The sequence below is a fragment of the Triticum urartu genome, chromosome 6A (assembly GCF_056163025.1).
Source record: "Triticum urartu cultivar PI428250 chromosome 6A, HENAU_Tu73, whole genome shotgun sequence".
In the NCBI taxonomy this organism is placed as follows: domain Eukaryota; kingdom Viridiplantae; phylum Streptophyta; class Magnoliopsida; order Poales; family Poaceae; genus Triticum; species Triticum urartu.
The window spans coordinates 509803075-509873973 of NC_141878.1; the positions used below are offsets into that span (position 1 = coordinate 509803075).

Below are 70899 nucleotides of genomic sequence, written 5' to 3' on the forward strand. Positions count from 1 at the left end.
CGACGTCAGCGATGCCGCTCTAAGTCCCGCCATAGCAAAAATAGCGATAATAGCGCAAGAGAAAATAACACTCCAGTCGACTCCAGAGGAAACGACGACCACATTGCCCCGGTGGTAGAGCACGATGAAGCTGCAAACGGCGAACATAGTATGGATCCGACGTTCGAACACGGCGACGCTGAGGATAAACCTCATCAAACCCCCTCTAGGGAGGAAAACAGTCCGGACGAAGATGCACACATCATCCCAGAAACGCACTTGGAGCAAGAGAACCTCCGCAGAAGGCTTATTGCCACATCGAGGAGTCTAAAGAAGCAGAAGCAAAGGCTTAAGGCCGCACAAAATACGCTCAACAGCAGGTGGAACAAAGTGTTCGACAACGAAGAAAAGTATGGTGGAAGTTACCACACAAAGAGCTATCCAAAGCGCAAGCTATTACCTGAATTCGACGACGAGGCCTCAGAGCCCACACAGCCAAAAAATGAAACGGCCAACCGGCCGAATCAACCACCTTGTGACCATGATAGAGCGGCTAACAAGGTCGCACATAAGTCAACACACGATCTACGTGAGGACTTGCGCCAAAAATCCGGTACGACCAGATCCATCTATGGATCTAGGAAGCGCGCTCCGACACAAAATCAAAACCGAATACTACAACCGTCCGAACGCCATGGTACATCCAAATACAGGGGTGCTGCACACCCCCTATGTTTCACCGATGAGGTGCTAGACCACAAATTCCCAGAAGGATTCAAACCAGTGAATATAGAGGCGTACAACGGGACCACAAACCCTGGGGTCTGGATTGAGGACTTTATCCTCCATATCCATATGGCTCGCGGAGATGATCTCCATGCCATCAAATACTTGCCGCTCAAGCTTAAAGGACCAGCTCGGCACAGGCTGAAAAGCCTCCCCGAAAACTCAATTGGAAGTTGAGAGGAGCTCGAGGACGCTTTTCGGGCTAATATTCAAGGGACCTATGTCCGACCTCCGGATGCAGACGATTTAAGTCATATAATTCAACAGCTCGGAGGTCAGCCCAAAAGCTTTGGAACAGGTTTCTCACTAAGAAGAACCAAATCGTCGACTGTCCGGACGCCGAAGCCTTAGCAGCTTTCAAACACAGCGTCCGAGACGAATGGCTCGCCAGACACCTCGGCCAAGAAAAACCGAGAACAATGGCAGCCCTGACAAGCCTCATGACCCGCTTTTACGCGGGCGAAGATAGCTGGTTAGCCCGCAGTAGCACCAGCGACCCAAGCACATCCGAAGTCAGGGATGGCAATGGATAACCACGACGCAACAAAAACAAGCGTCGAAATAAAGAAGATAGCCCAGATAATACGATGGTAAACGCCGGATTCAGGGGCTCTCGACCAGGTCAGCGGAAAAAGCCTTTCAAAGGCAGCAGAGATGGACCGTCTGGCCTAAACAGGATTCTTGACAAACTATGTCAGATTCATGGCACCCCCGATAAACCTGCAAATCACACCCACAGACAATGTTGGGTCTTCAAGCAGGCCGGTAAGCTAAACGCCGAACACAAGGGAGGGGAGACACCAAGCGAAGACGAGGATGAACCTCGCCAGCAAAGCACTGGAGGATAGAAAAAATTCCCACCAGAGGTTAAAACAGTAAACATGATCCATGTGACGAAGAGGAGAAGCAAACATGCACTCCAAGACACACGCCCCATAGAGCCCGTCACCCCTAGGCCCAACCCCTAGTTGGCCTACCCGATCACTTTTGATCATGGGGATCACGCAACAAGCATCCAGCATGAAGGATTGGCTGCCTTGGTGTTAGACCCAATAATAAACGGATACCATCTCACACGAGTCCTCATGGACGGCGGCAGTGGTCTAAATCTGATATATCAGGACACAGTCTGCAAAATGGGGATAGACCCGACAAAAATAAGCCACAGTAATACTACCTTCAAGGGAGTAATACCAGGCCCAGAGGCCCACTGTACGGGCTCTCTATTACTAAAGGTTGTATTCAGTTCTCCCGACAACTTCCGAAGCAAAAAGTTAACTCTCTACATCGCTCCATTCCGAAGTGGCTATCAAGCACTACTCGGAAGAACGGCTTTCGCTCGTTTTAATGCTATACCGCATTACGCTTCTCTCAAGCTTAAGATGCCCGGTCCATGTGGCACCATCACAGTTAGTGGAAATACTGAGCGTTCTCTACGCGCGGAAGAATGTGCGGCGGCTTTAACAGCCGAGCACTAGACGGCCTCACCAACCAGAAAAAATGACAGGTCGTGAAGACCACGGACACGGTTAGACGAGTACGGAGCACCACTACATATACATGAGATTGGTTTACCCTCATAGATGGTATCAGGGGCTTCCCGCGTGTAATCAGGGCTAGTCCGGCTCAACTTGACTTATCTTGAATTTTAATGGTTTATTGATAATAACCAATTTTCTGGCACGACAACTTTCATCTAAAGTTCTTCTCTTTTATAGATGACAATCGTGCTACACCCGTCCAGGACACGGCACAACGGAGACATAGGCGCAGACGTGCAGCAGGGACCCGCTCAAAGGTTTCTTTTCAGATTAAGACCCTGCGTAAACCTTTTTTTACTGTCTCTTGTTCTTCACATCCTCCGGATACTCAATACAACCGAGAAGGATGCTGACGTTATTGGCATGTGGCCACGTCAGGATATTGCTCGTACCTGGACACTCGGGGTTTATTATTAAGGGCATTGTTCAACCCGGTATATGTTATAAAGACCGAATACCTTAGGGAGTGTTCGGTGTCGCGAGTTTGGCCTTATATGCATCAGCTCCGAATCATGTCTTTGGTCAAATGTTGGGTTTGCCCGGCTCCCATGTTTTGGTACCTTACGTTCCGCTATATCGGCTAAGGTAGCACTAGGAGAACTACTGTGATTGTGCCCTGGTTCATCCGGATGAGCACCTCAGTAGAGAAAGCCAAAAACTGTCTGTCATGATAAAGCGCGAGACTGGTCAACCGCTCGATGACTTAGAGGAATCTTCGGGATTCCTCCGCATTAACGAAGGGCCATTTCCCGGTCATGTACGTACACGCCCCGTATTCGGACGAGCGTGGAAGTACCAGGGGCTATATAGTAGTCCCATCGTCAAACTCCTATGGCTAAGTGAAAGTGTTAAAGCAATATAGTCCGATTGCCTCGTTCGCTGCGCTACCACCTCCTTCATGGACCAAGACATTGGATCAAGTGTGAATATGCGTTTTTGCGAACACCCCCGCATTATATGCGTGGGGGCTGAAGCCGACGACTTCAAACTTTCAGGTTATATACATATATACATAAACGACCGCACAGGAGGCATCATAATACTTTCAGGCAAAAGTATAAACACAGCCTTTATAATTCAATAAAACATTGTTTTTACAATGGGAGTACATGTCACTAGAACATAATATTCTTCGAGCACTGAGCTTCTATCGAAAGAGCGCCTTCAAGGACTTCTTAAAAGTAGTGCTCGGCAGCCACTCGGCCCACGACCGAACCCTGTGTTGCAATAGTGGTGGCCTCCATCTCTACCCAGTATGTCTTGACACGGGTAAGTGCCATCCGCGCACCCTCTATGCACGCCGACCTCTTCATAGCGTCGATGTGCGGCACAACACCAAGGAATTATTGCACTAAACTAAAGTAACTATTCGTCCTTGGCCCTCCCGGCCATAGATGATCCACAACAGACCTCATGGCAAGTCCAGACAACCTATGGAGCTCGTCCCACTCGGCCATTCGCTCATTCAACAGCAGCGGACGCACTGGAGCATGGAACTGTGACCAGAACAACTTTTCCACTTCACGATCTTTTTGATCCTTGAAGTACTCGGCCGCATCAGCAACACTTGCTGCCAAATCCACGTATGCGTCTGCAGAACTCCATAGTTGATCAAGAGGCGCATACTTCGGATCTCTGAACTTAGTCCGCAACAAAAAGGGCTTCCCCGCCACGATATCCGCAGCTTGATGCAGCTCCTCCTTCGTCGATCTGATTTTGGAGTGGGCTTCCTTGGCTGCTACCATGGCCTTCTCTAGGTCCGTTGCCTTCGCTCGGCTTTATTTTTCAAGAAGCTGCTAACGGTAAGCAGCATCTTTCAACTCAACGGCCATCTTGGCTATTCTTTCCTTGCTCTGGCAATGCATGGCCTGTTCAGCCCTCAGCTCTTCGACCGCCTTTAGAGCGGCCGCATCGCTATTCCTTGCTTGTTCCTTGGCTCGGGCAAGCTCCGCCCGAAGGGTCTCCACGGTGGCAGCTCCATCTGCAGTCACAACATATTAAAGATACCGGCATCATGCTCCTCTTACTATGTGTTGATCACCGGAGAAATCACTTACCATGTGCCTCGTCAAGCCGCTTGTTGACAAGCACGATGTCGGCATCTGCCGCATCAAGTTGCCGCTTTAGCTCGGCAAACTCATCAGTCCGGCTAGCCACCGAACCTTCATCCACCTGCACATAAAGGCAGTCTGGTTATTACTTGGGACTATGATCCTCTGTTTGCCGCCGTTTTCGATGGCAACCAGAGTCTCAGGGGCTACAATCTGCATAGGGCACACCTAACGTGTGCGGTACTATCAAAAACATACACAATTTCACATACCTCAAAGCCTTTCAGCAGACTCATAAAAGCTTCATGCAACCCGCTTTCGGCGGATGAAATCTTTTCAATTACCATACCCATTAGCGTACGATGCGCTTCTGAGATGGCCGCTTGCTCTAGAAGATCCTTCAGTGCGTCCGACTGCACACTGTACGGTTCCGGACTCTTTCTGTTGCTCTCTTTAGGAGCCGAATACTGAGCACTCCGGGTGGCCAAAGGATTACCCTTTGGCCTTGGCGGATCAGGAGAAGCCCTCCGCGACGACACTTCAGGGTCGCCCGCCTCATGAGGCGGGGTGGCAGGAGGAGGTGTTTCGCTCTCCATCATCTCCGGAAGAAGATCCCCCGAAGGCGAACTCTGTCGAGAAGGGCTACGATCCGAACTACAAGATATAAGCTTCGGTTATTGTCTTCAGAAGTAAGGTAGGATATTTTCACTATTAAGTACCTTTTAATTACTTACAGCTCGGTAGAGAGCTGATCCCCTTGCGAACATTGTGCGGCAAGAGTACCCTCCGAGGCAGGACCCTCTGGCGAAGATTTCTTCCCCCGTTTGAAAACCTTTGTTTTCGGGTCTTCAGAGGTGGTCCTCTTCCTTCCTCGGGGAGAGGGAATGTCAGATTCTTCTCCCTGGTTATCCTCCTTCACGGAGGCGCTAATTCCCCCGGTTTGGATGAGTAGTGAGTGAGGCCCGCTTTCAGCCTCTTTATTCCCCCCTTTATCTTCCCCTGAGGGCGCCTGATAAGGCGCCGGCTCGAGCATTCTATCTAGTACGGGATTGGCCAGGCCTTCGGGAAGGGGGGCCGAACACCTGATCATATTCGCCTTGGTTATCTAGTCCTGGTCAAAGAGCGACTTCTCAGAATGATGTCATGATAAATAAAAAGACAGCGTGTTCGGCCATGGGATTACTTACTTGGGTATCAGGGCGATTACAGCTCAGACCCGCATCTTCGGTGGTGTCCGGACACTTTATTTGGGGTCCGAAGAACAATTTGTACATCTCTTCAAGCGTCATGCCGAGGAAGTGCTGAATAGTTCGCGGTCCTTCTGGTTTGAACTCCCACATACGGAGGGGTCGATGTTTGCAAGGCGGGACCCGACAAACTAGCATAACTTGCATTACCGAGACCAGGCTGCCATCTCTCTCAAGGAGATCTTGGATGCGACTCTGCAATATCGGCACATCATTTACTAGCCCCCAGTTCAACCCCTTGTTGATCCACGACGTCAGTTGTGGTGGGGGGCCTGAGCGAAAGGCAGGGGCGGCTACCCACTTGGAACTCCGGGGAGCTGTGATATAAAACCACTCCCGCTGCCACAAACTAGACACCTACGGGAAGGAACCCTCTGGCCATGGAGCCTCAACGCTTTTGCTTATTATGACACCTCCGCACTCTGCGTGCCGCCCCTCGATCATCTTCGGCTTCACATTGAAGGTCTTGAGCCACAAGCCGAAGTGTGGGGTAATGCGGAGGAAGGCCTCACACACGATGATGAACGACGAGATGTGAAGGGGGGAATCCGGGGCCTGATGAAGCTATGTACTTAGGGTAGGGTCATGGATCTGTCCAACATACCCTCCCCAAGGACATCTCTACAAAGAATCAGAAGCAGTCGAAGAGAAACCATCATCCACTCGACTGTGAAGATGTGCTCACTCGACCACCTTGAAGACACTCGACCACCAGAAGATAAGAAACCCTCCACTCTGCAACGGTCAGGAATTAAACCATAGCTTTATGGGCATTTACAGCACTTTACTGCAGACGTTACCAGTAACGCCCCTCCTTTATGAGCATTGAACCTTGTGTAACAGAGGGGAGCTGGGGTCCTGGCGTACACTATATAAGCCACCCCCTCCTCTAGGACAGGGGTTCGCACTTTCTGTAATTCACACGCATATATTCAGTCGACCGCCTCCGGGCTCCGAGACGTAGGGTTGTTACATCCTCTGAGAAGGGCCTGAACTCGTAAAACTCATGTGTACAACTCCTCCATAGCTAGGATCTTGCCTCTACCTTCCTACCCCCCTATTCAATTGTCAGTCTTAGAACCACGACAGTTGGCGCCCACCGTGGGGCAGGTGTCTTAGCGACTTATTGGAGAAGTTGCAATTTTTCCGATCCCCTTCATCATGGTTCCAGGCGGAGGTTTGGCTGAGGGCCGCGAGATCCGTCTTGGAGCGCTTGTGTTTGTCGCCGACGACTCCGCTTGGCTTCAGGAGGCTCCACTCGATACCGACGCGCTCCCCGCCCGTGGGGCGATGCACTTTCGCGCGTGTGTCCGCGGCATCCTCCTGCGGCAACCGTCAACCCAGTATCAGTCGACCCCAGCAGCTTTCCCCCTCTCTGCGGCCCGCCGTAGCAAACGCTCCGGTCGGTCGAGGCTTCAGCGGTGGGTGAAGCATGCGGTGGCCCGCCAATCGGCCACCCCTCAAGTCGCGGCGATCGAGCCCGACGAATCTCTCTACGGCCTGTTCGATCTGTCGACTGGCTCCGTAGAGACCGCATCCGAGTGCGACAGCAGCGACCCAGCGGCGGAAGTCCTGATGGTCAATGGACCACGTAGTCCTCCTAGCTTCAATCGTGAAGACGAAGGCGACGGGAACGGCGATCCGTCGCGCGTTCACGAGGAGTACCACCCCGAACCCCTCTCCTCGCAGCAGAGGGAGGAACTTCGTCACCGGAACATGGATGCCTTGCATACTCCTATAGTTGGAGAAACCCCTGAGGCCCAGGCCTTGGAGCAGGAGCGCTTGGCCAACCTGGTTGAGCGCACTCGACTGGAGAACCTCCAGTGCGATCATCACCTCCAGCGCGCACTCGACGATCGCGCTCGACAACGTGCTCCTGAGTCAAGTCGACGCCAACTTTTTCCACCTCCGACTCAGGTATATCGAACCCCCATCCAGAATCTAGCAGCTGCTGTCCGGATAGCAGAGTCGATCCAACCTTCCCAATCAGAAGCTGGCCGAGGTCTGGTGCAGATCAGAACCCTGCTCCGGGCAGTGGGGGAGCAGAATATGGTCGTATCTCAGTCGCGGAATAGGACCCATAGCAGATCCGTGGTTGCAGACACAGTTCAGTCGGCCCATAGCCCAAGATCACCCCCGAGGCATGAAGGACGTGGAGATCGGCGTGATCAGTACAGGAGCCGAGAGAAATATGATCACCGAGCCGATCGCGATGATCGCCGTCGAGTGCCTACGCCTCCTCCAAGGAGTGGGTCATACCTGCCTCGGCAACATGAAGACAGACGCCCTCATAGTGTCGGACGAGGTATTCCAGTCGACCCCAGGGAGCCAGGCTTTGACGCGAGATCTATTCTCGTTCAGGGCTTGGTCGACAAAAACAGAGCTCACCGAGAGGGCCATGACAGAGATCCGCAAACCAGCAATAGGGCGCATGTCTCAGGTCCTGAGTGCTTCAGCGGAGCTATTAGAGCTGCGGTGATTCCCCCCAACTTCAGGTTGGCGACTGGAGTCGGTAAGTTCACCAGAGAGTCCAAGCCTGACACTTGGCTTGAAGACTACCGAGTGGCTGTCCAGATTGGTGGCGGCAATGATGAAGTGGCCATGAAACACCTTCCTCTGATGTTGGAGGGTTCGGCTAGAGCATGGCTGAATCAGTTAGCGCCTGGCAGCATCTATACTTGGGAAGATCTCGCTCGAGTGTTTGTCAGAACATTCGAGGGCACTTGCAAACGGCCGGCAGGTTTGACGGAATTACAGTGTTGTGTTCAGAAACCGAATGAAACTTTGAGGGATTATATCCAGAGATGGATCACCCTACACCACACGGTAGAAGATGTGTCGGATCATCAGGCAATTTGTGCCTTTAAGGAAGGCGTCAGGTATCGGGAGTTGAATATGAAATTCGGCCGGTCAGGAAATATGACTCTGGCTCAGATGATGGAAATTGCCACCAAGTATGCCAATGGTGAAGAAGAAGAGCGACTCCGGAGTGGCAAGCACAAAGCAGTCGCCCACGAAGCCGGAGGAGGAAACTCCGGTCGGAAATAGAAGCGCAAGGCCGAGCCAGCTGCTCCGGGTGAAGCCTTGGATGTGGTTCAAGGAAAGTTCAAGGGGAAGCCCAAAGGGCCGTGGAACCCCAAGAAAGTAAAAGATCAAGATGTAAATGACGTGTTGGATCTGCCGTGCCATATCCACACCAAAAGAGATGAAGGTGATTTCATTTACCCGAAGCACACCACTCGGCAGTGTCGGCTCCTAATCCAGCAGTTCCGAGAGAAACAACCCAAGGAAAAGGAGAAGGAAGCAGACAAGGCTGAGGATGAGGGAGAGGATGATGATGGTTATCCCCACGTGAATTCCACTCTGATGATTTTTGCTGACGTTGAGAGCAAAAGTCGATTGAAAGTAATCAACAGGGAAGTGAACATGGTCGCTCCGGTGACACCCAGTTACTTGAAGTGGTCACAGACTGCCATTACATTCGACCAGTCTGACCATCCAGCGCACATCGCCACCCCTGGGAGGCAAGCACTGGTGGTCGACCCGGTGGTCGAAGGCACTCGACTGACAAAGGTCCTGATGGACGGTGGCAGTGGCCTGAACATACTGTATGCTGAGACGTTGAAGGGAATGGGCATTCCGATGCCCAGACTCAGTGAAAGCCATATGAGTTTCCATGGGGTCATTCCAGGCAAAAAGGTTGCATCCCTCGGTCAGATTGCACTCGACGTGGTTTTTGGTGATTCCAAAAATTACCGCAAAGAAAAGTTGACGTTTGAAGTTGTGGATTTCCAGAGTGCTTATCATGCAATTCTGGGCAGGCTAGCTTATGCACGATTTATGGCTCGACCATGTTACGTGTACCTCAAACTGAAGATGCCTGGTCCCAGAGGAGTGATCACTATCTCTGGTAATCGGAAGAAGGCAGAAGAGTGCTTCCAGAAGGGCTCAAAGATCGCTGATGCCCAGATGGCCGTGGTAGAATTGCAAGAATACCAGAAAAATGCAGATCCAAGTGACTTGCTGCGAGCCAAGAAGCCAGCCACAGATTCAGCATTCCAGTCGTCTGGTGAAACGAAGTCGATTCACATTCACCCGACAGATCCCAATGCTGCTCCGACTCACATTTCAACCTCACTCGACTCCAAATAGGAAGAAGCGCTCATCCAGTTCCTCCATGAGAACTGGGACATCTTTGCATGGAAGCCTTCTGATATGCCGGGTGTTCCCAGGGGACTGGCTGAGCATCGTTTGCGAGTCGACCCGAAGGTGAAACCAGTCAAAGAGCATCTTCGACGGTCCGCCGTCCAGAAAAGAAAGGCAATCGGTGAAGAGGTGGTTCGGCTTTTGGTAGCTGAGTTTATCCGAGAGATTTACCACTCCGAGTGGTAGCCAATGTTGTCATGGTACCAAAGAAAGACGACTCACTTCACATGTGCATTGATTTCAAGCATATCAATCGGGCCTGCCCGAAAGATCACTTTCCTCTACCTCGCAACGATCAGATAGTCGACTCAACTGCAGGATGCGAGCATTTGTCCTTTTTGGACGCCTACTCCGGGTACCACCAGATCCGTCTGTACGGACCCGACGAGATAAAGACAGCTTTTATCACCCCGTTTGGGTGCTTCTGTTATGTCACAATGCCATTCGGTTTGAAGAATGCCGGAGCCACATTCATGCGGATGATTCAGAAGTGCCTGCTCACTCAGATCAGTCGGAATGTGGAAGCATACATGAATGACATTGTGGTCAAGTCACGTAAAGGTTCTGACCTACTGACTGACCTTGCTGAAACTTTCGCCAACCTCAGAAGGTATGATATCAAGCTCAATCCATCAAAGTGCATGTTTGGAGTTCCAGGCGGAAAGTTACTCGGTTTCCTCATTCCCGAACGAGGAATCGATGCTAACCAAGAGAAAGTAGGCGATATACTCCGAATGAAACGCGCTGTGCGTGTGCATGATGTCCAGAAGCTTACTGGTTGCTTGGCCGCCCTAAGTCGATTCATTTCTCGCCTCAGTGAAAAGGCGCTACCTATTTACCGACTGATGAAGAAATCAGATAAGTTCGAGTGGACCCCAGAAGCTGATGCACCATTTGCAGAGCTAAAAGCCCTGCTTTCCACCCAGCCGGTGCTTGCTGCTCCAATCAGCAAAGAGCCTCTACTGCTTTATATAGCAGCCACTGGACAAGTCGTCAGTACAGTACTTACGGTCGAGCGGGAAGAAGAAGGAAAAGCTTATAAAGTTCAACGCCCAGTTTATTATATTTCTGAAGTCCTGACCCCGTCAAAGCAGAGATATCCTCATTATCAGAAACTTGTCTATGGGATTTACATGACCACGAAGAAGGTTGCACACTATTTCTCGGATCACTCTGTTACAGTCGTCAGCGACGCTCCATTGTCAGAGATTCTGCACAACAGAGATGCAACTGGTCGAGTGGAAAAATGGGCGATTGAACTCCTTCCCTTGGATATCAAGTTTGAGGCAAAGAAAGCTATCAAGTCCCAAGCAATAGCAGATTTCGTCGCCGAGTGGATCGAACAGAAACTGCCGACTCAAGTTCACTCGGAGCACTGGACCATGTTCTTTCACGGATCCAAGATGCTGAATGGGTCTGGTGCTGGGGTAGTTCTGGTATCCCCCGAGGAGATAGGCTCAGATATGTCCTCCAGATTCACTTTGATTCCTCCAACAATGAAGCAGAATATGAAGCACTCCTGTATGGGTTGCACATGGCCATCTCACTCGGCGTCTGTCGCCTCATGGCCTATGGTGACTCAGATTTGGTAGTTAATCAAGTGATGAAGGAGTGGGACGTCAGAGGCCCAGCCATGACTGGTTACTGCAACACGGTGAGGAATCTTGAGAAGAAGTTTGAGGGGTTAGAGCTCCACCACATACCCTGACTGAAAAATCAAGCAGCCGATGACTTGGCAAAGATAGGTTCCAAGAGAGAAGCCATTCCTAGCAATGTGTTTTTGGAGCATATTCACACGCCGACAGTTCAGGAAGATCCTTTTACTGAAGAACCCCCGCAACCTAAGAGCGCCACAGATCCGACTGAAGTCGAGGTCCCGGCCGTGGTCGACCTAATCATGGAGGTTCTCGCCATTACTCCCGACTAGACAGTGCCCTACATTGCATACATCCTCAGGAAAGAACTCCCAGAGGATGAGGAAGAGGCTCGACAGATCGTCCGTCGATCCAAGGCCTTTACTATAATAAAAGGACAACTGTTTAGGGAAAGCGTGACTGGAGTCGGTCAGAAATGCATAACACCAGAAGAAGGTCGAATGATCCTCAATGACATCCACTCGGGGACCTGTGGTCACCATGCGTCCTCCCGGGCCATCGGGGCTAAAGCATACCGAGCTGGATTCTATTGGCCACGAGCAAATGAAATGGCGAAAGATATAGTCGACAGAGCGAAGGTTGCCAGTTTTACTCTAACATGTCTCACAAGCCAGTGTCAGCTCTGAAGACCATCCCCCTCATCTGGCCCTTTGCTGTTTGGGGACTGGATATGGTTGGACCACTGAGAACTGGCAAGAGCGGCTTCACTCACGTGCTCGTTGCAGTCGACAAGTTTACCAAATGGATCGAAGCTAAACCTATCAAGAACCTTGATGCTAGCACCGCTGTCAGTTTTATCACAGAATTGACATTCAGATATGGAGTTCCACACAACATCATCACGGACAATGGGTCGAACTTCCATTTTGATGAGTTCAGAGCTTTCTGTGCTTCTCAAGGCACTCGAGTCGACTATGCTTCGGTCGCTCACCCGTAGTCGAACGGACAAGCAGAAAGAGCCAATGGCTTAATTCTCAAAGGACTGAAACCCCGACTGATGCATGATCTCAAACACGCAGCAGGCGCTTGGGTTGATGAACTTTCGTCAGTCCTGTGGGGCTTGAGGACAACTCCTAATCGGTCGACCGGACGAACTCCTTTCTTCTTGGTTTACGGAGCCGAAGCTATTCTGCCAAGTGACCTGCTCCACAACGCACCCCGAGTCGAGCTCTTCTCCGAAGAGGAAGCAGAGCAGGCCCGGCAAGATTCAGTTGATCTCTTAGAGGAGGAAAGAGAGATGGCCTTGATCCGGTCGACCACTTATCAGCAAGACTTGCGTCGATTCCACGCCAGAAATGTGAAGGGTCGAGCCTTTCAAGAAGGAGATCTGGTTCTTCGAGTAGACCAACAAAAACCACACAAGCTCGCCCCGACTTGGGAAGGCCCCTTCATCGTCACCAAAGTTCTTCACAATGGAGCATACCATCTTTACAGTATTGAGCATCAGAAAGACGAGCCACGGGCTTGGAACGCGATGCTGCTCCGCCCCTTTTATACTTAAGCACTCATTCGAATAAAATGTAATAAGAAACACCTTTTGTAATTTGTTTATCAAAGACATGAGCTTACAATCCTCTCATTCGATTGTTGTGTTCTTATTTACTTCTGAAATCCCCCAGTGGGTGGGCTTAGTCACGAATCCGTTTCGCCTAAGTTCGAAAGAAAATCCTACTGAGTGGAGAACAATCCTCCCACTCGGGGGCTTGGCTGCAGTCCAGCACTCGCCTAAGCTCTCTCACTAGGAGGCTTAGCTGCAGTCCGGTACTCGCCTAAGTTTGAAAAAAATCCTACCGAGTGGAGAGCAATCCTCCCACTCGGGGGCTTAGCTGCAGTCCAGCACTCGCCTAAGTTCTCTCGCTAGGAGGCTTAGCTGCAGTCCGGTACTCTCCTAAGTTCCAAAAAATCCTACCGAGCGGAGAGCAATCCTCCCACCACTACTAGGAAAAGGGCTAAAGATAGGATTGACACTAATGGCGCACCAGAGAAGTGGTGCGCCACTACTATATACTAATGCCGCACCTGGTGGAGATACGCCATTAGTGTGGAAGACACTAATGGCGCACCAGGCAAAAGGTGCGCCACTAGTAAAACATTTTTTTTTTCATTTTTTCAAATATACTAATGGCGCATCCTGGCAAAGTGTGCCATTAGTAGTTAGAACTACTAATGGCGCACCAGCGACAGAGTGCGCCAGTAAATTTTATTTTATTTTACTTTTTGGCAAAAAAACATTCTAATGGCGCACCGCTGCTGGGTGCGCCATTAGTAAGCTTCCTCCCCCCCCCCCCACTCCACCTATTCCCCTCCCTCCCTTCCTCCCCACTCGACCTAACCGTACGCCCCCTCCGCCCCAAACGTACGCCGCCGCCGCGCCTGCACGCCCCCTCCATCCCCTGCCGCCGCCGCCCCGACCCCCGCCCCCGCGCCCCCACGCCCCCTCCGTCCCCTCCGTCCCCTGCCGCCGCCGCCCCGACCCCCGACCCCCGCGCCCCCACGCCCCCTTCGTCCCCTCCGTCCCCTGCCGTCCCCTGCCATCACCGCCCCATCCCCACCGATCTCCATCCGCCGACCATGGGAGCCGGCCAGGACCTGGAGGCCGGTGCCGGCGACGGCGGCGAGAAGAAGATGGCCCACTCCTCCTCCTCCGGCCCGCTCCCGCCGTCGGAGCCGCCGCACCTGCGGGGCCAGGACCCCGCCCAGTACCAGTACGGCACCTTCCACCCCCCTGCCCCCCACCCCGACGTTCGCGACCTGGCCGCCCCAGGTACAGTTCCTCGCATACTCTTGCTTACCTCCGATGCTTATGTTTGGTATGTTGTCATCCTCTGTGACCTCGTCATCCTCTGGTAATCAATCCATCCCTTCCAAAAGATAAAGATAAAATGGAAATATCAGAGGATATGCCTCTACCTGAAAATGTACCACTCTGTTGCACGATGGAGCTCAATGCATCAATCTGTACTAGCTCAACGCCTTAAGCTTTGCTTGTTAAATTTCTATGGCTGCTTGATTAGTTTTTGTGTGCTCTGCTGTGGGATCGAAAGTATGTCTAGAGGGGTGGTGATTAGACTACTTGACCAAGTAAAAACTTAACCTTTTCCCAATTTTAGTTCTTGACAAATTTTAGCTATTTTAGGACAAGTCAAGTAATCATCACACTATTCAAGCAAGCATGCAAAGAGTATATTGGCAGCATAAAGTAAAGCATGCAACTTGCAAGAATATAAAGGGAAGGGTTTGGAGATTTCAAACGCTATTGGAGACACGGATGTTTTTCCCGTGGTTCGGATAGGTGGTGCTATCCTACATCCACGTTGATGGAGACTTCAACCCACGAAGGGTAACGGTTGCGCGAGTCCACACAGGGCTCCACCCAAGGGCAACGGTTGCGCGAGTCCACGGAGGGCTCCACCCACGAAGGGTCCACGAAGAAGCAACCACCCACAAAGGGTCCACGAAGAAGCAACCTTGTCTATCCCACCATGGCCATCGCCCACGAAGGACTTGCCTCACTAGCGGTAGATCTTCACGAAGTAGGCGATCTCCTTGCCCTTACAAACTCCTTGGTTCACTCCACAATCTTGTCGGAGGCTCCCAAGTGACACCTAGCCAATCTAGGAGACACCACTCTCCAAGAAGTAACAAATGGTGTGTAGGTAATGAACTCCTTGCTCTTGTGCTTCAAATGATAGTCTCCCCAACACTCAACTCTCTCTCATAGGATTTGGATTTGGTGGAAAGAAGATTTGAGTGGAAAGCAACTTGGGAAGGCTAGAGATCAAGATTCATATGGTAGGAATGGAATGTCTTGATCTCAACACATGAGTAGGTGGTTCTCTCTCAGAACAAATGAGTTGGAATGATGTGTGTGTTCTGATGGCTCTCTTATGGAATGAGAAAGAGGTGGAGGGGTATATATAGCCTCCACACAAAATCCAACCGTTACATAGTTTTCCAATCTCGGTGGGACCGAATCATAAAACTCGGTCAGACCGAAAATGTAAACCTAGTGACCGTTAGGAATTTCGGTGGGACTGACATGCAACTCGGTAGGACCGATTCGGTTAGGGTTTGGGCATAACGTAATCTCGGTGAGACCGATTACACAAACTCGGTGAGACCGAATTTAGTAATTAGCTAACCAGAGAGTTGGTCAGGCAAACTCGGTGGGACCGATTTTCTCTTTCGGTGAGACCGAGTGGAACTCGGTGAGACCGAAAAGTTACAAAGGGGAAACACTGAGTTTACATTGCAATCTCGGTGGGACCAATTCGCTCTTTCGGTGGGACCGAAAAGTTACGAAAGGGAAACAGAGAGTTTGCAACCCCATCTCGGTGGGACCGAGAACCTTATCGGTAGAACCGAATTGCTAGGGTTTTGGCAGTGGCTAATGACAAGTGAAACTCGATGGCGCCGGATAGGAAAAATCAGTAGGACCGAGTTTGTCTTAGAGTTTAGGTCATATGTGGATATGGGAAAGTAGTTGAGGGTTTTGGAGCATATCACTAAGCACATGAAGCAAGAGGCTCATTAAGCAACACCTCATCCCTCCTTAATAGTATTGGCTTTTCCTATGGACTCAATGTGATCTTGGATCACTAAAATATGAAATGAAGAGTCTTGAGCTTTTGAGCTTTAGCCAATCCATTGTCCTTAGCATTTTGAGGGTTCCACTTTCACATCCATGGCGCACTACCATGTGGTGCGCCATTAGTATAGCAGACACTAGTGGCGCACCGTGAGCAAAACTAATGGCGCACTGCCTGGTGCGCCATTAGTAAAAATTACTAGTGGCGTGCTACTAATGGCGCACTGGTGATGCGCCATTAGTAGGCAAAACCGGTGCGCCATTAGTAGGACTTTTCCTAGTAGTGCACTCAGGGGCTTAGCTGCAGTCCAGCACTCGCCTAAGTTCTCTCACTAGGAGGCTTAGCTGCAGTTCGGTACTCGCCTAAGTTTGAAAAAACCCTACCAAGTGGAGAGCAATCCTCCCACTCGGGGGCTTAGCTGCAGTCCAGCACTCGCCTAAGTTCTCTCACTAGGAGGCTTAGTTCCAGTCCAGTACTCGCCTAAGTTTGAAAAAATCCTACCGAGTGGAGAGCAATCCTCCCACTCAGGGGCTTAGCTGCAGTCCAGCACTCGCCTAAGTTCTCTCACTAGGAGGCTTAGCTGCAGTCCGGTACTCGCCTAAGTTTGAAAAAATCCTACCGAGTGGAGAGCAATCCTCCCACTCGGGGGCTTAGCTGCAGTCCAGCACTCGTCTAAGTTCTCTCACTACGAGGCTTAGCTGCAGTCCGGTACTCGCCTAAGTTTGAAAAAATCCTACCGAGTGGAGAGCAATCCTCCCACTCAGGGTCTTAGCTGCAGTCCAGCACTCGCCTAAGTTCTCTCACTAGGAGGCTTAGCTGCAGTCCGGTACTCGCCTAAGTTTGAAAAAATCCTACCGAGTGGAGAGCAATCCTCCCACTCAGGGTCTTAGCTGCAGTCCAGCACTCGCCTAAGTTCTCTCACTAGGAGGCTTAGCTGCAGTCCGGTACTCGCCTAAGTTTGAAAAAATCCTACCGAGTGGAGAGCAATCCTCCCACTCGGGGGCTTAGCTGCAGTCCAGCACTCGTCTAAGTTCTCTCACTACGAGGCTTAGCTGCAGTCCGGTACTCGCCTAAGTTTGAAAAAATCCTACCGAGTGGAGAGCAATCCTCCCACTCGGGGGCTTAGCTGCAGTCCAGCACTCGCCTAAGTTCTCTCACTAGGAGGCTTAGCTGTAGTCCGGTACTCGCCTAAGTTTGAAAAAATACTACTGTATGGAGAGCAATCCTCCCACTCAGGGGCTTAGCTGCAGTCCAACACTTGCCTAAGTTCTCCCACTCGAGGGCTTAGCTGCAGTCCAATACTCGCCTAAGTTTGAAACATACCCCTATCAGCGAGGACAACGAGGTGCAGGTCGACTGCAACCTTCTCCTTCAGAGCTACGGCACAAGTACAACGTACGCTCCATCCCTATCCGCAAGGACGACGAGGTGCAGGTCGACTGCAACCTTCTCCTTCGGAGCTATAGCACAAGTACAACGTACGCTCCATCCCTATCCGCAAGGATGATGAGGTGCAGGTCGACTGCAACCTTCTCCTTCAGAGCTATGGCACAAGTACAACATACGCTCCATCCCTATCCGCAAGGCGACGAGGTGCAGGTCGACTGCAACCTTCTCCTTCGGAGCTACGGCACAAGTACAACGTGCGCTCCATCCCTATCCGCAAGGACGACGAAGCGTAGGTCAACTGGAGTCACCACTTCAGAGTTGCAACTCCAGCGCAAAGTCCATTCGAAGGCAAACGCAAGCACATTCGGAGATAAACCAAATTCGGATAAATCCTAAAAGTTCCGAGCAGCAAATTAAAAGTATTCGGGCATCAAGCCTGAAGGAGTTCAACGGTTACAGCAATCACTCGGCATTCCGAGGCAAATTTAAAGCAGGTTCAAGTTTCATAAGTTTGTTCACTCAGCTAGAGGAAGGCTGGCAGGCTCCGCGAATGAGTCCAGGTCGATCCCATCAGCGATCCGAGTGGCGGCAGCAATGAAATTCTCCATGAAGGACTGGAAGTCATGCTTATTGGTGTTGGCGACTTTGATCGCAGCCAGCTTGTCTTCACGAGCCTCCTTGCAATGAACTCGCACCAAGGACAGCGCCACGTCAGCACCACACCGGGCGGAGGATTTCTTCCATTCTTGCACTCGGTCAGGGATCTCGTTCAGTCGAGCCATCAGGGATTCTAGGTCATTTTTAAGCGTTACCCTCGGCAAAAGCGATGAGTCGATTCGAGAGACTACCTCCTTCAGGCGCACGAGGTAGCTTGTGGCGCTGGCGATATGAGACTCCAATCGGAGCACATTCATTGTAGTCTCATCACAGACTGGAGAAGCGATAGGGTCCAGACCCGTCTCGACCCTTCCAGTTTCCTCGTCGAAGTCTTGGCAGAATTCTGCAGCCAAAAATTAGTGAATCGACCGAGCAACATCTGATCACAAGCATCAACACAGTCGGTTAAAAGAAATACCTTCCAGCATGAGATAGAGCTTCTTGGCAAGAGTCCTCAAATAAGCTTCCGTGTCATTCCTCTTGCGGATCGCAGACTCCAACTTTTCATTCAAGACAACCTTGTCCTTCTTCAGAATGGTCACTTCGTGGTTAGCTTCATTAAGACAAGATTTTAGTTTGTTCACCTCCCCTTCCAGCGTTCCGATTGAAGCAAGCTTCTGGTCTGCGAGAACAGTTTTATCTTGAGCTGCTTTTTGCGTGGCGGCGAGGTCTGAGTCCTTCTTCTCCAAAGCCAACTTCATTTTCTCTACAAAAGAAGCAATCGAATCAAAGAAGAGATCAAAGAAATATATTGAAAGTCAGTCGACAGTCAGTTACCTTCCATACCAGCGGCTTCGCCTTGAGCTTTTTTCAGATTCTGCTGGGCCAATTCCAAGTCTAGGTTGAGTTGCCTCTGCTTCTCCTCAAGTTCAGCAAACATGGAAATAAGAGTACAAGACTTCTGCAGAAGGCAAAAGACGGATCAGTCGATAAGATCAAAGGTTGTTTACTTTCGAGTAAATAAAACCTAAAGAAGTTCACTTAGACCCCGGCCGACTGCACACACTCGACTGCGGTCTTAGGGGCTACACCCAGCGGGTGCACTTGGCGTGCCCCCGCTGACTAAGACCTAACTCGACCGGTCCGCCCAGACCAAAAAAAAGCTGTTCAGACCACAGTCAACTGCCAGCAGTCGACTGCGGTCTCGGGGACTACACCCAGTGGGTGCACTTGGCGTGCCCCCACCGGTTCATATCCTACTCAACCGGTCCTCCTGAGTCGAGTGTAAGAAAAAGATAGGAAAGTAGAACTCAGACCCCAATCGACTGCCAGCAGTCGACCACGCTCTCGGGGACTACACCCAGTGGGTGCACTTAGCATGCCCCCACCAGTTCAGATCCCACTCGCCCAGACCGAGTGGAAGAACGAAATTACCGAAAACAACAAAACACCCAGTGGGTGCTCTAATTCGACGCGAACAACAGGAGATTGTGTAGAAGAAGATTTTTCGGGTAACATATCCCCATAGAGCAAAAGCAGTCGAAAAGTCTACTCACCTGGACATTGGCCCGAAGAGCAGCTCTGGCGTCGTAGGCATCCTGGCTATTCTCATGTACTGTCTTCACCCGCTCCATCATCATGTCAGCTTGTCAGATGGCTTCCGCAGCCGCTTCCGACTGGTTGTCCGGGACGGGGTAGCTGGTGAAAAAGTGAGCAGACGACCCAGGTGCGGCGGCTTGGAGCTCCGTGGCATGGAGTTGGACGACTGAAGGAATCACAGGTGTAGTCGACGATGCGGGGTGATCACTCGACAAGGGTGCAGCGAAGGTCACAGAAGCCCTGCCCGCGTCTTCAGGTTGACGGACGGGAGGTGTTGTAGTTGGTTCTTGCCGAGACATCCTGCCAGCTGCTACCTTCTTGCTCTTCCTGGGCTTAAGAGCCACATCTTCATCGTCATCCGGAAGATCGATGACGTTGGGTGGAGCTGCAAGGCAGATCGTTCGACCCCAAGTGAACCACTAGAACGCAATCGACCAAGGAATCAAGAACAAAATCACAAGAGTTTATACCTGGGTTGGAGGTAACTGCATCTTCCATCTCCCCATCCCGGTACTAGAGAGAAGAGGTTCCTGACGTAGCAGCACTGCATAGACCCGCATTCAGTCGGTTACGTCCGGTTAATCGAGTCGATGAAAAAGACAAGTCAGATGATTACCCGAAGATAGTGGGGACGGTCACTTTGATCCTGGGCAAAGCCTTTGGCAGTTTGGAGGAGGTAGCTTTCGGTGCTTTCGGTGCTGGAGGCGGCACAACTTTGGACTGCTTGGGAGCCTTCTCAGTCGGCGTTGGAGAAGACGTCCTGGGACGCTTCGAAGACTGTCCAATCGGCGCGGCCACCAGGTCTGGAGCGCTCGCCGGGTCGTGAGCATGTTTGGATCTCCTCTCCCTGCGAGGGGGCGAGTCGACTTCCTCGTCATCAGTCGATTCGTCGCTCTCCTCGTCCTCCTCGGCATCCGAGTGTCCTTCGCCGCTCTCGCCCCCGCTCGCTTCTTCCTTGACGTCTTGCTCCTGCACTCCGTTGGGCATTGAGTACATGTCGATGAGGGCCTTTTATAAGGTCGTCCCCCGAGTGACTGACTGGTGGACCCAGACGATCTAAACAAATCCCGCAACAGTCGCGCGCGCAATGCGTGGCGAAAAAGGTGCCACGGGGATCGAGGAGACTTGCCTAATCCGTCCCGATAACCTCGGTTCCGTCCGTCTGGCGCACTTCCCAAAATTCGAATCCCGCGAAATCCGCGGAGAGAAGAGCAACCTGTCAGACTGAAGACAAACATCCTCTACATCATCATTCGGAATTCTATCGTGAAAATTCACTCGACAAAAACCAAGAATGGACCAAGGCGACTGAGAAAGGAGTCGACGTCGTCACCTCAACTCATTGTTCCAGAACAAGATATACTCATAGCACAAAGAATGGGTCGGAAGTGTTCCCAACTCCTTCCTCACTCAAACCCTGATCCATTCGGGGGCTAATGATGAAGCTATGTACTTAGGGTAGGGTCATGGATCTGTCCAACATACCCTCCCCAAGGACATCTCTATAAAGAATCAGAAGCAGTCAAAGAGAAACCATCATCCACTCGACCGTGAAGATGTGCTCACTCGACCACCTTGAAGACACTCGACCACTAGAAGATGAGAAGCCCTCCACTCTGCAACGGTCAGGACTTAAACCATAGCTTTATGGGCATTTACAGCACTTTACTGCAGACGTTACCAGTAACGCCCCTCCTTTATGAGCATTGAACCTTGTGTAACAGAGGGGAGCTGGGGTCCTGGCGTACTCTATATAAGCCACCCCCCTCCTCTGGGACAGGGGTTCGCACTTTCTGTAATTCACACGCATATATTCAGTCGACCGCCTCCAGGCTCCAAGATGTAGTGCTGTTACTTCCTCCGAGAAGGGCCTGAACTCGTAAAACTCGTGTGTACAACTCCTCCATAGCTAGGATCTTGCCTCTACCTTCCTACCCCCCCCCCCTATTCTACTGTCAGTCTTAGAACCACGACAGGGCCAGATCATGGAAATCCAGCCCATAATAGAACATGAGCCCCCTAACAAAGGGATCCAAAGTGAGGCCTAGCCCTCGGAGGAAGTGAGAGATGAACACAACACTCTCGTTGGGTTCGGGATTGGGGATGACCTGCCCTCGAGCGGGAAGCCTGTGCGAGATTTCGGCGGTCAGATACCTGGCTTCTCAGCTTCTTGATGTCCTCCTCTGTGATAGAGGAAGGCATCCACCGACCTTGGAGGTTGGATCCGGACATGGTTGAAGCTCCGAAGCGCTTGAACTGAGCCTTGGGTGTTGGAACTCGAGGCAGGGGAAGGATTCGATTGAGCACGAGAGGAAAAAAGGACAGGCCTTGGCCTCTTTATAAAGAGGGTGAATATCAAGCGTCCTCCTCGTGGCCGTTTTGGACTTGCCTAAAATCGAGGAGTCATACCAACGGGCACGAGTGGGTTGCCCACGTCCGTATTGATGAGAATCCCATAATAAGGGGGACACAATCTCTGCTTTGACAAGACGTGTCAGGAAAACCGCCTCGCGATATGTGCAGTGCTGGTTGAGAAAAACGGTTCGAATAAAGACCAGGCCATGACATGATGTCATGCTGTCAAGACGTGTCAGCGGATTAGATTTGTGGAAATATTATTCTCTCTACGGTGGTATGTGGAACTTGTTTTGCAGAACCGGACACTATCCTTGTGTTCAAAATCTTCTGTGGAGTATTCGGAGGAGGAACCCGCCTTGCAATGCCGAAGACAAAACTGCGCGCTGGACTCATTGTCATTGAAGCCTGGTTCAGGAGCTACTGAGGGAGTCCTGGATTAGGGGGTCTCCGGACAGCCGGACTATATCCTTTGGCCGGACTGTTGGACTATGAAGATACAAGATTGAAGACTTCGTCTCGTGTCCGGATGGGACTTCCCTTGGCGTAGAAGGAAAGCTTGGAAATATGGATATGTAGATCTCCTCCCTTGTAACCGACTCTGTGTAACCCTAGCCCCCTCCGGTGTCTATATAAACCGAAGGGTTTAGTCCGTATGACAACATACAATCATACCATAGGCTAGCTTCTAGGGTTTAGCCTCTACGATCCCGTGGTAGATCAACTCTTGTAATACTCATATCATCAAGAACAATCAAGCAGGACGTAGGGTATTACCTCCATCAAGAGGGCCCGAACCTGGGTAAACATCGTGTCCCCTGCCTCCTGTTACCATCCGCCTTAGACGCACAGTTCGGGACCCCCTACCCGAGATCTGCCGGTTTTGACACCGACACCTCCTTTTAATAGAGTACCGGACCAAAGCATTAACACTTAGTGAATACATGAACTCTTCAAACTACGGTCATCACCGGTAAGTATCCCGATTATTGTCACTTCGGGGTTAACGGATCATAACACATAATAGGTGACTATAGACTTGCAAGATAGGATTAAGAACTCACATATATTCATGAAAATATAATAGGTTCAGATCTGAAATAATGGCACTCGGGCTCTAGTGACAAGCATTAAGCATAGCAAAGTCATAGCAACATCAATCTCAGAACATAATGGATACTAGGGATCAAACCCTAACAAAACTAACTCGATTACATGATAAATCTCATCCAACCCATCACCGTCCAGTAAGCCTACGATGGAATTACTCACGCGTGGCGGTGAGCATTATGAAATTGGTGATGGACGAAGGTTGATGATGACGATGGCGATGGATTCCCCTCTCTGGAGCCCCGAATGAACTCCAGATCAGCCCTCCCGAGAGAGATTAGGGCTTGGCAGCGGCTCCGTATCGTAAAACGCGATGAATCTTTCTCTCTGATTTTTTTCTCCCTGAACGTGAATATATATAGTTGAAGTTGAGGTCGGTGGAGCACCAGGGGGCCCACGAGGCAGGGGGAGCGCCCCCCACCCTCGTGGATAGGGTGTGGCCCCCCTGGCCTTGATTCTTTCGCCAGTATTTTTTATATATTCCAAAAATATTCTCCGTTGATTTTCAGGTAATCCCGAGAACTTTTATTTCCGCACAAAAATAACACCATGGCAATTCTGCTGAAAACAGCGTTAGTCCGGGTTAGTTTCATTCAAATCATGCAAATTAGAGTCCAAAACAAGGGCAAAAGTGTTTGGAAAAGTAGATACGATGGAGACGTATCAGTCTACAAACCTCGAGCTTGGGGGCCAATAAGAGAAACAACGATGTTTAGTAGGTAACAAGCATTGCACCATATTAACTTTAGGTGGTTACATTTAGTTGTATATTTAGTGACGATAAAAAAAGTCAGAAAATATGTGTCATTTGACAACACTGACATCAAATGCATCTATCATCCAGAAAATTTGCAAATATAAATCTAATCTACACAAAAATAATCGTTTAAGACAAAGTTTACCATTAATATTATTTGTACCATGATTAGTGTGTAAAGATACCATCAGCTACATAATGTGTCCTTTTTGTATCGATTTGTAGCTTTTTTGAAAAGGAGGATAACCTCCAGCCTCTGCATCAGAGTGATGCATGCAGCCATATATTATTAAGAAAAAAGTCCATTTTACTACCATTAAGAAACTCGGTGGTTCACATAGCCCCTGCTGTTTTTTTTGTTCCTTTACACCCCTCAACAATACCATACCGGTCAAAAAACATCCCTGAGTGATTTGCCCCGATCGGATGCTAACGCGTACATGGTAAATGGTGGTATTTGACCTACAATGGGTCCCTCCCTCCTAGCCACTCTCACTGACTATTGGGTCCGGTCAACGTTGACTATGCCAGTCAAATATGACACATGGGGCCCACATCTCGGTTGCACAGAAACTAACAGGGGATTTATTTAGCCCTAACTACATCATTAAAAGCAGGGGACCCACATGTCATTGTCTCGAACTAACCTTAATCAACCTAAACTAATGACGCCACATGTCGGCACAGCCTGGGTTAACTGCCGGCGACCTCAAATCACGGTGATGCTCCTCTGGAGGCCATGATGGCGGTGTTGGAGGCTACCAGGGCATAGATTGCGCTCTCGCGCATCCATGGTTGGTCGTAGGAGAATGTGGGATGATCGGAAGTAGGCTACCGACGGAGCTGAGCGGCGACAGAGGCACGGCTTTGACGACGTCGGTGTTACGACACGAACCCAAGTGAACTAGGTAGTAGGGCGGAATCTATGGACCTATGGGGGCATGGGAGGTAGCATAACGACGCAAGGGGAGCTCGCCAACGAGGAGCATGACGACCAGGGCGAACGGCGGCGCTGAGCTCGCGTGGGTGATGACTACAACATGAGTTCGAGCTCTAAAGGAGAGGGAAAACTAAGAGAAGCTCACCGGGAGTCTAACGATGGCGAAGGCTAGGTCGGGGATCATCTATGTGCGGCAAATCATTCGTCGGCGTCCGGTGGCCACAATCAGAGAAGACAACCCGATTGGGTCGAGTTCGGGCGTATGGGATTGAATCCTTCAGTGCAGAGGACCGACGTGAGATTTTGGAGGCTCTGGACATGGTGGTTTGGTGAGGGGTGGACGGTGGCTACGTCGACAGCTGGCGGTGCTCTGGGATGCTCAAATTTGAGAGAGGCAAGGAAAGAATGAGACACGATGCTCTAGTTCAGCCCCAGCCCGACGTACTGGTTGTTGTTGGCGACCCCCGGCTCCCCGCACCTGTCGCCGCCGGTGGCTAAGCCACATGCATCGCCGGCTGGAGAGGCCCGAGGCTACACAGGGAAGGGGGAGGAAACCCCCCAGTCAACAAAATAGCCTTGACCGAGTCCAACTCAGCAAAACCACCTGACCAAATCCACTTTGGGTGAGTATTGAACGATATTGGTTTTATTCAGGGGTTAAGTGAACCATTTTGGACTCCAGGGAGTTATGTGAACCATCGACTTTCTTCAGGATAGTAAAATGGACTTATTATTATTAATAATAATAATGCAAAATCCAGCATCCGAACAACCTCGGCCCGAAAATAAAGCGGAAAACTAACCTTGAAGCCGCATACCTCGCGACAGTAACTCCCCCAGATAGCAACTAACCCTATGTTACAAGACATACCAGAAACAAAAAATACACAACTCCTAGGTTACGCTTTCAAGAAGGAATCACCGCACGTGCACCAATGATGGCGAGTCCACCACAAGGTTGAACTCCGGATTCTCATCCCCAAAGCCAAACTTCAATCCACCACCTTCAGTAAGGATACGACGCATGCGCGCATCGACATAGCCCAATCAGAGATCTTGTGTTTTCACCGGAGTGCATAAACTCGTCGTTTGAAGGCCGTCTGTACTGTCCGCCCTTATTCGTGTACCAATGCCTCGATAGCCGAATACCTCTCGAGAGGACAAAGGAAGACAAAGACGTCCCATATCGCTTGCCTCCCACTATTGTCGCACCACCTTCGACCCAACAAGAACATACTAAACATGGCACCTCCGCCGGAGCCACCATGCATAGCTCAAACTACAATTTCAAAAATCCTGTCATGATAGACCATGAGGTGTCTGTATTAACATAAAAAATCTTGACCTTTTAAGTTCTTAGATTATCATATTGTACTTCTCCACCTAACATGTACTCTCCCGTTTCAAGTTAATTGAAGTTTTAGGTTTGTTCTAAGTCAAACTTGTTTATTTGTCAAAAGAAAGTCAAACTTGTTTAAGATGACCAAGTTTATAGAAAAATGCTTTGAGAGCACAATGGAAAATTATTTTATGAAGAATCTAAAAACTAATCTGATATTCTAGATGTTGGTATATTTTTCTTTCGACTTGGTCAAGCATAAGCAAGTTTGACTTAGGATAAAGGTAGAACTTCGATTAATTTTGAACAGAGATTGCCAAAACTTCCTTCTAACATACTTTTCCTTACATATATTATATCCATATTTTTTTATGAACTACCAACATGTTTGCACTCTCATACGTTTCAAGGGAGATATTTTCTCCTCTTAGCAAAAGCAAGACTTTCGTAGGTTCTCCCAGTTCTCTTACTCTTTATCTCGCACTCTCTAAAAGCATGGTAGAAATTTTTCACACGATTTCCCTTGAACAGCTATCCTTTTCACGTGGGAACATATTTTCACTTTCCTTTTCTATGAGAGGGGAAGCATTAAGTATGCTCACTTTATGTTGCTTTGTGAACTATAGTACTAATTTTCTACCACCATATTTTTCGAGAGAGATATTTTCCCCTGTGAGAAAAGATAGATATGTGCTCCAGAATCTTCTCCTCTTCAACGAGCTTTTTCCCGGTGTCTAAAAGCAGGGCAGACAATTTGACGTAGTTTCTCTTGATCAAATATCCTTTTCAAGAGGGAACACAATTTAACCTTTCTTTTCTTTGAGAGGGAAGCATTAGGTATGTTCACTTTATACTCCTTACGTCTTATAATATGAACTTGCCTGCCGATTGCAGGGACGCAGTGTAAAATAAATAAACAAAATGGATAAGCACGGATGTGTACTTCACGGTGGAAAGCTAGGCGCCGTCAACAAAAGAAAAAACGAATGGTGGAAAGCTACGGAAGTATGATGGCTCAAGCATACGTGGAAAGATTCGCTCTCTAGAAAGAGGCATATGCATACTGAAAATGATGTTTTCCTGGATTCTTTTAATGGCAACGGTTGATTTCCTAGAGGCACTTTGCATGCACGAGGAAAATTAAACTAAGTTCAGTCATGCACGAATAATCACACAAAGCTTTCCCGCCCAAAAAAATAACAAAAAATGTTACTTTTACTTGTATACGCAGTGGAGCAAAGTCTCATATTTTGACTCGTATGTGTACTTCAATTCACACAAGTTGACAAACCGGAATTCTTGAGGTCACAGTTGCATGAGTATTCAACCAGTAGGTAAACTGCTGAGCAAGAAGTTCTTCCCAACCAGCAAGCCTTTCAGAAAACACACGAAATGAGCCGAAAAACAAGTGCGACCTACTCCGACAGAGAGTACACTGGGAGTCCAACAAAATCGATATAATGTCCTAAGATCTACAGTAGATACGATGACACATGGAGAGGCGATAAAAATCCCCAAATGCGTAGTAGATTAAGTCCATCCGCACATATATAACCGTCAGATTTACATGTGGGGGAGAGACATGTATCGATCCGAGGAGAGAATCTGAAACTTTTTGCCTCTGCAAGCCATGGGGTTGGTGAGATTTACAGGTCAGATGCAGGGATGCAACAGCCCCTAGGATCTCGATGCGATGACGCACGGGGAGGCGACGAAAATCCCAAAATCAAAATGCATCGATCAATTCAATGCAAGATCTGTGTACATACATGTAACTGTCAGATTTACACGTGGACGGGATACGTTTCCTGGGAGAGAATCTGAGGTCGGTACTACACGAAGCTTTTTCTGTCTGCAAGTCATGAGGTTGGTGAGAGCAAGCAGGCGCTGCCAGAGGAAAAGATTGGCACCGAGAGTTTCTGTGGGCAGAGCTATTCTTCCTGGAAAAGAGAGCTTTGTAGGCAGAATTCATAGGTGCCACGTTAAGATCAAAAGCTTCTTTTTTGCTGCCTAGGTTCGCCGGGAATCTTTAATCCTAGCTAGCTAGCTACTACTGAATTTTACAGGATTCTAGAATTAGCCAGCGGCAAGAACCCGAATTTGTTCCCTCTCCTGGCCGACTAATCTGGGGACCTACATTTTGTAGTGGGATTTATGGATCCGGTGCTGTTTTGTTGGGAAACTTTAAGCGCCTGACCTGCATCGAACCTGTGGTTGAGTATCTTGGTCTGGGATTATTGTCCTTAACCTCCTTATGTTGGCCAACCAACCATTCTGCAGTTCCAGGAGCATGGCCATCAATTCGCATGGTTGAGACGGGTGAATCACTTGTACCGGAAGTTTACTTCGACAGTGACGGGTTCCAACCTCTGCCCTCAATGGTACAGGCAAACTTTTCCAGCTCTTGAAGGGGCCATGGTTAAAATGGGCCATTTTGGCTGGTAGCTACATGGACTTTCCCACAACCATTCATTGATGCTTAATAGTGCTGCAATTTACATGTATCTAACTTGAATGTTTTCGATATAGATATAATATGTTTTTACTCCTTCAACCTTTTTCGAGAAACGCGTGTAACTTTATTCATACTTACAACTATTCAACCCTCGCTCCCGTGCGGCCGCGCCGGGCCGCACCGGGGCGCCCCTGCCAGCCATCTCTAGACCTTCTCCATGCCAAGCCCCCCCCCCCCCCCCCCCCGCCCCCGTTGCCGCCAGGAGTGTCGCCGGGCAAAGTCCGTGTGGCGTGGCGGCGGCGGATCTCCCAGGCCAAAGTTTAGGATCGCGGCAGCGGCGCTCGCTCCGGCCATTCAGAGGTAGTGACGTGGGGTGGCGACGACAACCAGGATCGGCGAGTTTGCGGCGGCAGACGGCGTTGGTTGGGCCTGATCTGGATTCAGATGAGTTCGAACAGGTCATGACCCAGGTTGCAGTCCCTGCTGCGTTTCTCGACTCCGACGACGGCACACAGGCTCCTGGGTTCATCCCTCAGCACGAGGAAGCCGGGGGCTCAGGCCCTGGGCATGGCGGTGGTGGCCTCCTCCTCCGCCAAAGGTGGTTGGCCGGCTGGTTGTGGCAGATCCTTCGATCTCAGGGCTAGTCCTGGTGACGAGTTGGGGAGGTGTGGTTGCCGGTGAAAACCGAGCTCCGACTACGGTCATGGCAGGCGATGCAGCGTCTACACGTCGTTACTTTGTTGAAGGCATCACCATTGCAACCACCTTCTATCCCACTTGCGCTGCTTTGGGGAAACCCCGGATCTGGGTATCCCGGATCAGATGATGGTGGCGCCCTCAGCGTCGCTCTCCCTCATGAGGGCATTGTTTTGGAGCAGCTGTTGGACGGAGGATGCAAGGAGTGGAGTGGTGTGCATCTACCGCATTGACGATGGTGAGACTCGGCGGTGTGGCGCAGCGGGGTCTCAGTGACAAACCTGTGATGATGGACACGCGCATGGAGGTGGTGTTGTCTGGCGTCGACGACAGGCGTGACAAGGTCAATGCATCAGTACCTGCTCTGGAGATGGATCGGTGGAAGACAGTGGTGGCGGCTTCTACAGTGTATGCATGCGGTGACCACTGAAAGTGCGCCAGACTGGTATATACCCCCGGCAATGCGGCTTGGTTAGGGCCTCCGGCTTTAGATGTTGGTCTTTGGTATGAGGTCTGGGTATGCGGCTCAGACAATCTGCATCATTTTATCAAGTTGATAGGAGTAGCGACGAATGTTGCCGAGATGATGGCTTCAGACTTATTAATGTATTACTTTGTAAGGTCTTAGTGAATAATTAATAAAATGATTGCATGCATCACCCTGATGCAGGGGTCATCCTCCTTTAAAAAATAGATACAGTGCATTGGATTCAGGAATCAAGAAATTATGGAGTAACTCTCAATACTAAGAATTATAAAGAAATCTTTTGGAGGCATCATCTCGGTGGTATCTATGCATGCAAATGACATGATCAATAAAGTACATAGTCTCACAAAACTATTATGTTTTATTTTCCAAAACAGATGCATAAGATTTGCGTCATCCATTAGTTGAGAAATAAGTTCGAGTGTTTGGCCCAAAGGCCGGATCCCAATATTACAAAGCAGGTACTCTCACAACATGATTTCACTCATGTAAGTGCATGTACCTATCAGTCAGAGCTCTGTCAACTCCGTCCCAACGAACGAATTCGAGAAGGATCGAAGCCCGAAAGATTAGCTTGAAGATGAAGCTCCAGTCCGATGTAGCCACACAAATAGACATTTCACGTGAGGGAAAGGAAACGATCATTGGCCAACCAACCATTCTACAGTTCAAAAAGAATGACCTTTCAATTCGCCTGGTTGAGACGGATGAATCACTTGTACCTCAAGTTTTGGTGACAGATTCCAACCTTTGCTCTCAATGGTAAAGATCCCCCCGCCCCAACTTTTGAAGGGGCCATGGTTGGTTAAAATGAGCTAGTTTGGTTGTTCAGTACATGTACCTTAGCTTAGCTTATGGTCACGACCACATTCCTTGATGCTTAATGCTGCATTTTTCACGTATTTAACTAGGTACTCCCCAATTTTTCCCTTTTTGATGCCTTGCAATTTTTATGTTCGGATTTCTCTTGAGCCTGCTTGCAATTTTTATTTTCTTCAAACGTGTTCTCGTAAGTTGTAAGGCCCATACTTGTACTTGTTATTTGGCTTTCTAATCTGGCCTGTTGATAACAAACGTCGACTCTTAAGCTCAGGTCCATTCATGTCGAGCCAATAACGCGCAGCTGCCGTCGACGAGCTTCCGCGGTTTCGCGTAGTTTTACGACGAGCCATCTTGGCTAGACACACGCACGGCCCAAACGTCTCACATCTTTCTGTGACCCATGACGTTGTCTGATCGAAAAGGAAAAGAAGGAAAGGTGGGACGTTGTTGTCCGGGGCGTACGGTCGAATGGACCGGCCGGGCGTTTGTACGTATCCTCCCAACCAAACAGCCAACTGTGTGCAGTACACCTCGAGTTCGACAGCACGTGAGAGCCACCCTGAAACAAAGGCGTCGACCTATACATACCGTGAGACGGACCAAAGTAAAATCCGATCGGTCTCATGCATCTGCCAGAACAACGCCGCGTCCATGAACCCGGCCTTTTTCACTGTTTTGACCTTCTCAGCAAATTTTAACACAAAATAAACTTCTTCGAAAACTATTTCATGATTTGACCTTTTTGATAACGCCACAAGTCGCGGCGTTTCTTCTCTCTTTAAAAACACCGACCTAGCTAGCGTTGCACCCCTACATAAATAAGTGGCAAATGTAAAAAGCTACTTGCAACGCCACCAACATTGGCATTTCATAGTTGGGCACCAACGCCACACCCTTTGGCGTTTCCAGAAACGCCAGACGTTTAGGCGTTTCTGCACTGCCATGTAGCGCCTCGACCAGGTCAGCAACACGAGCTAGTTTGGCGTTTCATATAGTGCAGCAACGCCACGACCCGTGGCATTTCTGAAAAGGGTCAAATTGTGAAATAGTTTTGTACAGAGTTCATTTTGTGCTAAGATTTGCTGAGAAGGTCAAAACAGTGAAAAAGGCCCATGAACCCATGATTCATTACGTACGTACTTCCTTCGTAAAAAAATATAAAAGCATTTACCTCCCATTACCTATGTACTGGCTTTGCAAAGAAATATAAAAGCGTTTAGAGAAAGTACGTACGGAGGGAGTACATATTTAATGGATCATGGATTCACGTACGCGTACGTAGGCCCGAACCCCCACCGGCATCGTACGTACCACGGTTGCCAGGAGTGATTGCCTGGGAGGCTGGGACTGGGAGTCGTAACGGAACGATGAACGGCACTGTCAGCGATGAGTCGTAGGAGCAGCAGAGAGCCATGACGTGGCCCAAGGTTTGGCTACGGTCACATCACCGGCTGGGACCCGGCGCGGATGTAGATGTATCTAGATGTATTTTAGTTCTACGTACATTCATTTCTGCGACAAGTAATTAGAAACGGAGGAAGTACGTGCGTCCGTGCCGAGGGCTAGGGCAACGCTGACGTTGATGTTGACGTTGACGCGCGCGCGTTGGGGAGTCGGAGCCGGAGCCGGAGCCAACGTGAGAACAATCTCGCTCTCTCTCTCTTGGAGGGAAAATTCTCATTTTTGGTTCCGCTATGGTCTTGATCCACACGTTTGTGTGGGTGTAGGTGTAGGTTTTCGACTTGATTTTCTTTTGCGAGAAGGTTTTCGACTTGATTAACCAGCTAGGTGCACTCACAAGTCTAGCTAGTAGCTAGGAGTACGACTCTGATAAAAATCCGAGTTGCCAACGCCAGCAAGCATGAGCCGTACGTGCATGCATGGCCGCCATACACGTACCCACGTACTCCTACTCCCGTCTACCGGTGTACTAGTAGCGCGCTTACTTGGCCGGCAACATAGGCCGGCTAGCCGGTGTGAATTTCCGTGCCCCTGCCGACCTATATATGCATAAAAAACAAGGTCATCTTCACGTGTGGATATATACGGGCGATTTGTCTGTATCATGACCGACGTGGACGTTTACGTGCTGGCGTGCTCCGCTGCTCTTCCGGGTTTTGTTAAGCCAATTCTCTCCCAAATACATGGAGTTTTCGCGGTAGTATAGTGTAGTATTGATTGAGACCGATGCTTATGAGTGGACCTGTAGGGATGATACATATGGACACATGGGACAAGTTTTGCAGGTGAGCTGTTTCTTCTGTATAACTGTGACGGAACGGTATCTCTCTTGCGATCTTCAAACCCATTTAGCTCAAATTTGCCTAGACTGCACTGCCGGAATAAGCCTAGTCTTGGGAGGGAAACGGTTGGGTTGGGCCAAAGACATGGAAGTGGTACGCATCACACAAGCCGTTGCTTAATCCGGTAACGGCACTCGTCAATTTTGCTGTCACGGGAGTGCAACACTTGGCTTTAATTTCAGCTTAAGTTGCGCCGCCGGAATAAGCTCATTCCCGCGACGGAAACGATATCGTGCCGTCACACTCGCAGCATGCGGATTGGCCGTGTTGCTTAGTTCGGTACTAGCATGGTTTAAATCAAGCTAACCCACACCACACCCATCAATTCAGTAAGTCATCACGCATCGCAGTCATAGATTAAACAGATTCAGGTCTCATGCATGGTCATGGGCGGCACAGTACTCGTCGATCATCGTCGTGGAGTCACGGTCATGTAAGATGTAATTACGGCGGATCACTGTCAGGAGAGAGCCAGTGCACCAGGAGACTGCTACTCCACATAATCGAGTTATTCAGATCAGTAGGAGTAATAATGCATGCATGATGGAGTCTCAATAATCAGTCACCAGCAGTTGTAATGACGCCAGCTGCCTGGCGCCGGGGCGTTGGCCCAACCCGAACAGTGGACAAACTCGTCGAAAATCATTCAAGATGGGTACGTGTCACCGTGTACGGTCACGATACGTGTCTCCCTGACCGGAGCTGAAGGGCCATATCCATCCGATCCGATCATTCATAACGGAATCATGCATGTGTTCCTCCTAAGATGGAAAACTGAATCGTCATTCATCTATTATGTTGATGCGAATGCTTGCTAGGTGGAATTGATTACTTTCTGGCTGCCCCGATCTGAAGTTCTGAGCTGAGCCTGTGTGACTACGACTGGCCAGGATACGGTATCGAGCCGTCGCTTGCTCGGCCAGAGGATCGAGATCGATCGACGATCTGTTTGTTGGCGCAAGGCCGGCCGGCCGGACGAGGAGAAGAAGTCGAAACGCATCACTTCGGAGCTCGGAGCTGGGTTCGTCTCCCCGGCCGGCCCCGAGTCTATCTGTCTGTCTGTCTGTCCATCGCTTGCTGTGCTGTACTCTGACAGGTGCTGCACTGCAGGCAACCTCACTGATTGCCGACTCGTAGGTACTAGCGACGACCGGCTCGTCGTGGAGAAAGCGACCGAGCGGTCCTGTACAGCGGACGGGCACGCGTCCTCGCGGCCATGCGTCGAGCACAGTGTCGCGGAGCGCGACCGAGCCGGAAACCCGGAGGGGAGGGGGCCTTCCTACCTTTGGCAATGCCGTCGGGTCAGGGTGGACGCACGCAGCGTTGCGCACGCGTGGTCCGCGCACCTTCTCGCGTCGCCGTTGCGGAGAGTGCCTGCCATGCGACGTTTCTCGCCGACGCCGGCCGGGGCGGGACGGGACGGGGTGACTGGGACGTGCGCTTTCCGTCGGCCGACGGCGGGTTCGCGGCTCCCACGCGGCCGCGCCGTGTGGTGTGTGGCGGCTCGCTCCCGCTTCAACCCAACTGCCGGGTGGATGTCAGAGTTGCGAAAATGCTGATCGGTTATATATTTTTTGAGACAAATTATCTTTTTTTTGAGACAATTGAGACAAATTATCTTTTTTTAGACAAACTCATAAAGCTTTTATTCACCCGTCACAATATTTACGAGGACGAAATTCAAATTTCATGGGTGACTTAACCAGACATGGCGGCCAAAACCCAGAGATAATGCATGCTTTGCTAATTTGTGAGCCTCAACATTTGAGGTTTTAAATTCATGATTAATTAAACAAGAAGAAAAAACTCTAGAGCGGTCTATGGGCTCACTGCTCGCATGCGGCCCACAGCTTTCACACCTCCACGAGATATTTCTCTCTTTCTCGGCCCACGGCGAAGCTCGTCATCTCCTTGCTAGCCGGTACCAGCCATTCCCGCGAGCTCCCACCTCTGGACATGGACGCCGTCCGCTCCCTCCTCCTAGGCGGCGGCCTCACTGTCTCCACCGCCACCGGCGCCACGGCCCAGGCCACCTCTATCCCACACATCTCCCCTTGTTCTCTTCCTTGGGCCACTCGCCGCCGCTTCCACCGCCTCGCCGCGGCCGCGTCACCTCACTCGCCGCTCCCCGCCTCTTCTACCCGCCCGCGTTGCTCCAGGTGGGTGGTGGTCATGGACGACCCGCCTGAGCCGGAGGGCGGGGGCGAGGTGTCCCGCGCGGAGGCCGTCGACTACTACGTTGCCACACTGGCCAGAGTGTTGGGAAGGTGACTCTACTACTTTTCCCTTCTGTATCCACTGGTAGTAGGTAGATTATCTCTTGTTTTTACTGCAATCTCTGATACCACCCAAAAAAACGTATGCAGTGAGCAGGAGGCGCAGATGTGCATATATGACGCGTCGTGGGACAGGAACTACGAATTCTGCTGCGAGATCGATGAGGAAGCGTCGAAGAAGCTTGCAAGTATGTTGTTGAATGGCTATGTCTGTGCAGAGCAATTGGCTATTTTTTTCAATGGAAGCTCCAATTCTAGGGCGATAGTTGCTTTCAGTTAATAGCGTAGCAGTCGATTCTGCTGGATTGTGATGAAAATAGAGTAACGCAAGTGACAATTGTACAAGTTTGATGATGACTGGAGTCGTTGCTTACTGTTCCATTCTCTGAATAATTCAGAATTGTGTATGTTGTAGTAGACATCAAACATGTGGTGGTAGTATGGTAGTAGACTAGTACACTTTGACCAATTTTATAGTGTCAGATTTTGTCATACGTATGACTGATTCACCGGGAAAGGAGCAACTTTGAATAACGAACGGGTAGTACTCATGAAAGCATCTTGCTCATGAAAGCAAATCTTGAAGTATACATGCTTTGGACTTGTATATGTTATCTTATGATCTTTCAAATTTGCAGAGATGCCTGGGGTATTAGCTGTTAGGATGGTTAAGGGTGATGTGCCAGAGAAGGATAATCTCAGCTCGAGCCTCTCACCAGTTAACCTTGGAAGCTTCAGTGATGCTGCTTGTAACAACTCTTCTAGCGAGAAAAGTGAGTTTTGGCTTGTCCGAATGGAGAAGCCCGGGGTTGAAGTTGTGACAAAAGCACAAATGGTAGACCACTATACCCAGATCCTAGTGAAAGTATTGGGGAAGTATGTAGAGTATCATTGGCCACCTACTTAATACTTTGCTATATATGTGCCTATGAGTGATACAAATAATTGTTTATTTTCAACTTCCTAGTGAAAAGGATGCACAAGTCAGCATATATCACGTTTCATGGGAAGAGAATTATGGATTCTGCTGTCATATTGACGAACAATGTGCAAAGGAGCTAGCTGGTGAGCATCATGTGCTTTATCCTCCTGGGTAGATAATTCTTTCAGTATTTTATTTATTGGCAATTCTGCCTTTATTAAGATACCAACAATCTAGCTTCGTGCAACAGATGTTCCTGGAGTCATATCTGTTTTACCAGATTCAAACTTTGGATCAGACAAAAAAGATTACAGAGGTTCATATCATCCCTTCTGTTTCTGATGATCTCCCATTCATTTATATATGCCTGTACTTAAATCCTATCATCATGTTATTGATTTGTGTGAATATTGTGTGTTCCATTGCCAAGCAGAAATCTCTTGATGCAATTCAAGCTTTGAATATAAAATACTTATAATTTTTATTCTTTTTGTTCTCATTCCTCTGGTAGTTCTTTGATAGCAAAGTGCACTGCTGTCAGTTTACTCTTAACTCCAAAGTCCAAACCATCCAAGGCATGAGCAAGTCTTTTCTGAGGTTCATGCTCGGACATGATCCTTCTACCCTGCTCCTTCTTGTCCTTTTTTGTTTTCTGTTGTTTTACTTGAAAACGAGGGATGCTACAACTATAAGGACATCATTTCTTGTTTCAAGCAATTTATTAGCCTGATGTCTTAATCTGATATAAACTTGACGTCTATTGATTCTTTTACATCTTACACTAACCAAGAGCATACCTAGTAAGTCTGGACTCTGGAGTACATTTACAGAACTTGATTTTTCTTTCCATGCTTCTAAGCAAGCTTGGTGAAAAGAGCCAGATTGTAAGGACTTCTTGTGGTTTCAGGTGATGATAGCTTGAAATCCTCAAAAGCTACTCAGGTGGCTGATGTCAAAACTAAAAGGCTCTTTGTTACAGGTAAAGGGCATCCGATATATTATCTATGTATTTAGCTTGTTTGTTTGATCACTTAAACCTTGCAGATGGACGATGCCCTCTGCCTTGTTCTGAAGTACTAGTCTTTGTGTCTTTTCTTTCAAAGGGAAGTTCAATCAATCAGTAAATTATATGTCCAATTTTCTGTACTGTAGAAATATAAGTAGTGTAGATCAGACAATTCAACCCTATTTGAGATCTAGTGTTGATATTTAAACGTGCTAAGCGCCACTTTTCATTCAATATAAAGAAAAGCTAGATTGGAACAAGTGAGTCTTGGACATGCGCTGAGATCACAAACTTCTGTTGCTCCTGTTTGTAACACAAATAACAGTTAAACATAATAAGTATATACAGTGGTAGAAAATCAGTTATATTTTGATTTTGGTGTCACTAATTTGGTCTAGTATGACAGGGCTTTCATTTTATACATCTGAGAAAACTCTGAGGGAAGCCTTTGAGCCATTTGGCGAGCTGGTTGAAGGTTTGTGATACTAGCAAGAAATGTTTGTGCCTAGCCATTACCCATTTTTTGGATACTGAATATCAAGGAACTACTTTATTGCAGTCAAGATAATAATGGACAGGATATCAAAAAGATCAAAAGGGTATGCCTTCATAGAATACACCACAGAAGAAGCTGGTGGTGCAGCTCTGAAAGCAATGAATGGAGAGGTAGCTGACAAAATTCTGTTTTCGGATAGCCTTTACATGATACTCCTTCCGTCCGGAAATACTTGTCGGAAAAATGGATGTATCTAGATGTATCTTCGTTCTAGATACATCCATTTTTATCCATTTGCGCGACAAGTAATTCCGGACGGAGGGAGTATGATTTATCTATTAAGCTTACGTCTATAATTCTATGTGCAGATAATAAACGGCTGGATGATAGTTGTTGACATTGCTAAAACCAAATCAAGAGACCAAAAGACCCCATTTGGCACTTCTAGTTTTCGGCCACGTTTTCACTCTAGATGAAGCTCTCGTTTACACAATTTGACAGCTAGATATTAGAGATTTAGTACGAGGTGCTCTCCAAGAAGATATGTAGATATAGTTCAAGTGTAAAAGTACCTGATATTCACCAAACCAATATGTTAACTTCAGATGTATTTCTATTAATAAGTAAATGCAACTTCCAAAAACATACTGTATGATACATTAAATATAAGGACTGTACTAACGCGCAGTCATTCGGATTTTAAACAACAAATCAGGACGACCTAACTAGTGCGTGCATGCATGCGAGTCGCGAGTGCATGCAGCCACTTTTCTTCACATGCATGTGATTACTAGTTTTTCTCTCTCTTCATGCACATGTCATGACTCTTAATACAATGCCTAATTATATGCATGCATGTAAGACAAAATTGATAACATCACTCTAGATTTTCTCATATTTTGAATTTCCAAAATGTTTTTTTGTTCGAACCATCGGTCCGATCGAAAAATTGTTTTCATATAAAAAATTCGGCGCGACGAGACCTTCGGAACTAGATCCCATGTTGATATGTTTCGACAACTTTTTTTTCTGAGGCAAAATGTTACCACACCTGGGTATGCAAGTTATCACGTATATGATACATAAATTACCACAATGTTTACATAGGCAAAATTCTGGCCATAAAAATGACTTCTTCCAGCTTTCTCCCCTGATTCCGGGCATAAAAAGTGCGGAAAAGCTAATGTCATCATAGATTGTTTTTGTTTTGAAATTTTAAAATGTTTTATAGGTCAGACCGCTTGTTAGATCCAAAATCTGTTTTTACAAAAAAATCCGCCATGGCGAGACCATGTTTTTTTGGCATGGTTCGAATACTTTTTTTTGGGTCAAAAATTATCATGCCTGGGCTAAATAAGTTATCAGCTCTGCTATGCGTATATTACTGTGTTATTTACACAGATCCTACCAAACTTTGTTTTCATCAACTTTTGTTCACGGGTCAAAGTTATCGAGGTGTTTGTACCTAAATTATCAGGTCCGAGAGTCTATATTACCATGTTATTTATACTGATGTTACCGGAGTATGTTTCTAAACAACTTTGTTACGCGAGTCAAAGTTATCATGGTGTTTGTATCTAAGTTATCAGGTCTGAGAGTGTATATTATCATGTTATTTACATGAGAAAGAAATTAGTGGTATGTTTTCAACAACTTTTTTTCACGGGTCAAAGTTATCGTGGTGTTTGTACCTAACTTATTAGGTCCAGGAGCCTATATTATCATGCTTATTACACAAAAAGTTACCGATGGTATGTTTTTAACATCTTTTTCCCCGAGTCAAGGTTATTGTAGTGTTTGTATCTAAGTTATCAAGTCCGGGGGCATATATTACCATGTTATTATTTACACAGATGTTACCGAAGTATGTTTTCAACAACTTTTTTTCACGGGTCAAAGTTATCTTGGTGTTTGTACATAAGTTATCAAGTCCGGGAATGTATATTACCATGTTATTTACAAAGAGAGTATATTTTCAACAACAACAAAAATTCACGTGTCAAAGTTATCGTGGTATTTGTATCTAAATTATCAGGTATGCGATGTATATATTACCATGCGATTTACAAAAATAAGTTACCAGGGGTGTTTTTAACAACTTATTCCCTGGGTTAAAATTACCCCTCGATGTTTATATGCAACTTATCAGCTCTGTGGTGCCTAAATTATCATGCTATTTATAAAGAAGTTATCGGTACTATATTTTCAACAACTTTTTTTACGGGGTAGAGTCATCGTGGTGTTTGAACCTAAGTTATCATGTCCAGGAGCCTATATTATCATGCTATTTACATGAAAAGTTATCGGTGGTATGTTTTTAATAACTTTTTTTTCACGTGTCAAAGTTTTTGTGTTGTTTGTACCTAAATTATGAGGTCTTCGATGTGTATATTACCATACGATTTACAAATAAGTTATCAGGGATGTTTTTCAACAACTTATTCCCCGGGTTAAAATTACCCCTAGGTGTTTGTATGCAAATTATCAGCTCCGTGATGCCTAAATTATCATACTATTTACATAGAAGTTATCTGGGTTCGGATTTTAGCATTTTCATAAATATAATAGGACATCTACTTGACACAAACTGCATCTATTGTCCCTCGGATTTATCTGTTGAAACTAAATTTACCTCTTAATTTACCCAAGCTGCATTTCACAAAGAGAGAATGGAACAATGAAAGTCTAATTTTTCTGAAAACTAATAGTAGACCTTGGCCTCATACACTTTCTTCAGATAAAAGAACACTAAAAAACAGAATTTTCTGGATTGAAATGATGCATTTGTACGCATGTTCTAGCTGTTACTGCCGCTGCTCATTTGGTATTCTAATTGGAAGCAAAGTGCAGTTGCTTCAGAGGTCAAATCTGCAATTTATTCAGAAGCCAAAAGTGCAGTCACTCCGTCACACGCAAGCTGCTGCAATTTCTTCAGAGGCCAAAACTGCCGTTGCTGCAACCGCTCCCTCAGACGCGCGAGGCGAGCAGCGGCACGACGGCTCCCTCTGCCGCCCGAGCGGCAGGCACCGGCGGTAATGATGGGCGGCGGATGCAGCCCGAGGTCGAGGCACATGCGGTGATGGTGGGCAGCGGATCCAGCCTGAGGTCAATGCGGCCGGTGGTGGTGGGCGCCTGGACTTCTCCCTCTCCCGTTTCTCTTCCTCTCACAGCCGGAGCTGGCTGAGCTCGGCCATGGCAGCCATGGCGCGGACGGAGCAGAATCTCGCGTGGATGGAGATGAAAGATTGAGGGGCTCGATTGGGGGCTGTACGGGTCGGAGGGAGGTGGCAGCCGGCGGCGGCGCTCGCGGGATGGGCGGCGGCGGGCGTTCCGGTCGCTTGCAGGGAGCTTTCTTTTTCTCGTGCGTGACAGTGAAAGAAATTATCGAGCGGTTGCCTGCGTCCTACGTGGGGATCGAAGGGCCATCAGGTCGTACGCGCCTGTTGCAAACCACCAGTCGGCAGAATTTTAGCTTTGCCGTAAATATAAACATCAATAACTTCTTGAATTAATGAAACTTCAGGAAGATCAAATGTTTCAGATTCGGATCCAGCTGATATCAAATTAAGTTTCAAGTCTTCCAATATATGATAAATTTCTTGTGACCAATTAATGAGAGAGTGATGCCCATCAGAGAGACAATTCTGACGTCGCCAGCCTGGTATATATGGTGGAGGAGAAGGCAAAATGTTCATGCAGAATCCATGCACTTCAGTTCAGGTTCTAGTATCAAGCTTTTTCAAGGTCGGAAGGAAAGAATCACAGCCAAAAACGAGCACCTGGTGTGGGACGTCGGAAGGCTATGTTGCTGTCAATGTTGATGCTAATTGCTACTGTAAATACTGTATGATGTAAACTTGGGATCAGGAGATGTGAGCTTGGGATCCAGAGCTTCGGGGGTGGTGATCAGAGATGGCAAGGGACGGTTTTTGGCGGCAAAGGTTATCCCTTTCGCTCTTGATGCTGCTTCAGCGGAAGCCCAGCCGGTCCTTGATGGCATACATCTAGCTAATCGTGTCCCTCAACTTCAAGTCTGTTGCAACCTATTGATTGTGATACATATAGCACTAGTTAAGCGCAGTGTTCATGTCAGATATTCCATATGGAAGTCGCAGAACCATCTTACCATCTATATATCTCAACAAAGCCAACTCTATTATAACGTGAGTTGAAATGGAGACGACTTACCCGGAAAAGAAAAGAAAAGAAATGGAGACGACCGCCAGCAAGATGGTGAAGCCGGTGTACTCGGCGCCGCACCCGCTCGCAGGCGAGATGATCCCGCTGACGCTCTTCGACCGCGCCGCCATGGACACCTTCGTTTCCCTCATCCTCGTGTACCCCGCGCCGACTCCGTCCAACGAGGCGCTCATGGAGGGCCTGCGCAGGGCTGTCGCGCCGTACCCTCACCTGGCCGGACGGCTCGCCGTCGACCGCTCAGGCAGGCGTTCCATCCACCTCAACAACGACGGCGTGCTTGTCCTGGACGCCGAGGTCCCTGTCGATATGGCGAGCGTGGTCGCCGACTGCTGCTTTACCGCCACCACCGAGGGCCTGTACCCTGCACTGCCGCCGCCGGGGGTAACTAGCTTCATCAGTAGGACAATGTCGGTCGGACACCGGCAAACTAACAGTTGGCACGCAGGAGAACATCGGGGCGGCGCTGCTGCAGATCAAGCTGAACCGGTACAAGTGCGGCGGCCTCGTGATCGGCATCATCCACCACCACCACGCGGCCGACGGCCACTCCTTCAGCAACTTCCTCACCACCTGGGCCAGCGCAGTTCGCCAAGCCAGCGACTTCACCGCCCCGTCCCCTTCCCTCGACCGCGCGGCGACCGCCGTGCCTCGGAGCGTGCCGACACCGGCGTTCGACCACCGGTGCACCGAGTTCAGCGGAGAAGAAGACGGCTGTCGTAGCTCCTCCTACTCCCACCCCACGTGCAAGATCAAGAATCTCACGCTGCGCTTCACGGCCCAGTTCGTCACAGAGCTCAAGGCCCGCGTCGGCGCCCCATGCAGCACGTTCCAGTGCCTTCTCGCGCACGTGTGGAAGAAGATCACGGCGGCGCGCCGCCTGAAGCCCGACGAGTTCACGCAGGTCAGGGTGGCCGTGGACTGCCGGGGCAGGGCCAACCATGCCGTCCCGCCGGACTTCTTCGGGAACATGGTGCTGTGGGCATTCCCGAGGCTCCAAGTCCGGGACGTCTTGGGCTGGACCTACGGCGGCGTGGTAGGTGCCATCCGCGACGCCATTGGGCGCGTCGACGCCGCGTACATCCAGTCGTTCGTGGACTTCGGGAGCTTGGCGGACGTGAACCGAGAGGAGCTCGCGGCGACGGCGCCAACCTCCGGCACGATGCTCTGCCCGGACCTGGAGGTGGACAGCAGTCTGGGTTTCAGGTTCCACCAGATTGACCTCGGCCATGGGCCGCCATCCGCGTTCCTCATGCCGGACTTGCCCGTCGAGGGGCTCATGACGTTTGTGCCATCGTGCTCAGCCAAGGGCGGCGTCGACGTCCACATGGCCGTCGCCGAGGGTCACGTCGCGGCGCTTGAGCATATATGCTACTCCTTGGACGAAAGAGCTAAACCGAAGTTGTAAAATGCTGCATTAGTTTTGAAGGTCGCTTTGCACACTCTCACTATCTCCAAAGTTTGTGATTATTCCATTTTCCTTTTCGGATATATACATCTAACTTAACAACGCTGTGGATTGCAAAGCTAAGTTTTATTTCGTCAATTTGTTCAGGTGTAAATGGTACTGATATAGATGGATCGACCATCCTATCATGAAATAAATGTGTTATTATTCGACCTGACCTGACAAGACAAATACGAACTAGAGGGTGGTTGGGGTAAAAACAACTTCTCTATCCAAATTGGTATCCATATCTAGGTAGCTGCAGCATCCAGTTATCCGAATCCGCAAGACAATTTTTTCTTAATGAAACTTCTTTAGTTGAACGCGAATTGGAGCTTGTTTCACTGAAGTCAGAAAAATATGAAAATATTGGATAATTACAGATGATATCGATATCTGACCCAACCAGTCAGAATCTGTTAGCAACAATTTCTGCATTCACATTGGTTTCAGGAATATCCCTACATGATTGTGAATATGGCCACGGAAATATGATTTCTGGGAAACTCGTATGTATCCACCACAGCCGTAAAACCCAACTGTTCATGTTAAGTTTTCTTCTTCTTCCATATTGATGGTTGTACAGGTGCATATAGGTGCCGGCATCGAGCGATTTAATACCAAATTGCAGTTCTACACTGCGTCGCATGCTCAGCCAATAATCTCCTTCCAACGCAGTGAGTACCACTTTAATGATGCTTGAATTTACCCACTATTATGTCATGTCCACCTATTTAGACAGGGAGAGGTACTGCTCTCTTCTCCTGTCCCCCATTGTTCCCACTTCCCACCCATCTTCGTGTTCCCTTCTCGCAGCCCTCTACTCTTCCACGACTACCCAACCAACATTTATTCTTTGATTTGAGATATGCAACTACTTTGCTGAATTTACTGCTGAATACCTTTATGCCCGTTAAGTAGAAGGAAATGTCAGTTAACTTGAAGGTCGACGTGTTTTAAGTAGTAGAGCCTTTTCTGTTTTAAATGCTGTTATATTTGTATTTATGGAAGGAACACAATCATATCATGACTCTTTCCCTCTCATGACTGCGGCAGCTAGGGCACTCCACAAAGATATGTAGATACAGTTCAAGTGTAAACCAACCTGAAATTTACCAAATCAATATGATATATTCCGATGCCCCATTGTCCACATGATCATGAACAGACCTCTCATGTGATGTATTTCTATCAACAACAAAAAATGTAACCCTTCCAAAAAAGAAAAACGATATATTCAATATAAACAACAGTAACTTACTGAATCAAACTTCAGGAAGATCAAATGTTTCAGGTTCGGAACCAGCTGATATCAAATTAAGTTTCAAGTCTTCCAACATATGATAAATATCTTCGCTTTCTGTGTGTAACTTGTCTGCAGTGACAAAGGAATGTACACTGCCATCAACCTCGATCCAGCTGAGCCCAGGCTTCTTCACCACCCTATGCTCCTCCATCCTGCTTCTTGTCCTCTTCAAGTCGTCCCATTGACCAGCACGTGCATAGGCGTTTGATAGCAAAATATATGAGCTGCCATGGCTTGGCTTTGTGTCTGCCAACTTCTGGGCAGCAACCTCTGCCATGTCGACATTGCCATGGGTTTGGCAAGCAGCTAGTAGTGAGCTCCACATCACAAAGCCCTGCTCTTCTGGTAGACTGCTAGCGAGGTTGAAGGCTTCTTCCAAGAACCCAGCACGACCAAGAAGATCCACCAAGCAGCCATAGTGCTGGATCGATGGCCTGATACCCATGTTGCGCATTAGGTTGAAGTACCTAAAACCTTCATCAACAAGACCACCATGGCTGCAGGCATTCAAGACGGCCACGAAGGTGACACCATTCGGCTTGACGCCCAATTGCCTCATCTCGGCAAACAATTTCAGTGCCATCTCTGGGTGACCATGTGCTGCGAAACCCCCGATGACAGAGGTCCAGTGCTCCACATTCTTGCTGATGACGCTTGAGAAGCATTGGTATGCCGCACCCATGCACCCACACCTTGTGTACATGTTGATCAGAGCAACACCAAGAGCACCATCCAGTGAGAACTCCCGCCGGATTACATAACCATGTGCGCTCCTCCCAAGTCCAAGTAGACCGAGACTGCGAACAGCAGATACAAAGCCAACCATCGTGGCCTCATCCGGCGTCAAACCATAAACCTCTGTCATCTCAGAAAACAACTCCACTGCCTCTTGAGCCCACCCATGACTAACGAAACCAGCCATAACAGTATTCCAAGAAGACACATTCCGCTCCGGCATTTCCGCAAACACCTCGCAGGCGGCATCCAAATCGCTGGCTCTGACAAGGCCGTCAAGAAGCACGTTCCAAGAAACCAACGTCCTCTCAGGCATTCCATCAAACACCTTCCGCGCGTCACCCAGGCGGCCGAGCCGCGAGTAGACACGGGCGAGGGAGGTGGAGGCGTAGACGCCGGAGACGGAACTAGGGAGGCCGGACTTGAAGAGGAGGGCGTGAATCTGCTCGGCTTCGGCCGCCGCCGTCAGCAGCCGCGCGCAGGCCGCGAGGGCGGGCAACAGGGCGGGGTTGGCGCCGAGGGAGTGCCCAGCGATGTGGTGCACGCGGAAGGCGCGGAGAGCGGCGTCTCCCGGGGGCGGCGCGGCGCGGCATCGGATGGTTGTAGCGCGTTTGAAAGGCGCGGGCTTCCGCGGGAGAAGGGGTGTATCGGGGAAGAGTAGAGTGCAAACGAAGGGGCTCATGGGGGACTACCACACTGTACTACCATGGGCCTGTGGTGGTTAGTCCGGTCCTCTTATGATTCTGCGTAGGTGTACTAATGTTTTCTTCTTCGAGGCCAATGTATACTCCACATGAAGAGATCTTCTGGCTCCTTCAATCTCCTAGGTCAAGACCACCCACCACGATGCGCTGCACTCCTTCTGGATGCTCTGTGGCGCTAGGGTTCTTCGCCTGTCTTGCGGAAGCCTAAGGTTTTCAAGGAGAGGGTCGTGATGGCCAATCAGGATGAATCGGAAGGATCGAATCGTGGGAAAGAATATGTGGAGAACTTGCTGAGTCGGTTGGACCTCCATGAGAATGAAGAGGAGAATTTTGTTTGAGGGGAAAAATTCAAGGACGAAATGGTAGAGACCAAGTGGCTTGCAATTGCAAAGGCACACACTTCAGAAAGCTTTAGTCCTCCAGCTTTGTACTCGGACAAGAGATCAGCTTGGAACCCTGCCAGAGAGGTCCACTGGCGTAAGATCAACGACAACTTGTTCATGATCCAATTCAGATGTCTTGGTGATTGGATCTTGACTGATGATTTGTGCAATATTTCTAAGAACGTTCTTGTTGGGTACATGTTTTTTTGAGGCCACTATTCGAGCAAGGTTGTTGGTTCTGATGCTGTTATTTCTCTTGATGCGGTGCAACTCGACTCCATCGAACTTTTCTTCGAGCTCTCGGACAGTTGCATAGTAGGCTGCCATTTTGTGATCTTTTATGTCGAATGTTGTCGATGTTATTGATCAATGGTATCATCCGACGATAATTGTGGGGATTAGTACGTGTGGAGATCGTCGAAGTGATTTAGCACACAGAGATAAGATTTAGACATCTTCGGGCCACATGAAGCATCATCCGGTAATAGCCCTACATGTTGTTTGTGGCTAGGTCTTATTCCGTATGTTCATGGGGGAGCCACATTATGAGTTGGATCCCCTCTAGTTCTCTCTGTTCTTCTTCTCTCTTGGGCGCCTTGCCCCTCTTTATAAAAGTTGAAGGGGCCAGCTTACATGTAAAGTCCTAGTAGGATACAAACTAGTCTCACCTTTATTACAAGCCAGATATTAGTCTGGGTATTATTCAAACAGTTGGAGCCGGCCTTCTGGGCCATGTTTTACCTCTATGAGGGTACCCGTGTCCTGAAGGAAATATGCCCTAGAGGCAATAATAAAGTTGTTATTTTATATTTCCTTATATCATGATAAATATTTATTATTCATGCTAGAATTGTATTAACCAGAAACTTGATACATGTGTGGATACATAGACAAAACATCGTGTCCCTTGTAAGCCTCTACTAGACTAGCTCGTTAATCAAAGATGGTTAAGTTTCCTAACCATAGACACGTGTTGTCATTTGATGAACGGGATCACATCATTAGGAGAATGATGTGATGGACAAGACTAAGGGAGTCCTGGATTAGGGGGTCCTCGGGTGTCCGGGCTATTTGATAAGGGCCGGATTGATGGGCCGTGAAGATACAAGCAGAAGACTTTCCCCCGTGTCCGAGTAGGACTCCTATATGCGTGGACGGCAAGATTGGTGTCCGGATATGTTATTTCCTTCCCCCACAAACCGACTCTATACAATCCTAGGCCCCTTTGTTGTGTATATAAACTGGAGGGTTTAGTCCGTAGAGGCTATCAGAATTCTCATAGGCTAGACAACTAGGGTTTAGCCATTACGATCTCGAGGTAGATCAACTCTTGTAACTCCTATACTCATTGAATACAATCAAGCAGGACGTAGGGTTTTACCTCCATTAAGAGGGCCCGAACCTGGGTAAACATTGTGTCCCCCTTTGTCCCTTGTTACCATCGATCCGCAGACGCACACTTCGGGACCCCCTACCCGAGATCTGCTAGTTTTGACACCGACATTGGTGCTTTCATTGAGAGTCCCGTCGTGTTGTCGACAGCGGAATCGATGGCACATCTCGTCATCAACGACGACATTGTTTCTAGGGAGATCTTTCTCCATGGCCAACTCTTTGTGTTTGGCGGCTTCACGCTACGTGCCAACTCGACCGGCCACCTTGAGAAGGTCGACAGCTATGCCCCTGGTCATCAGATTAGGTTTGGAAGCTTGAACTACATCACTTGTAACACCCCGGATGTAACTTGCCATATTTGTAACTCCGACTCTTGCCATTTCCGGCTTTAAGTTATGAGATTCCCTTCATGGTTGGGTTTTGTCTTCGTTTTGCATTTTGTTCATGCCATGCATATCATATCATGTCATCATGTGCATCTCATTTGCATACGTGTTCGTCTCATGCATCCGAGAATTTTCCCCGTTGTCCGTTTTGCAATCCGACACTCCTACGTGCACCGGCGCATCCCTCTTGTCTCATTTCATGAGCGGGTGTTAAACATTCACGGAATGGACCAATATTTGCCAAGTGGCCTTGGTACACCACCAGTAGACCGCCTGTCAATTTTCGTGCTATTTAGAGTCCGTTCGATGTCCAATGGTTAACCGGGTAACCGCGGTAGCCTTTTGTGTGTTGCAGCCCAACACCCCTCCAAAACGGCCCAATAACCCATCTAAACCACTTCCAGGTCCTTCGTCGTCAGATCACGATCGTGTGGGAGAAAACTACACTCCATTTGGACACTCCTACCTCCTCCTACCTATAAATATGTCTTCTTCCCCGAATTTCTCGTCCAAACCCTAGATCCACATCCCCCGTCGCCGCCGGACACGTTCGGATCGGGCCGGACGCGTCCGCCCCGCCGCCTCAATCACTCCCGCGTTGCCATGTGTCCTGACCGTCGTCCTCTCCGCCGCTGGCCCGACGAGCCCGGATCGGGCCTGCCCGGCCCATCGCCGCCGCCGCGCCGTCCCCGCCGCCTGGAGCCTCCTCTCCGCCGCCGCCCGGATCCTGCACCGCCCGCCGCCTCCCACGCCGACCAGCTCCACCGGCGCCGCCAGGTTCCTCCACCGGCGCCGCTCGACCACCGCGCCCGTGGGCCTGAGCCTCCTCCGCCGGACGCCGACGAGCTCCTACCCCGCCGACGCCTCTCCTCCACAAGCTCCGGCGAGCTCCCTTGCCTGGATCCAACCACCGCGACCTCCATCTCCGGCCAACCTCGGGATCCGTGCGAACCCTAGATCCAGTTTGGTTGAGGTTGACCCCGTTTTCCCTCTAAGTCCTTTTTCTGCAACATTTTATGCCCCTGTTCATCATGCCATATCTCCGTGACTGTAGCTCCGCTTCATGCGCATGATATATCAAAATGTTCATTGTGAGATGCTCTTCATTTCATTCCATTGTGGCATGCTTGTTTGAGTACATATTAATGTCCAAATCATTGATGCAAGAGTGCTATAAAATGTTTACTTCCGCTACTTATCAGATTATGATGTTTTGTCATTTTTGCCACATTTGACATGTGCTTCATATGGGAATGAGCTCTACATGTGTTTTGAACTATGTCATGCCTTATTTACAGAGGTGCTTGCCATGTTTTTTTTTGATCAATGTGGTGACTAGCACAAGCATGCAAACTAGGCTTCGTGATATTGCTGTTTTCAGGGACTTCGAATTTTGCTAAGTCCTTGTTCTGCTGTTATTTTATGCCATGTAAACTTGATGCTACCGTGAGATATATGCTTGTTTTGAGTATCTTAAGTAAGGGTGTTTTGGACATATGATTATGCTCTATCCATCCATGCCCCTGTTTGGAATTATGGAGTGCCCTAGCATGTCTTAATCTTGCTTTACTTTTGCTATAAAATGTTCCTGGCAGGTTGTTTACATGTTAATCATTTTTGTCATGGTTGTTACTAGTGACCCATGCATGCTATGAACTTTCTCTTTCCATGGTTAGCTTCATGAACATGTCATCTTGCTGATGCTATGCTTGTTTTGTCATGCAATGCTTTGTGGTGAGTGATTTGAGCTCACAATGATGCCTTCATAATTCTGTTTATGCCATGCTCTGTTTTCTGCTAAGTCTGAAACTTGCTATGTTTACATGGGTGCCATCATATCTTCTGTGCCTTTTTGGCTCATGATCAATAAGAGACTTTTGTTCTATGCATTTAGTAGATTCATGCCATGCCTTTGTTTGCTATGATATGTTCCTGTAGCATGTTGTTTGCTTGCTCTAAACATTGCTTCCTGATGTTATTTCTGGCATGTTAGTATTTTCACTAAGTCTGTGAAGCTGATATCTTTTGCACTTTTGCCATGCTTGTTTGAACCTGCTCTTTTGTGATTTAGCCGTAGCTCAGTGTTCATGTTTTGTCAAGAATCTTGTGTACATAACTGACATATACTTTGTTGTTATGTTGGAGTGCAGTAGCTTAGTTTCTTGTGACAATCTAGATGGCATCGTGCTGTTAATCGCAGAATTGTGCCTTTCTTGTTTTGCTTGCCATTTGCAAACCGTGCATCCATTTCCGGCGATCTTTATATCGATTTCGACTGAAATCATTTCATCTTTCCAACGACACACTTGGTTTGCCAAGTTGATGCTTTGTTCATTCTTTCCCTTCCGAAGCACGCATATGCATTGCATATCATGTCCTGCATATCATGCCATGTTTTGCATCATGTTGCTTGTGCATTGCACCGTGATTGATTGTTGGTCCTTAGCTTGTGTTCTTGCTTTGGGTAGAGCCGGGAGACAAGTACGTGATCGAGGAACCTGTTGAGTATGCTAACGAGGATCAAGCTTTCGACAACTCTGAGAACTTTGCAGGCAAGATGACCATACCCTCGAAATCACTTCTATCTTTGCTTGCTAGTTGTTCGCTTTATTGCTATGCCGCGCTACCTACCACTTGCTATATCATTCCTCCCATATTGCCATGTCAAGCCTCTAACCCACCTTTCGTAGCAAACCGTTGTTTGGCTATGTTACCGCTTTTGCTTAGCCCCTCTTATAGCGTTGCTAGTTGCAGGTGAAGATGAAGTTTGTTCCATGTTGGAACATGGATATTGTTGGGATATCATTACTATATCTTATTTAATTTAATGCATCTATATACTTGGTAAAGGGTGGAAGGCTCGGCCTTTTGCTTGGTGTTCTGTTCCACTCTTGCCACCCTAGTTTCCGTCATACCGGTGTTATGTTCCTTGATTTTGTGTTCCTTATGCGGTTGGGTGTTATGGGAACCCCTTGACAGTTCGATTTGAATAAAACTCTTCCAGCAAGGCCCAACCTTGGTTTTACCATTTACCTACCTACCACCATATACCTTCCCTTGGGTTCTGTAGACTCAAGGGTCATCTTTATTTTAAACCCCCCTGGGCCAGTGCTCCTCTGAGTGTTGGTTCGAACTAGAGTCCTTTGCAGCGCCACCTCGGGGAAACTCGAGGGTTGGTTTTAGTTGTACGGAGTGCTAATCCGGTGTGCCCTGAGAACGAGATACGTGTGACTCCTATCGGGATTTGTCGGCACATTGGGTGGCTTTGCTGGTCTTGTTTTACCATTGTCGAGATGTCTTGTAACCGGGATTCCGAGACTGATCGGGTCTTCCCAGGAGAAGGAATATCCTTCGTTGACCGTGAGAGCTTGTGATGGGCTAAGTTGGGACACCTGTCATGGAATTGGCACGACAGATGTCCTTGTTGAAAGGACTTTGTCGCGAGGCCAACGCACCTATGTGGTAGCTTGAGAGGGGTTGAGTGGAACGAGAGACGCGAGGTTTTACCCAGGTTCGGCCCCTCACGGTGGAGGTAAAAGCCTACATCTTGCTTTGTTGATATTGATGATGATGATCACGATTACAAAGGAGCTCTATCTCGAGAGCTATTGAGTTGTCTGTCTAAATCTAACTTGTCTAACTCGTGGAACTTGTGAATCTTGTCCCTCTTGGGGAGCCCTGCCCCTCCTTATATATGTTGAAGGGGCGGCTTACATGACTAGTCCTATTAGGATTAGGATTACTCTATTACAAGTGGAGTCCTAGTTTTGCTTCCTTTGTAAGGGAATATTCCTTATGCCTTTTGTCTTAAGCCGACCCACCATAATACGATCCGGCCTTCCATGAACCGCCCATTGGGCCACCGGGTCTTGTCGCTCCTCTGACCCGCCTGCCGGGTTACCAATGAGTCACTAGGCCCAGCCAGGTCATCAGTGAGTGGAGAGATCCGGGTGGGTCACTTCGTGAGTCGCCAAGTTAGGGCGGGTTACTAGTGAGTCACTAAATCCGGCCAGGTCATACCACGGGGTATGTCGTGGAATTGTCACGGCAGATGTCCTCTTGCAAGGAATTAATCATGGAGCCATCGCAACTAGGAAGCTTAAAGGGGTTAATCGGGACAAAGGACACGCGAGGTTTATACTAGTTCAGCCCCTTGCGGTGAAGGAAGGCCTACATCTAGTTGGGTTGGTATTGCTTGAGGTTTCGATGACCAGGGAGCGAGATACGCTATGCCCGGTTCTCGATTGGTTGTTTCTTGCCCTAAGCCGCCGACGGGTCGTTCCCTTATATACACGGGTTGACGCCCTGCGGCCTACAGAGTCCCGGCCGGCTCATAAACAATGTCCGGCTCGGTGACTAGTTACCTCTACCTTATGTTACAAGTCATGCCATTACGGCGGTTTGTCTCTATGGGCCTTAAGCTCTATGAACCGCCATCCTCACGCTGGGTCTTGGGCTTCCTTTACGATGAGTCTTCTTTGCATAACCCGGCCCCTCCTGGCCGGCTTACTCAAATAGTTATATCCCCAACATTAGGCCCCAGATTGATTTGGAACGGTTCATGTCAATCTTAAAATACCTTAAGAATCAGTCCTGTCTTCTGTCCGTGAAAAGGTCATAACCCATTGTGACGTCATCTTGTGGATCCGGGTTAACCCACCGTGACATCATATTTTAATTAAATCCTTATCTTATTTCATCATATCTTCAACGGATCTTTGCCTTAACTGACCATCCTGAAAATCGAGGCGTCGGGGTCATTGTAAAATGATATTCTGTCTCCTCGTTTCTCGCGCCGTCTTGGTCGGCCCCTCCTTATAAATAGATGCGACCTAGGTCTTTTTCATTTCCCTCAGTCATGTTCCTCCTCGCACCTCCTTCTTTGCTGCTCAAGCTCCGCCCCTGCCGCCGTCGACCCCCTCGTCTTCACCGACTCAGGCCGCTGCATCACCCTGATTCTGACCAGAAAATGATGGCGACCCTCCACAGTTCTTCCACATCTGTGAGTTCCTCTTTTCCCCCTTCTCAGATCTGCATTGAAACCGTCTTGAGTCCGTCGTCGTTCATCGCCGCCCGACGCAAACCTCCATTAGTTCTCACCTCCAATGCCTTGTTTAGATTATAAAAACAACTTAGAACTGCTGCAGAAAATGTTTGTGCTTATCCTGTATGAGAACAGATCTCATTTCCCTTGTTTTGGAAGCCCTCCGCGAGTATATGAACTTCTCTGTACTATTTTAGGTCTCGAAATATTTTCCTTTCCAGAGCATCGTTTGATCCAAAATAATGATTGCAACTTGTGAAACCTGTTTGTTCCACACTTAGCCAAAAAACTGCGTCTGTTGACTCTGTTTCAGCCATAGTAGTCCGTGTAGCCGGTTTAAGATAATACCGGCTGTCAGCACCGCTTGCCTCTGGCGACTTAAGAAAACCTTAATCATCTTTAATACCTGCAGCTGTTAAACATTATCACATAGTTACCTGTATGTCATTAGGCCCGTTCTTAAGCCGCCATTTTAAATAACCCAATAATGTTTATTCTCCGGGTTATAATAAACCGGAAAAATTTCCTTTATCTTGTTGTAGGCTTCAATTTACCCAATGGCACCCAAAGCTGTTAAACCTCCGGTTACCTGCAACTGGGTCCCATCCATTGTTACAAAGAGCAAACTATCCGAGTTTGTAAAGTCTGGCCATCTGCCCAAGAAGGATGTCATGTCTTATCGTGCTCCTGAACCGTCTGAAGAGAAACCTCAACCCAAGGAAGGGGAGGTGATCATTTTTACCGATCACATGAGCCGGGGATTTGCTCCTCCCGGTTCAAAATTCTTTAGAGACGTTCTGCACTTCTTTGACTTAAGACCTCAAGACATCGGGCCCAATTCCGTGTCAAATATCTGCAACTTCCAAGTTTTCTGTGAGGTCTACCTTGGAGAAGAACCCAGCCTACTTTTGTTCAGGGAATTGTTCTATTTGAACCGGCAGAATGAGCGGGCCAACGGGCCCAGTCTGGAGCTTGGTGGCATATCGATTCAAAGGCGGAGAGACTGCCTGTTCCCTTATGCTGAATTGCCGAGTCATCAAGCACTGGAACCAGACATGGTTCTACTGCCAAGATACTTCTCCGGCTGGTGAAAACCCGCTGCTCGGCTTCCGCGCATTGCGCCTTGAACCTACTCACCCGCTGCCGGATAAGTTGACTGCTATTGAACGTCTGCCACTCATCCCCAAGATCAAGAAGATTAAAGCTCTTTTAGGGAACGGCTTAGATGGCATTGACCTGGTCCGAGTCTGGGTTGCTTGGAGAATAATTCCGTTAAGTCGCCGCCCCGGCTTAATGTGTAATTATTCAGGCGAGAAAGATGACCCTCAGCATCATAGTCCAGATGACTTACCAGATGACGTAGTGGAAGCTACAACTCAGTCTTTGTTGAAAGAGGGCACAGTGAATAGTAACGCTTTCGGCTTACTACCTTTTTGCCAGAAGAACCCGGCCCCTGCAGTAAGTTTCCAGCCGTCGGGTTATTTTTTTACCATGTTATACTGTATTCTTACGCATAATCCTTTATAACCTTTTACAGGAAAATGATAACTTCTGGAAAATCCAATATGATCATGAGGCGGCCAAGACAGCCAGGGCGGCTAAGAGGGCCGAAAGGAAAACCGCCAAGCCCACCACTTCAAGGAAAAGGAAGCCAAGCGCTTCTGAGTTGTTTCAGCTTGATGATACTGATGATAATGAGGAAGAGGTAACTTTTTAATTTCCCTTTCTCCTTTATCACTACTTTACTGATATTAACCTTCTTTCAGGGAGACACGGGCAACAGCCAACCCGTCGAGGAAGAGGTAATTATAATCTCCTCCGACTCCGAACTTCGGCCGCGTCAGAAAATTCAAAGATTAACCCGGAAAGTAAGATTTTCACACCCTTTGGCTTACCAAGATCCTGACTTTCTTTTGAAGCAACAGCAATTTGAAAACCGGAGGCAGACCCGGACCAGCAAGGATGCAGAGCTATCCTCCGGCTTGCCTGACACAACCCGGAAGCGTCGGACTGAGGTTATCTCCAATTTATACCCTTTTTTACCTTTGGCGGGTCTAATCCGTCAACCTCTCAATTCCTCTGACTCCAATTACCAGGATACCTCTCCTTCATCTGGCGAGTCCATGCAATCAAACATGCCGGCTATTAAGACTGCCCCTGGGTAATATCAATTTATTCACCTTATGTTTTTCTTTCTTCATGTTTCTTTACTTATTTCTCTGCTTTGCCCACATCGTGCAGGTTAAGCCCAGGAAGAAAACCAAGAAAGATAAACCGGCCCAAACCCCTGTGGTGACTGAACCGGAACAGGGTATAGCTGCTCCCAACTCTTCCACACATCAACCGCCGCCTGAGCCGGCTCAAGACATTGCAGCATCAACTTCTGACCCGCCTGCTGAAGATATTCTTGATGGTTCTGTTAACCCGGAGGCACCTAGCCCAGTCAAAACGGCTGACCCAGTAGTGGAATTTCTCAAGGCTCAATTCGTTGAGCCGGCCAGGCCCACCGTCCTTGCCAAATGCTCGGCTAAAGAGGAGTTGCTAGAACGCCGTAAGGCCAAGATGGATATCACCGACTATACTCATTTGAGTATTGGAGAGATCGTCTTGGGCTATATCAACCAGGTGCAAAGCAGCCGTGACCTGGAAATTGACATGGTGAGGCAAATACAGCAAAAATCTGAGGTATGACTTATGCTTCCTTACTTTCAATCATACTTACTGTACCAGCCCCCAAGTCTGTTGCTTATGAATAAATATGCTGTAGACTTAGAAAAATTTGTTAGAGCTGCTTGCCCGTCTTAAAGAAAAATATTTAAACCGGATGTAACACAATACCTTTAACTTGCGATACACATTAGTCCCCAAGTGCCAAGTATCTTTGCTTGCAAAGTATTTGGGACTTAATATCCAGGACCGGCTTAATAATTTAGAAAGCTTCGGTATACATTAGCCCCCAAGTGTCAAGTATCTTTGCTTGCAAAGTGCTTGGGACTTAATATTATTTACCGTAATCTTGACTACTATCCAGTGCAATGCAGGCCATCATAAGTCAATTTGAATCGGAGATTGTTGACCTGAAGAACCGTGTGGCAGCCCAGGAGATTGAAACTCAAAAGGCTAACTCCAAATTTGAATTCAGCGTCTCTGAACAAGAGAAGCTGAAGAAAAATTTTGAGTCGGAGAAGAAAATTTGGACTGACGAAAAGGCCGGACTAGTGACCCGGGCCGAGACAGCAGAGGCGTCGCTGGCAAATGCAACAGCCGGACTGACCGGCTTACAACGCCATATATCTCGGATGGTCTCAGCGATCTTTGGTAAGTTATCTTAAGCAAGCATTAAATATTGTAAATATTCCTTCAATTGTTACCTGAGGTTTACCTTATACTTACCAATACAGGCCCCAGGAGCACAAACCTCAAGCAGAATATGCTGATCAAATTGAAGGCGGTGTATACTCTAGTAGAGCAACTATACATCGGGTCACAACGTGCCTTGGCCGTTGTATCCTTATCAAATGATGTGCCCTACCTCTTGCAAGATGTGTTACAACGGCTTGCTGTACTTCCTCAGCGGATTCAAGAGTTGAGACGGGCCCAAGCAAGAGCCGGAGCAATAGCCGCTTTGAGTCGGGCCAAAGCCTGGTTACCAGAGCTAGACCCGGCCGACATCGCTCTTGGGTATCCAAGTTTAAAGGAGGATGGCACTCCATTTGATGAAAAGGATTTCACCACCTACGTGAGGGATATACGCCCTGTGGCCACTCAAATTGGAAACGACACTGGCCTCACCAAGTGTCAGCCGGGTTATGACAAGGAGAATCGGAGAATCCCCACGCCGCATTATGACGATGTCAGCTTGATCCCTCCAATCCGTAAGCACACCTTTGCCCCTGAAGTCGACCCAGCCGGTTTAATAGATGATGAAGCTGAGTTTGAGGCCTTGAGTGGCATTGACTGGGCCTCATCATCCTTCCAGGACAAAGCAGCCGGCGAAGAGGCGGAGAAGGATAACCCAGAAGCTTCAAGTCAACCCCAAGAGTAGATTGCCAGGCGCCACCTGCTTATGTCGTTGTAGAAAAACAATGCCACATCATTCAGACTCGGGCAGTCTTGTAACAGATTAGAAAATACTTTGAGTTTTGCTATGCCTTTGCGCACGCTTATGGCCCTTAATACTTGCATAAGCCGTCGTCACTATGCACTTTGTAGTTTATATGAATCTGTTATGTCCTTTGCAGAAATGTCTTGCATTGCCCTGTCATGCTTACAGCTGCTTTTCCGACTTATATAAGCCAACCCCTGAGGGTAAGTTTAACTCCTGAAAATTGGCACATAAAAGTTCACCTAGTACTTAACAACCTGATGTAACCAGTATTAATCCTGGAGGATTGCAATGTATTCCATTGTATTTTCAAGAGGGTCACAAGATATCCAATGTTGATACTTGTAAAATATGATGAACAAAGTTCAAGGGTTTCTGATTCGAATACGATCAGTGAACCATTCCAAAGGGGTTGAGCTAAGATTCAGATACGATCTGTTAGCCCCCAGTGGCTGTGGCGATGCCGATCAAGTGGGTATCGACATCTATGTTCTCTTTGGTTTGAATACGACCTATGTTTGAACAGGAAGCCCCCAAGTGACCATAAGAGTTGTTTAATGACGCTGATTCGAATACGATCCATGTCAGACCCAAAGGGGTTAAGCTATGATTCAAATATGATCAAGAAGCCCCCAAGTGGGTTTGGCAGTATGCCGATCAAGTGGGTATCGACAGCTATGTTCTCTTTGGTTCGAATACGACCTATGTTTGAACAGGAAGCCCCCAAATGATCACGGCTAGATTCAGATATGATCATAAGCCGGACCAAAGGAAAGCCGGATTCAGATATGATCCGCTTTTCCTTGGTTATCTCCACCACCTGACAAAGAAAACACATAAACCTTTTTGGGAGTGGAAAAAAGGACAAAGGTCCTGCTTTATTGCTTTATGTAATATACATAGTATAAGTATATACACATTAGAGCCGATGGCTCAAGTATAATAAGGCCAAAGATGAGCGATATTCCACGGCCGACGGGTCTCCTCCTCCGACTTACGTGAGTCTTTATGCTCCCGAACGTCGATAAGGTAGTATGATCCGTTGTTCAGATTCTTGCTGACCACAAAGGGTCCTTCCCAAGGAGGGGATAGCTTGTGCATGTCAGATTGATCCTGGATGAGTCGGAGCACTAAGTCGCCTTCCTGAAAGGTTCTGGACCTAACCCGGCGGCTGTGGTAGCGGCGCAGGTCTTGCTGGTAAATCGCCGAGCGGGCTATTGCCAAGTCTCGCTCTTCATCCAACAGGTCAAGTGCGTCTTGCCGAGATTTTTCATTGTCTTCCTCAACATAAGCCGCCACATGGGGTGAGTCATGACGGATGTCACTTGGCAGGACCGCCTCTGCTCCATACACCATAAAGAAAGGCGTGTAACCCGTAGATCTGTTAGGTGTAGTATTGATGCTCCAAAGTACAGAAGGTAACTCCTCCACCCAACAACCCGGCGTCCGCTGCAAGGGGACCAAGAGCCGGGGCTTGATACCCCTCAATATTTCTTGATTAGCTCGTTCTGCTTGACCATTGGATTGAGGGTGAGCCACAGCTGAAACGTCAAGCCGGATATGCTCTCGTTGACAAAACTCTTCCATAGCTCCTTTGGAGAGGTTAGTGCCATTATCAGTTATAATGCTGTGTGGAAAACCAAAGCGAAAAATCACCTTTTTCATAAACTGGACCGCCGTGGCTGCATCACACTTACTGACTGGCTCCGCCTCCACCCACTTCGTGAACTTGTCAACCGCCACCAATAGGTGCGTCTTTTTATCCTTAGACCTTTTGAAAGGCCCGACCATATCAAGCCCCCAGACTGCAAATGGCCAAGTAATTGGAATCATCCTCAATTCTTGAGCCGGCACATGGGCTCATCGTGAGAATTTCTGACATCCGTCACATTTACTGACCAGGTCTTTTGCATCAGCATGAGCCGTCAGCCAATAAAACCCATGATGGAAAGCTTTGGCCACAAGAGATTTTGAGCTGGCGTGATGACCACAATCGCCTTCATGAATCTCATGAAGGATCTCCTGACCCTCTGTAGGTGACACGCAATGTTGAAATGCTCCAGTGACGCTGCAGTGATGTAACTCGCCATTGACAGTTGTCATGGACTTGGACCGCCGGGCGATTTGTCTTGCCAAGGTCTCATCTTCAGGCAACTCTCCCCGGGTCATGTAAGACAAATAAGGCACTGTCCAATCCGGGATAATGTGGAGAGCCGCCACCAGCTGTGCCTCCGGGTCTGGTACTGCCAGATCTTCCTCTGTAGGTAACTTAACAGAAGGATTATGCAAAACATCAAGAAAGGTGTTAGGCGGCACCAGCTTACGCTGAGACCCCAGCCGGCTTAAGGCATCAGCCGCCTCATTCTTCCTTCGATCAATGTGTTCCACCACATAACCCTTGAAATGTCCAGCCACAACATCGACTTCACGACGGTAAGCCGCCATAAGGGGATCCTTAGAGTCCCACTCTCCTGACACCTGTTGAGCCACAAGGTCCGAGTCTCCCAAGCATCTTACCCGGCTCAAGTTCATCTCCTTGGCCATCCGGAGACCATGGAGTAGGGCCTCGTACTCAGCTGCATTGTTAGTACAAGGAAACATAAGCCGGAGCACATAACAAAATTTGTCACCTCGAGGGGAAGTTAACACGACTCTAGCCCCCGAGCCTTCCAACTGTCTGGACCCATCAAAGTGAATAGTCCAATAAGTGTTATCGGGCTTCTCCTCAGGTGCCTGTAGCTCTGTCCAGTCATTGATGAAATCCACCAAAGCTTGAGACTTAATGGCAGTGCGTGGCACGTATTTCAGACCATGAGGCCTGAGCTCGATGGCCCACTTGGCGACTCGTCCTGTAGCCTCTCTGTTCTGAATAATGTCTCCCAAGGGGGCAGAACTTACCATAGTGATAGGGTGACCTTGGAAGTATTGCTTCAGCTTCCGGCTTGCCATGAACACCCCGTAAACAAGTTTCTGCCAATGAGGATATCTTTGTTTTGACTCGATGAGTACTTCACTGACATAATAAACCGGCCGTTGAACCGGATGTTCCTTACCAGCCCCCTTGCGCTCTACCACAATTGCCACACTGACGGCTCATGAATTAGCAGCCACATATAACAGCAAAGGCTCTTTGTCAATGGGAGCTGCAAGAACTGGCGGCTCAGATAACTACCTCTTCAAATCCTCAAAAGCAGCATTAGCAACATTACTCCAGACAAAGGTGTCTGCCTTCTTCATCAGTTGGTACAGCGGTAGGGCCTTCTCACCTAACCGGCTTATGAACCAGCTTAAAGCGGCAACACGACCCGCCAGTCGCTGAACATCATTGATACATGCCGGTTTAGCCAAAGAAGTGATTGCCTTAATCTTCTCCGGATTAGCCTCGATGCCCCTGTTTGAGACCAAGAATCCCAAAAGCTTGCCTGCAGGCACACCAAATACACACTTCTCTGGGTTAAGCATCATTTTGTCAACCCGGAGATTGCCAAAGGTTTCTTTGAGATCAGATATCAAAGTTTCCGCCTCTTTGGATTTCACCACTATGTCATCCACATAAGCATGAACATTGCGCCCAATCTGATTGTGGAGACAATTCTGTACACACCATTGATAAGTCGCCTGGGCACTCTTGAGCCCAAAAGGCATAGACACATAGCAGAAGGCTCCAAACGGAGTGATGAAAGCCGTCTTCTCCTGGTCCTTAACTGCCATCTTGATCTGATGATAACCAGAGTAAGCATCCAAAAAGCTCAAACGCGCACAACCCGCCGTAGCATCAATGATTTGATCAATACGGGGGAGAGCGAAAGGATCAGCCGGACAAGCCTTATTTAAGTCTGTGTAATCCACACACATCCGCCAGGTGCCGTTTTTCTTGAGCACGAGCACCGGGTTAACCAACCACTCCGGGTGAAAAACTTTGACAATGAACCCAGCCGCCAAGAGCCGGGCGACCTCTTCTCCTATAGCTTTTCGTCGTTCCTCATTGAATTGCCGCAGAAACTGCCTGACCGGCTTATACTTCGGATCAATATTAAGAGTGTGCTCAGCGAGTCCTCTCGGTACACCCGGCATGTCAGAAGGCTTCCATGCAAAGATGTCCCGGTTCTCACGGATGAACTCGATGAGCGTGCTTTCCTACTTAGGATCCAAGTTGGCACTGATGCTGAATTGCTTAGACGAATCGCCCGGAGTAAAATCAACAAGCTTAGTCTCTGCAGCCGATTTAAACTTCATGGCTGGGTCATGCTCCGTAGTCGGCTTCTTGAGAGAGGTCATATCCGCCGGGTCAACGTTATCTTGATAAAATTTGAGCTCCTCTGCTGCACAGACAGACTCGGCATAAGCCGCATCGCCTTCTTCGCATTCCAGGGCCACTTTTCGGCTTCCATGCATGGTGATGGTACCCTTGTAACCCGGCATCTTGAGCTGTAAATAAACATAACACGGCCGCACCATGAACTTGGCATAAGCCGGCCGCCCAAACAAAGCGTGATATGGACTCTTGATTTTTACCACCTCAAAAGTTAACTTTTCCGCCATAGAATCATGCTCGTCTCCAAAGGCCACCTCTAGCTCAATCTTACCCACAGGATACGCCGATTTACCAGGCACCACTCCATGGAAGACGGTGTTGGAAGTCTTTAAATTCTTGTCAGTTAAGCCCATGCGCCGAAAGGTCTTGTAATAGAGGATGTTGATGCTGCTACCTCCATCCATGAGCACCTTAGTAAATTTATAACCACCAACCTGCGGTGCCACTACCAAGGCCAGTTGACCCGGATTATCAAACCGGGGAGGGTGATCCTCCCTGCTCCAGACAATAGGCTGTTCCGACCATCTCAAGTAACGAGGGACTGCCGGCTCAACAGAATTCACCGCCCTCCTATGGACTTTCTGATCACGTTTACACAAACTTGTGGTAAACACGTGATACTGCCCACTGTTTAGCTATTTTGGATGGCTCTGATAACCCGACTGCTGCTGCTGCTGACCTCCTTGACCAGACTGCTGTTGATTATAACCACCCTGGCTTCCCTGAAAACCGGATCCTGAACCGCCGCCCGAGCCATGAAAGCCGCCAGCTCCTAAGCCGCCGCCTGGGCCTTGATTGCCATAAAACGTATTAGAATTCTTGAAAGCCTTCATGATTGCGCAATCCTTCCATAAATGAGTCGCTGGTCGTTCTCGGGTGCCGTGTTTCGGGCAGGGCTCATTGAGTAGTTGCTCAAGAGACGGACCTGACCCGCCAAACCGAGGTGGTGGCTTTCCTTTGCGCTTCTGATTGTTACCCTGTGCATTGGCCACAAATTTCGGGTTACCGTCCACCTTACGCTTATTGCCTCCTTGACTCGCCGGGTTATGCTGCTGACCCTTTCCATTACCGTTCTTCTTTCGCTTCCCTGTCTTTTCCTCATCAGACGCGGGATCCTTGGTACTATCAGAATCGGCATACTTGACTAAAGCCGCCATCAGCGTCCCCATATCTTGCAATCACGCTTAAGGCGCCCCAGTTTCTGTCTCAGAGGCTCAAAGCGGCAATTCTTCTCCAGCATGAGAACTGCTGAGCCGGCATCCATCTTGTCAGACGAATGTATTATATCTTTGACCCGGCGCACCCAATGAGTCATAGATTCACCTTCCTCCTTCTTAAAATTTGTCAGGTCCACAATCGACATAGACTGCTTGCAAGTGTCCTTGAAGTTCTGGATGAAACGGGCCTTTAGCTCCGCCCATGAACTAATGGAATTGGGTGGCAAACCCTTTAACCAAGAACGGGCCGTTCCGTCCAACATCATGGTGAAGTATTTATCCATCGCTTCATCACTAACCTCCATCAGCTCCATGGCCATCTCGTAACATTCAATCCACGCCCCAGGCTATAAATCGGCCATATAATTCGGCACCTTTCGAGGTCCCTTGAAATCCTTGGGCAGACGTACATTACGTAGAGCCGGTACTAGACAAGGAACTCCTCCGGTTCTAGTAGCAACACCCGCCTCAACGGAAGTCGTCGGGTAAGCCGGTGAGTCCTGTTGGGCTGCTAGCTGAGCCGCTAGTTGAGCCGCCCGCTCGTCCTCCTGACGTATCCGATCCTGAACCGGGTTATACCCGCCGGGTTGGTTCTGGCGCTGAGCGCTACTTGACAAGGCCTCTGTCTACTGTAACTCGGGCTCCGGTTTTGACCAGGCGGAGCTAACCAGGGCGGAGGAGTTGAGTGAATCCTGTCCCGGCTGTAGGAGTAGGTCTCTTGCTGAGCCAGGGCTGTTTGGACAAGTTCCCTGATCCTCCGGGTTTCCACCACTGTCGGATCATCACCATCTACTGGGAGAGCCGCCAAACATGCTGATGCTGTGATTAAGTTCTCCATGGGGTTGGAGAAGTGACCCTGTGGTATTGGTACGTAATGGGGCGGTGCCATATTGCCGTGAAGAGGTGCCGTCACCGGAGGCTGGACTGGGCCTCCCGCTCCGGATGTCATAAACTGATTTGCACCTGGCGGGTTACTTGGCCGGCCCCGGGTGTAGCAAAGAGATTCTGAGGATCATAAATCTGAGGTAAACGGGACTGAGTTTTCTGATGTCTCCTCCTCATTACCTCATTAGATGCGTTCAAGCTCAACGTGAGCTGAAAAGCCTCTGCCTGAAGTTGCTGCGCCCGTACGTCCAAAGCCGCCCGCTCTGTGGCTAATCTAGTATCTTCAGCTGCTAAGGTTTCCCTGGCCCGGGCGATCTCATCGCGAACCTGTGCCACCTCTGCCTCATGCTCAGATTGGTTCGCAGGGACGACTGTAGCAGTTAACAAGGCCGTAAGTTTATCCATGAGATCCATCAGCACCTAAGCCGGTGAGCGCATAGGGCCTCCTGCCCCGGCTGCTCCTAACCTGGACGTTATCGCTGCTGGGGCCGTAGAATTTTGGCCGGGTTGAGTACCAACCATGAAGACTCCTGCCCAGTTTGGCGACTCTGAGGGGTCCGGAATAGTGCTGCCATCGGAACAGCCCCCAAGCACACCATCTTGAAATTGATATAGCGAATCTGTTGAGCCGGCGGACGAATCACCGTCAGGGAGGACGGCCGGCTCACCATCACCTTCAGATCCTTCAGGAAGTTCACCTCCGTGGATGCAACCCACAAAGGCACGCTTCACGACGGGTTAAGCTCGGGCGGGTTTCGCACGCTGAGTCGTCTCGACGAGGTCGGTGCAGCTGTCCGGCTCAGGGCCCGGCTCACCGATCCGGCCGATGAAGACATGAATTCCGTCAAAGGGGACCCGGTACCCGTAATCAATTGAGCCGGCATCAGGGCCCCAGCCTTCGTCGTCGATGTAGACCTTGCCGCGATGACTCTTGGTCATCCGGCCAACTGCGTATCCCTTGAGCCCTTCGAAGCTGCCATTCAAGAACTCAAATCCACCATGCGCTGGCCCCACGGTGGGCGCCAACTGTCGTGGAATTGTCACGGCAGATGTCCTCTTGCAAGGACTTAATCGTGGAGCCATCGCAACTAGGAAGCTTAAAGGGGTTAATCGGGACAAAGGACACGCGAGGTTTATACTAGTTCAGCCCCTTGCGGTGAAGGAAGGCCTACGTCTAGTTGGGTTGGTATTGCTTGAGGTTTCGATGACCAGGGAGCGAGATAGGCTATTCCCGGTTCTCGATTGGTTGTTTCTTGCCCTAAGCCGCCGGCGGGTCGTTCCCTTATAACACGGGTTGACGCCCTACGGCCTACAGAGTCCCGGCCGGCTCATAAACAGTGTTCGGCTCGGTGACTAGTTACCTCTACCTTATGTTACAAGTCATGCCATTATGGCGGTTTGTCTCTATGGGCCTTAAGCTCTATGAACCGCCATCCTCACGCTGGGTCTTGGGCTTCCTTTACGATGAGTCTTCTTTGCATAACCCGTCCCCTCCTAGCCGGCTTACTCAAATAGTTATATCCCCAACAGGGTATATACCCGACATTAGCCCCCAGTTTAATTTGGATTTATCCATGTTAAACTGATCCTGCAACATGTTGGAAATATGCCCTAGAGGCAATAATAAAATGGTTATTATTATATTTCCTTGTTCATGATAATTGTCTATTGTTCATTCTATAATTGTGTTATCCGGAAATCGTAATACATGTGTGAATACATAGACCACAACATGTCCCTAGTAAGCCTTTAGTTGACTAGCTTGTTGATCAATAGATGGTTACGGTTTCCCGACCATGGACATTGGATGTCATTGATAACGAGATCACATCATTAGGAGAATGATGTGATGGACAAGACCCAATCCTAAGCATAGCGCAAGATCGTGTAGTTCGTCTGCTAAAGCTTTTCTAATGTCAAGCATCTTTTCCTTAGACCATGAGATTGTGAAACTCCCGGATACTGTAGGAATACTTTGGGTGTGCCAAACGTCACAACATAACCGGGTGACTATAAAGGTGCACTACGGGTATCTCCAAAAGTGTCTGTTGGTTTGGCACGAATCGAGACTGGGATTTGTCACTCCGTATGACGGAGAGGTATCTCTGGGCCCACTCGATAAGACATCATCGTAATGAGCTCAATGTGACTAAGGGTTGATCACAGGATGATGTGTTACAGAACGAGTAAAGTGACTTGCCGGTAACGAGATTGAACGAGGTATTGGGATACCGACGATCGAATCTCGGGCAAGTAACGTACCGATTAACAAAGGGAATTGTATACGGGATTGCTTGAATCCTCGACATTGTGGTTCATCCGATGAGATCATCATGGAACATGTAGGAGCCAACATAGGTATCCAGATCCCGCTGTTGGTTATTGGCCGGAGAGTTGTCTCGGTCATGTCTGCATGGTTCCCGAACCCATAGGGTCTACACACTTAAGATTCGATGACGCTAGGGTTATTAGGAAGACTTGTATGTGATTACCGAATGTTGTTCGGAGTCCCGGATGAGATCCTGGACGTCACGAGGAGTTCTGGAATGGTCCGGAGGTGAAGATTTATATGTGGGAAGTTGTCATACGGTCACCGGAAAAGTTCGGGGGCATATCGGTATTATACCGGGGCCACCGGAGGGGTTCTGGGGGTCCACCGGGAGGGGCCACCTCTCTCGGAGGGCCTCATGGGCCGTAGAGGAAAGGGAACTAGCCCTTGGAGGGCTGGGCGCATCCCCCTTGGGCCCATGCGCCTAGGGGTGGGGGGGGGCCACCCTAGAGGGGGCGCCCCCTTGCTTGGGGGGCAAGCCACCCCCCTTGGCCGCTGCCCTCCTCTAGATCTCATCTAGAAGGGGCCGGCCCCCTTCCCCCTTACCCTATAAATAGAGGGGCAAGGGGAGGGCTGCACACCACATCAAAGGCGCAGCCCCTCCCCTCCCCAACACCTCTCCTCCTCCGTTAAGAGCATGGCGAAGCCTTGCCGGAGTACTGCCGCTCCACCACCACCACACTGTCGTGCTGCTGTTGGAGCTCTCTTCCTCAACCTCTCCCTCCTCCTTGCTGGATCAAGGCGCGGGAGACATCTCCGCTCCGTACGTCTGTTGAACGCGGAGGTGCCGTCCGTTCGGCGCTAGGATCATCGGTGATTCGGATCACGACGAGTACGACTCCATAAACCCCGTTCTCTTGAACGCTTCCGCTCGCTATCTACAAGGGTATGTAGATGCACTCCTCTCCCTCTCATTGCTAGATGACTCCATAGATTGATCTTGGTGATGCGTAGAAAATTTTAAATTTCTGCTATGATCCCCAACAGTGGCATCATGAGCTAGGTCTATGCGTAGTTTCTATGCATGAGTAGAACACAAGTTGTTGTGGGCGTCGATTTTGTCAATTTACTTGCCGTTACTAGTCTTATCTTGATTTGGCGGCATCGTGGGATGAAGCGGCCCGGACCGACCTTACACGTACGCTTACGTGAGACTGGTTCCACCGACTGACATGCACTAGTTGCATAAGGTGGCTAGCGGGTGTCTGTCTCTCCCACTTTAGTCGGATCGGATTCGATGAAAAGGGTCCTTATGAAGGGTAAATAGAAATTGGCATATCACATTGTGGTTTTGGCGTAGGTAAGAAACGTTCTTGCTAGAAACCTATAGCAGCCACGTAAAAACTTGCAACAACAATTAGAGGACGTCTAACTTGTTTTTGCAGCATATGCCGTGTGATGTGATATGGCCAAAAGGATGTGATGAATGATATATGTGATGTATGAGATTGATCATGTTCTTGTAATAGGAATCACGACTTGCATGTCGATGAGTATGACAACCGGTAAGAGCCATAGGAGTTGTCTTAATTTATTTATGACCTGCGTGTCAACATAAACGTCATGTAATTACTTTACTTTATCGCTAACCGTTAGCCATAGTAGTAGAAGTAATAGTTGGCGAGACAACTTCATGAATAAACGATGATGGAGGTCATGGTGTCATGCCAGTGACGATGATGATCATGGCGCCCCGAAGATGGAGATCAAAAGGAGCAAAATGATATTGGCCATATCATGTCACTATTTGATTGCATGATGTTTATCATGTTTTACATCTTATTTGCTTAGAACGACGGTAGCATAAATAAGATGATCCCTCGCAATAATTTCAAGAAAGTGTTCCCCCTAACTGTGCACCGTTGCTAAGGTCCATTGTTCCGAAGCACCACGTGATGATCGGGTGTGATAGGTTCTAACGTTCGCATACAACGGGTGTAAGCCAGATTTACACACGCAATACACTTAGGTTGACTTGACGAGCCTAGCATGTATAGACATGGCCTCGGAACACGGAAGACCGAAAGGTCGAACATGAGTCATATAGAAGATACGATCAACATGAAAATGTTCACCGATAATGACTAGTCTGTCTCACGTGACGATCGGACATGGCCTAGTTGACTCGGATCATGTATCACTTAGATGACTAGAGGGATGTCTATCTGAGTGGGAGTTCATTAAATAATTTGATTAGATGAACTTAATTATCATGAACATAGTCTAAAAATCTTTGCAATATGTCTTGTAGATCAAATGGCCCACGCTAATGTTGCCCTCAACTTCAACGCATTCCTAGAGAAAACCAAGCTGAAAGACAATGGCAGCAACTACACGGACTGGGTCCGTAACCTGAGGATTATCCTCATAGCTGCCAGGAAAGCATATGTCCTTGATGCACCGCTAGGTGAAGCACCTGTTTTCCCAGCAGAACAAGACGTTATGAACGCTTGGCAGACGCGTAGTGATGATTACTCCCTGGTTCAGTGCGGCATGCTTTACAACTTAGAACCGGGGCTCCAAAAGCGTTTTGAGCAACACGGAGCACATGGGATGTTCCAAGAGCTGAAAATGGTTTTCCAAGCTCATGCCCGGGTCGAGAGATATGAAGTCTCCGACAAGTTCTACAGTTGTAAGATGGAGAAGAATAGTTCTGTCAGCAAGCACATACTCAAAATGTCTGGGTTGCACAACTACTTGTCTCAGCTGGGAGTTAATCTCCCAGATGATGCGGTCGTTGACAGAATCCTTCAGTCGCTCCCACCTAGCTACAAGAGCTTTGTGATGAAATTCAATATGCAGGGGATGGAAAACACCATTCCTGAGGTATATTTAATGCTGAAATCAGCGAAGGTGGAAATAAAAAAGGAACATAAAGTGTTGATGGTGAATAAAACCACTAAGTTCAAGAAAGGCAAGGGTAAAAAGAACTTCAAGAAGGACGACAAGGGAGTTGCCGCGCCCGGTAAGAAAGCTGCCGGGAAGAAGCCAAAGAATGGACCCAAGCCTGAGACTGAGTGCTTTTATTGCAAGGGAAACGGTCACTGAAGCGGAACTGCCCCAAGTACTTAGCACATAAGAAGGCCAGCAATGCCAAAGGTATATGTGATATACATGTTATTGATGTGTACCTAACCAGCGCTTGTAGTAGCTCCTGGGAATTTGATACTGGTGCAGTTGCTCATATTTGTAACTCAAAAACAGGAACTGCGGAATAAACGGAGACTGGCGAAGGACGAGGTGACGATGCGCGTCGGGAATGGTTCCAAGGTCGATGTGATCGCCGTCGGCACGCTACCTCTACATTTACCTATGGGATTAGTTTTAAACCTCAATAATTGTTATTTAGTACCAGCTTTGAGCATGAACATTGTATCTGGATCTCGTTTAATGCAAGATGGCTACTCATTTAAATCTGAGAATAATGGTTGTTCTATTTATATGAGAGAAATGTTTTATGGTCATGCCCCGCTGGTCAATGGTTTATTCTTATTTAATCTCAAACGTGATGTTACACATATTCATAGTGTGAATGCCAAAAGGTGTAAGGTTGATAATGATAGTCCCACATACTTGTGGCACTGCCGCCTTGGTCACATTGGTGTCAAACGCATGAAGAAACTCCATGCAGATGGACTTTTGGAGTCTCTTGATTATGAATCATTTGACACGTGCGAACCATGCCTCATGGGAAAAATGACCAAGACTCCATTCTCCGGAACAATGGAGCGAGCAACCAACTTATTGGAAATCATACATATGATGTGTGCGGTCCAATGAGCGTTGAGGCTCGCGGTGGCTATCGTTATGTTCTCACCCTCACTGATGACTTGAGTAGATATGGGTATGTCTACTTAATGAAACACAAGTCTGAGACCTTTGAAAAGTTCAAGGAATTTTAGAGTGAGGTTGAGAATCAACGTGACAGGAAAATCAAGTTCTTACTATCAGATTGTGGGGGAGAATATTTGAGTCACGAATTTGGCACGCACTTAAGGAAATGTGGAATAGTTTCACAACTCACGCCGCCTGGAACACCTCAGCGTAATGGTGTGTCCGAATGTCATAATCGCACCCTATTGGATATGGTGCAATCTATGATGTCTCTTACCGATCTACCGCTATCATTTTGGGGTTGTGCTATAGAGACTGCCGCATTTCACTTTAAATAGGGCTCCATCGAAATCCGTTGAGACGGCACCGTATGAATTGTGGTTTGGTAAGAAACCTAAGCTATCGTTTCTGAAAGTTTGGGGATGCGATGCTTATGTCAAGAAACTTCAACCTGAAAAGCTCGAACTCAAATCGAAAAAATGCGTCTTCATAGGTTACCCTAAAGAAACTATTGGGTATACCTTCTACCTCAGATCCAAAGGCAAGATCTTTGTTGCCAAGAATGGGTCCTTTCTAGAGAAAGAGTTTCTCTCGAAAGAAGTAAGCGGGAGGAAAGTAGAACTTGATGAAGTATTGCCTCTTGAACCGGAGAGTGGCGCAGCTCAAGAAAATGTTTCTGAGGTGCCTGCACCGACTAGAGAGGAAGATGATCATGAAACTTCAGATCAAGTTGCTACGGAACTTCGTAGGTCCACAAGGACACGTTCCGCACCAGAGTGGTACGGCAACCCTGTCCTGGAAATCATGTTGTTAGACAATGGTGAACCTTCGAACTATGAAGAAGCAATGGCGGGCCCAGATTCCGACAAATGGCTGGAAGCCATGAAATCCGAGATAAAATCCATGTATGAAAACGAAGTATGGACTTTGACTGACTTGCCCGATGATCGGCGAGCCATAGAAAATAAATGGATCTTTAAGAAGAAGACATACACGGATGGTAATGTGACCATC

The 70899-nt window shown here is 48.6% G+C and overlaps 4 protein-coding genes across 5 annotated transcripts; 3 read left to right on the forward strand and 1 right to left on the reverse strand.

The window, feature by feature from the left end:
• The first annotated feature begins 34738 nt into the window (after positions 1 to 34738).
• Positions 34739 to 38290, forward strand: LOC125514500 (RNA-binding (RRM/RBD/RNP motifs) family protein). Of its 2 annotated transcripts, XM_048679841.2 has the most exons (9): positions 34741 to 35170; positions 35270 to 35367; positions 35818 to 36055; positions 36147 to 36244; positions 36352 to 36417; positions 37009 to 37080; positions 37514 to 37582; positions 37667 to 37773; positions 37972 to 38290. In XM_048679841.2, the coding sequence occupies exons 1-9, from the start codon at positions 34860 to 34862 to the stop codon at positions 38077 to 38079; spliced, it is 1167 nt and encodes a 388-aa protein (XP_048535798.1). In that variant the 5' UTR covers positions 34741 to 34859; the 3' UTR covers positions 38080 to 38290. The 2 variants fall into 2 exon arrangements, with proteins under 2 accessions (XP_048535799.1, XP_048535798.1); XM_048679842.2 differs by lacking the exons at positions 37514 to 37582; positions 37667 to 37773; positions 37972 to 38290 and adding an exon at positions 37146 to 37506 and having other exon boundaries at positions 34739 to 35170.
• A 115-nt stretch (positions 38291 to 38405) lies between these two features.
• Positions 38406 to 43275, forward strand: LOC125512492 (tryptamine benzoyltransferase 1). Its single transcript, XM_048677589.2, has 2 exons — positions 38406 to 42184; positions 42249 to 43275. Exons 1-2 carry the CDS (start codon positions 41777 to 41779, stop codon positions 43206 to 43208), a joined length of 1368 nt encoding a protein of 455 aa, XP_048533546.1. The 5' UTR covers positions 38406 to 41776; the 3' UTR covers positions 43209 to 43275.
• A 1084-nt stretch (positions 43276 to 44359) lies between these two features.
• On the reverse strand, positions 44360 to 46054 carry LOC147965966 (pentatricopeptide repeat-containing protein At3g22690-like). Its single transcript, XM_087528534.1, has one exon. It carries the CDS (start codon positions 45968 to 45970, stop codon positions 44513 to 44515), a length of 1458 nt encoding a protein of 485 aa, XP_087384660.1. The 5' UTR covers positions 45971 to 46054; the 3' UTR covers positions 44360 to 44512.
• An 8439-nt stretch (positions 46055 to 54493) lies between these two features.
• Positions 54494 to 57245, forward strand: LOC147965967 (uncharacterized). Its single transcript, XM_087530672.1, has 8 exons — positions 54494 to 54658; positions 54738 to 54905; positions 54967 to 55002; positions 55126 to 55361; positions 55435 to 55885; positions 56242 to 56518; positions 56602 to 57053; positions 57180 to 57245. Exons 1-8 carry the CDS (start codon positions 54494 to 54496, stop codon positions 57243 to 57245), a joined length of 1851 nt encoding a protein of 616 aa, XP_087386798.1.
• The last annotated feature ends 13654 nt before the right edge of the window (positions 57246 to 70899 follow it).

What these genes read in the sequence shown, in the direction of transcription:
- LOC125514500 (XM_048679841.2), top strand. Translation starts at nt 34,860, where the DNA reads ATGGACGCCGTCCGCTCCCTCCTCCTAGGCGGCGGCCTCACTGTCTCC. An exon ending in TAAAAGGCTCTTTGTTACAG is followed by an intron (nt 37,081 to 37,513) that starts GTAAAGGGCATC and finishes CTAGTATGACAG; the next exon opens with GGCTTTCATTTTATACATCT. An exon ending in ATTTGGCGAGCTGGTTGAAG is followed by an intron (nt 37,583 to 37,666) that starts GTTTGTGATACT and finishes ACTTTATTGCAG; the next exon opens with TCAAGATAATAATGGACAGG.
- LOC125512492 (XM_048677589.2), top strand. Translation starts at nt 41,777, where the DNA reads ATGGAGACGACTTACCCGGAAAAGAAAAGAAAAGAAATGGAGACGACC. An exon ending in CTGCACTGCCGCCGCCGGGG is followed by an intron (nt 42,185 to 42,248) that starts GTAACTAGCTTC and finishes GTTGGCACGCAG; the next exon opens with GAGAACATCGGGGCGGCGCT.
- LOC147965966 (XM_087528534.1), bottom strand. Translation starts at nt 45,970, where the DNA reads ATGAGCCCCTTCGTTTGCACTCTACTCTTCCCCGATACACCCCTTCTC.
- LOC147965967 (XM_087530672.1), top strand. Translation starts at nt 54,494, where the DNA reads ATGTGTAATTATTCAGGCGAGAAAGATGACCCTCAGCATCATAGTCCA. An exon ending in GCCAACCCGTCGAGGAAGAG is followed by an intron (nt 55,003 to 55,125) that starts GTAATTATAATC and finishes TTGAAGCAACAG; the next exon opens with CAATTTGAAAACCGGAGGCA. An exon ending in GATGGTCTCAGCGATCTTTG is followed by an intron (nt 56,519 to 56,601) that starts GTAAGTTATCTT and finishes TTACCAATACAG; the next exon opens with GCCCCAGGAGCACAAACCTC.